Source organism: Squalius cephalus (genome assembly GCF_949319135.1).
Source record: "Squalius cephalus genome assembly, chromosome: 14".
Taxonomy (NCBI): Eukaryota; Metazoa; Chordata; class Actinopteri; order Cypriniformes; family Leuciscidae; genus Squalius; species Squalius cephalus.
Window position 1 is genome coordinate 32,444,634 of NC_137135.1, and position 72,089 is coordinate 32,516,722.

The following is a 72,089-nucleotide window of genomic DNA, read 5'->3' on the forward strand; positions in this document are numbered from 1 at the left end:
GTTCAGATCCAGAACTTGGGTGGCATTCTGGCAATTAAATGGACGGGCCGTTATGATTTCAAACGCTGCCCTTTGGGATAAAATGGGCACATGCTGAATATTTAAAGGTGATGTGACATAACTGCAGTCAGAGATAACAGGGGAAGAGACAGATTACACCTCTATATGGATCTCTTCCACTCTCTCACCCTCTTTTCTTCTACAGCCCTCTCTTCCTCTCTCCCGCCTGCTGTCGTAATGTTCGAAATGAAAGGATAACCACAAAAACATAATTTGCATTCCATTCCCCATGCGTGCATGTTTTCTTTTTTACTGTCAGGTGTCTCGTCTCTGCATGACACCCCGGGAATCGTTCATCTTGTGTCTTGTTTGTTTTGGTGGCAAGCCTGCAGGGGTGGTTTTGGCTCTCCGTGTGAGGAATCGTGCTAACGGACTCGTTCCAGATGCCACTTCCCATTCCAGGGTCCGTGTACCAGGTCATAAAACCCGAAGAGGTTTTCATTATCAGGAGATTCCAGCTTCAGTTTTCCGGCTGACGCACGTGTCCGTGCAGCGTTCTGCTAAACGATGGGTGGAGATGTTTTAAAGCTCTCAGAGGAGAGATGGGCCACATGTTCACGCAGTTTACCGCTCTGAGCATCTTTTCCATTTCAGTGAGAGAGAAAATGTATGCAAACAGCACAGCCTCATTGTTCAGACCAAAGCTGGGTTGTTAAACGGCTCCTTTCTTTCCTCAGCACACTTCTGAAACATCCAAGCATTATTAGACATGTTTACCGTGAGCGCCAAACCAATTCCCGCCCCGCTATGGCTTTCGTGTAAAACGGTAAAAGCAATTACTGCTCATTTTCCAGGAACAAAACAGAACAGCGAGGAGCCCTCACTCGGAGGAAAGCAATCAGTAATGTTCTTTAATTGCATTAAATTTCTTTTGTTAAAATGTTTTGCTGATAGTTAATTTGTTTGAAATTTTTGCAAGCAAATTCTCTATTTAGTAGATCCAGTGAGGAACATTGCCAAATGAGGAAAGCAACACAATGGTCAAGAGTTTGTTAATGCAGCTTCAACAGTGTTATGTAAGCTATCTTTTAACAGATCAAAACATGACTTTTAAAGTTTGGTGCAATTTGAAGAAAGTTTTCATTAACCGTTATTTTAGTACCTGCAAGGAATATTTAAATAGAAATGCAATTTCAAATTGCAAAAATAAATTCGAATAATTTGAATACATTTAAAACGGCAAAAAATAAATGCCTTTTTAGATGTGGCATAAATGCAATTCAATCATGACAACTCTGAATTGTTTTAGCATTGAGTTTGGCAAAGTATATGGCAAATAATGTACTTAAACTTGGCAGACTATAGATCTGCTACATTGATTATTGCTGCTGCAGAGCAATGGACTTTCTACTGCTAATAGATAGACAGAAACGCTGCTGTGAGCATGTAAGCTGCTGCATGAATAGACACATAAGTCCCGTAGCAGATCTAGGCAGGTGGAGGTGGAGGGTTCAGAGAAACTCTGATAGCGCTCTGCAGGACTAGCTTACAGCAAACAATCAGCCAGACTATTTAAATTTTGACCAAGCAATCTCATTGGCTGCAGGATCAGCAGAGGCCAATCAGCTTGTACCATAATGATGGCTGCTTCTGAAATCGCATTCTTATTTTGCCGATGTGATTGCTTGTAGACTGCATGTAAAGAACCTAACTTGCGCCCTCTAGAGTTTCATGACTGAAAAAACTGTCCATAACTGAATAAAAACAAGAAATGCTATTTCTCAAAGCAGTTAACATTTTTTTTTTTTTTTTTTTTTTAATGCTACTGACAAAATCTATAATGTGCATCTTATTGTCAAATGAACTGATGTATGTCGCACAGTTAGTTGAAAGCTGTATGTGTTTGATTCACTAAAAAGAACTGTCTCACAAAGAGTCAGAGATTGTGCTATCTGTTTTGCACTGTATTTACTCTGTGTTCTGTTCGGTGAACTAATGCACATGTGAGAGGGCTGAATGGCATTCGTTTTCAGAAAATTGGTCATCAGTTCCAAACCCTAGTTCTTTTTTATCGTGTTGATATACTGTATATTTGTTAGGATGTTCAGGGTAAAGTTGTCCCAATGGGAGGGAAGAAATGGTGAAGGATTTACTTTGAAACATTTTTTTTTTTTCTTACTCAGAAGATTTCACAAAGACATTGAATTAAATGTGAAATGTTGAAGTAGAAAGTCTAATATTTTCTTTTAAAACATACTCCAGTAATCTTTGTTGTATTTATTTATTTATTTTTTAACAGTGCTACTTTTCAGGGAGATTCAGACTGATTTTTTTTTTTTCCTACTGTTTTGATAACAAATCTATAAATATAACTTTTACAGCAAAAGGCTTAAAACCATTAAAATGTCAGTTACACTTCTCAAAAAGGGAAATATTATAAACATAATAACTTGTATCCGTGGTTACTGCATAATTATGATGACCTGAGTGAAACAATGGAAACGCTTCAATGGCGATTTCGGAACTCTCTTGGAAGTCATTTGGGCGCCATGGTAACCGGAGTTCTCTCCATCTCCCAGCGGCTCAGAGGTCAGCTGTCATTGGCTCTCTGCGCATTGTCTTCTGTTCTCGCTAACAAACGTGTCACAGTACATCAAGATAACATTTATAACCCGTCCAAACAACAGGGGCACAGCACAGAGATCCATCCCAATGACAGCCGAATGGAAAGGGAGATTTCAAAAGTCCTTAAACGGCCTTTTGGGATAAATGACAGAGTTTGCGATTATTCAAACGCTGTATTTTAAAAAAGGTCAAAGGCAAGTCGCCCTCATCGGTTTCAGACCGCACAACAGCATCGATCTAACTGATGGCACCCACAAACCCCTGCGCTTTATGCAAACGAGGAAGAATCATTACGATTGGCCTGTGTATTGAGTGTTACCTGCGGCATCAACAGCCGTGAGTGTTGTGTGTGTTTTAACACGCTGTGAGAGACGCTTTGGAGACCGGTGTAAAAGAGCGTCTGAAATGCACCTGAGGGGGAATGAAGATGGAAAACGGTTATTCTCCACAGGCGTTGGGCTAATACTTCATGCTCGCTGATGGGAAAACTGCTGTGACCTTTAGAATTGGCAAAATAGAAGGGAGACGTCTCAGAGGCCCAGTGTGTGTGTGTGTGTGTGTATAATGTCTCCTCTTAGGCTACAGAAAAAAAAAGATAATTGAGAATGAGTCGAAAATTTCCATTGCACTCATAATCTGCATTCATAGCACCATTCACCATGTACAATGGCTATAATTGCTTCAGTGAAGCTGCGAAATAACCAGTCAGATCAGGGTGGCTATTTTTCCGCTTTCCCTTTTGTAGCGCTGTTGTTTTCTCTGCGCTGCCTTTGTGTGGCTTTTTTCATTGCTTAACTTTTCCCCATTTAATCTAATTCATTATCTCAGACCTCTTTGTCCTCCTATCGAGTCACACAATGCCCCTCGCTCACATATGGACATGTGATTTCTTTCTGCCAGGCATTTCATCCTCTCCTCCCCCGGGATGCAGAATCCAGGAAAAATACCTGTAGCCGGGGTTCCCCCAACCCCCCACCCCCCTTTGTGTCTGGGAGGATCAAGACGGGAATGGCAGAGGCGCAGGATAACCGTTTTAGGAGTCATCAAACTTGACACTTTTTGTCCCCACAGGGCCTCCATATGCATGCTGTGTGCTGATGGGACTCGAAAAGGGAATAAGAGACTTTTTTGCCTTTTGATTGAAGAAAAAAAAAGAGAATTGCATGTTCAAAGTGTAAGAAAAAAAAAATATATATATTTTTGGATCTATTATTTTTGCCTTTATCACCTACAAACGTGAAGATATTTTAAACATTAGCATCATTCAACAACAACACATTGCAACATTGACTTGGAACTGCAATGCACAACATTTATTAAAGTAATAAAATATTTAAAAACTTTAAGATTTCAACTTGAAGTTGCAGGCAGTAAGAAGCATACAGAACAGTTTGCCCTATATAAATAAAAGGTACTTCACTTAAAACCTGCCACGATGCATTGAGATGTCATATGCTAAAGCTATGATGTAGGTGACATTTTTGTATGAACTTCTTTAAAAGGTGCTTGCATTTATTTTTAAAGCTTAACTAATGCATCTCACAGTTACTGTAATTATTAGATGACAATGCGTTCTTTGATCCAGAAATTGTTTATATGCTTCTTCTGCTTTATATGCTTCTTCTGCTTCTATGGCAATTGCAGTACTGTGCATTGTTGGTTTTACCTCCTGAAAAACTCTGAAGAACAAAAGAAAAGCACACCTGGTAACACTTACTATAAAAAGATCAAATGAGTAGATATTTACTATAATTATTGAAGCTGCTGCCGTTTGTTTTCTTTATTGTTTATAGTTTTTGTAATTATGAGTTATTGAAAGACATGCATGTTTTTTTGCAAATCAAAAATCTTTTTACAGTAATTCCAACATATACTGCAGCATAACCCTTTCATAACAATTTGCGAATCGGCAAATTGGTGGCTAATTCGCATGAGCTCGTGCTTACCTTTATGCATGCTTCTATTTATTTATTTATTTATTTTCTAAAAAAAAAAAAAAAAAACATGTTTACGTTGTATGAAATTATATAAAATCGCCACCTAGAAAACAGTTGCACATTCTCATGTTTATGATAGATTGAGATATCAATCACAAAACTTTCCGATGTGGGAACGTGCTTTTCCAAATATAGTCGCCACTGGCTCAGTGCAGAGATCTTAAACTATATTTATTAAAAGTGTAACATGGATCGAGCTCAAGAGGCCTGCTGTCAGTCAAGCTTTGTGTCGAGGTGCTGTAGAAGATCTCTCTCTCTCCCTCTAATTACACACCATGAGTGACGGGGAGACGAGAGAAAGGGTTAGAGAGACAGAAGGGTGACTGCTACAGTGGCACAATTAAAACAAAAAAGGGGGAGCGCACAAGATCTGCCGTTTCGACCACACACACATACACACGCACGCTCAATCCATCACTCACAGAAACCCTCAATATTCCCTCCTTTGAGACCTCGGAGCTCAACGGCTGAAGGCTTTCTGTGGCTGTGAGAAGAAGACACCACCTGGTGCCTGATCTGACAACTTCCTCCACTCCTGAGAGTCTTACACTTTTGATTGGATGGAAACGACAAGGGAGATATTGTTTTCTTGGTATATGTCACGGTCTCCTCAAAGTCACGAACATATTCAATTACAGTTTTATCCAAAGAAACTAACTTTTGATATGCATGTATTTTACTGTTGAATTTCTGCAAATGTTTAAGATGTTTGAGTTTGAGATGTGACAAAGGGCTATGAGGGAAAACTACAAAATGAGGCATTGATGGACCTAAACATGGGAAGATGGACGGACGGACGGACGGACAAACACTAAAAAAAATTCTGGGTTATTTTTTTTTACCCAAATGCTGGGTTCAGCCTGCTGGGTAATTTTATTGGTTTATAACAGAGATTTTAGAGTGCATTTTTATTATTTAGAAGTTTAGAATTTAGAATATTAAAAACCTTCAATATCAAATCAATGCTGGATTAGTTAATAAAACCCAACAAGCTGGGTAAAAATAACCCAGCATGTGTTCTTTCCAGTATTTACCCAGCACTGGGTTAATGCCAAATAACCCAGAAATATATGGATGGATGGATGGATGGATGGATGGATGGATGGATGGATGGATGGATGGATGGATGGCAAAAGGTTCTTTATATTGGAAAACGTAAATTTGTAAAATGTTCTTCATGCTTACTAAAAATGGTTTTTCAATAGTTGAAAAAAACAAAAACATTTGCAACCTTTGTTTGAGAGAGTACTATACACTTTTAGACTGTAAACTGCTTATTTATGGAACATAAATGAAGACCACCATTGGTATCTTTTTGTTCATCTCTGATGTTTTAATGTAATTGTGGATGACTATTTTTGAAGTAAGTGATCCTTAGCACATTGCAAAAACAATACAAACACTACATTCCGAGATGTGTTTTATAGCACTATTATGAAGCCAACAGTCGCACTTAGGGTCTTGATGTGCTCACAGCCCAAAATTCTCTTTATTACCAAATGCAATAACAGGAAGGAGGAAAAATGAAGCCATGTGACAGAAAAACACATTAACTTCATAAATTAATCTCTCTCCAACCCATTTTAATGATTTAAATAAAAAGAGAGATCAATCTGCTAATGGTGCATGGCCATTTTTATTCATTATGGAGATTCACAGCAACAAAACAACACACAGCCATCTTTCACTCTGACAATTAATCCCAATTTGGGACTCGGGGAAGAACAGGGAAGAAAGACCAACCCCCCAACCCAATAACAGGGCAAGTAATAGCATTTCATTTGCAGTATAAATTTTATGCTGCGTGACAGCGTCTGCTCTCAGGTCTCTGATTACAGCCTGACCACAACACCATAAATCTCGTTTGCGCGTGCTCCCTATCAGCACTAAAATCTGTGTCTCATGCTAATGTATGGGCGGGGCTGAGGAATGAAAGGCTGGGTCAGAGACCTCTAGTCTCTTTCTGATTTCTGAATGTAATCTACTGCTCTGCACAGTGAATGCTAATTAGATTCAGTGTTGAATATACATGACAGGGAGTGCTGTTTACCCAGAGAGCGAGGCTCCGGTTTTTAAATTCAGCTCACGTCGGCAGACACAATAACACAAACACACGCTCTTGCGCATTTGTGTATCTTTACGGGCAATTCTGTGACTGTGGCTCATTTGGAGGAGTCACAGAAATGATTGGAGCTCCTGCTGCAGTTTGAATGTCGGATACTCGATCTGACTGCAAAACACATAGTAGCCTATGTGAGCAGGATTCCAAACAACAAAGATTGTCTCTATAAATAACTAATGGGTTAGCCATGGCGTTCTGCAACTATACTATCAGTTTTCTCTGAGGGAAATTTTACAAAAAGTTAATAATGATACGACTGTGAAACAGTTACCTTGGGTATTTCTTCTCCACAGAACGAAAATAGTTCCAAAGAAAGCTCTCAGAGTAGCACACAATACTGAATTAATCAGTGTTTTGAATGAATCGGTTGACTCAAGGTTTCATGAACGCACTTAAGGCCCCGTTTACACCTGGTTTTAAGATGCAGTTTGGTCGATCGAATCACAAGTAGCCGAGGAAGACGCATACACGTTTACAACTGGGCTGCGTTCGAAATCGCATACTCTTGAGTAGGTAATTATTTTGAATAAGTAATTACTTCACGAGCACTAAAAAAGTATGTTCTATATAGTATGAATGTGTGATATGAATGCAATCCAGACACACTACATTCGCCATGCTGTCATTATCATGTAACCTACCAACATCAGTTGTGTCACTTCACTGTCATTCACAAATCCTCTCCTGTGGCCTCATGGCATAGTAAAGTGTCCACCATATGCACACTTCAGAATCTCACTGGAAGAATCAGGTCATCTGGGTACTTTCTGCCTACTCTTTTATGAGAACTATGAATTCAGACATACTACTTTTGTCACATACTGTTTTGTACTATTATATATAGAGAGAGCGCAACACGTCATAATCTGAAGACCACGCCCACAGTCTCCTTTGACTTTGCATTGCGAGAGGCTGCCTCCTTGTCATTTATGACTTATAACAAAAAACTGAAAAATGGCTAAAAGCTGCTGTGTGACAAGGTGTACAGCAAACAAGCTAAAAAACCCAGAAATAAATTTTTATAAGCTTCCGAACCGTAAAAGCCAGCCTTTAAGGAGACAAAATTGGATACAGGCAATAAGACATGAAGCATCAGCAGGAAGAATGGGTAAATTGTGGGATCCTGACACTCAGTATGTCTACGTGTGCAGTAAACATTTTGTCACTGGTTAGTCAAATATCCAAATGTCAGTTTTATGTAAGCTAAGCTGTAGCATTTTTTTTTTACAATATCATGTCGTGTTCCAGTGGGTGTTCTCCGAGTAGTTCAAGAACTAGTTGCGCTCTGTCTCAATTGATCCACTTTTATGTCCTGAAACAACCGTTTTTTGGGGTCGACAGCTTATAAAAATGTCTGGGTTTTTTAGCTTGTTTGCTGTACACCTTGTCACATAGCAGCTTTTAGACATTGTTATGTTTTTTGTTAAAAGTCATAAATGACAAGGAGGCAGCCTCTGATGCAACACTGGTGTTTTAATCTGTCTTTTGTCCACTTTCATCCACTTCTGTCCTGATTTCTTCGAGGGGAGGGTCTATGGGCAGGTAAATGTATGGACTTTTTCAGATTTTTGATTTAATTGACGAAATAAGCTCACGCAATTTACATATGAACGTCAGCAGCTTTCTGCTCTGATATCCACCAGACTAGTAAGAAATCAGGAATGTTGAGAGAACATTGTGCTTGGTAGGTTTTTGGTCTTCAAAGCAAACTTGGGTCTTCAGCCAACGACGGTTAAATCTCGTCTGGCTAGAGCTCTTCCAATAATGTTCACATGTTAGGTCGGTATGTGTAGAGTAGTCGTCTTTTGTGGCTTTTCGAACACATTCGACCACATGAGTGTTTACACTACGAAAGCAATCCGTGCAATATGTTCTCGACTACATCTGGAAGTGGTCGAAAGTAGACGAGCTCAAAACGTTTTAGACCTCGTTTACACCTGTATTAGCGTCATCCATTTGTGATTCGATTGACCAAAATGCATCTAAAGTGTAAACAGGGCCAACGACTCACTTGTTTTGCTCCTGAATGAATCATGTTTTGATTGAATCAGTTGGATTTAATGATTCTTTGACTCTGTCACTTGTCGTCATCTACTGTCAAAGCGCACATTGGATGTTACATTGTAGTGAACTTGCTCCACCACCGAAATGACTTTTATTCTGACATCACTAAGCCCTCTTATTTTTCAGCCTCTCCCGTCAAACCACAAGTTACAGAGACCACTTTTCAAGATCCAGTCGATTCCCAGTGGACAAAATAAAAGCAATTTCCTACATATTTCTTAAAGGATATCTTAAAATATTTTCTCTTATACCAGCTATATGCAGAGACAACAATCAATCATTTGTATGAACCCTAACTAATGGTGCTGAGTTTGGCACATGATTGGTTCTCTAACCAGTGACGGAGAGCATTCAGGAAACCAGTTTAAAATCAGTAATTATTTTTCCATTTGTTGTCCATTTAATCTAATTACCTTCTAGGAGAATGTCCACTCTATCCTCCACTTTTCTCCATTATTGTCTTATGATAAACATTCAAGCCATTTAGTTGGCCTGGATACAGTAAGAAGACTAGAGGTCCCATCCAGCAGGGAGTTGAGGGGAAAGGGTGTACAATATGCCATCTATCTTAATCATATAAGGAAACAGCAGTGTCGTCCCATAGGAGCCATTTCTATTGCTCTCTCTAAAACACATCCAGTACTTCCACTCTGCCATTGAACAATTAGCAGAGATAGGTCACTAATGAGCCTGAACATTTGATGAATAAGACTTGTTTATGCTAATTAAAAAATGGCTAACGAAGCGACACAGCCAATTATGTACCAGTTCCCTCCAGTTCCTCCATCACCAGAAAAGAGACACGGGAACATGGCCCATTACCACAATCACCTAATGAGTATCTTTTCTCCCCGAGATTCATACTGTTATTTAGTGCAAATGAAAACCCTGTTCAGGAACATGCTGCACAAACGCCCATGAACAAGTCAAAATAAATCATCACCCATAGTTACAAGTTCATTAACAGTATACTTTTAGATTTGAATGTGTGGTCAGTCGTAAGTGAAGTACATGTGCAAATTGTTTTTTTCCAGCTCATTGCGAAGACTAAATTAGAGTGTTCATAGTCAGCTTAAAGCTCCATTAGGGTCTTCTGATATCTTTGCCCTGGAGTAGCCAAACTTTTTAAGAGTGAGTCTCCGAGCCCCCAGGACGACAGAAGTGAAACTACACGAATAATTATCTGTGGCTGAGGGCAAAAACAGGAGGAAGGTTGTTCAAATGTATGAGATCCTCTCGGGAGCGTAGATGATGGTCTCTTGTGGAACGTCCTCAGGCTGTGTTGTGCTCTCATTACATAATTTGCCTGATTTTAAATGCTGGGAATATGGTGGGCTTAAGGCATACCTGTCAACATTTGGTTTTCAAAATCCGGGAGAGGAGAGGGGGGTTTGGAGAATAGCAAGAGGTAGGATACAACTGTACTTCGGTTTCTTTGCGGGGACACCTCCTTCACCTGCCATGTCTAGCGGCTCGCTTTCGGGTTAAACTTTCCGCGACTGCGCAACTGGGTTATAGGTTGCCAGGTTGAGGTGACAAACGGGTTGAAATTGGTCTTCCAAAGACATATTGGTCCGATTATTCTTAAAGGAGTTTGGGTCATGCAAATTACGGGAGTTTCCCATGAGAAATAACAAACCGGGAGGGGTCCGGGAGATTAAAAAACGGGAGAAACCCGGGAAAAACGGGAGTGTTGACAGGTATGGCTTAAGGCCGCCAGAATAGGGGTGCAAAGATGAGGACTACAGTGCAACATATGTAATATGTAGGGGTACCACATGAGGGGGTGGAAAAATAAAATCAGCAAACATGCGGTTAATGCATGTCATATACATCCTTAAATAAGCCCAAAACAATGTTTAATTAATTAACAGAAAAGCTTCTTGTTCATTCATTTTGTATCAAAGCATGCATCTTTGTAGCCCAGCAGTACACGAAACGAAATTAGTGAATCTGTAGTTTGACTAATAAGTGCTGAATATGTCAGAGTTGTAACTCTGAAAGCAAAATCTCTCATTTTAACTTCTAAACAATACTTAAAAACCTCTGCTTGGACACTCTGATGTAGTGACCCTTACAAAAAAATAGGTATACTTCAAGATAATTTTATTATGTATACTTTAGTTCAAGTAAAGTATATTTTTAAGTATACTTTATGTAGTAAGTATACTAATATCAATTGTACTAGAAGTATACTTAAGTGTACTGTTTGAATATGTGGAACTGAATTGACCCACGTTTTGTTTAAACTACAAGCCAAGTATACTTTGAATACTTAATTATAATTTTAAGTATATCTCAGTCAAAAGATTGAGTACAAGTACAGGTTGAATAATAAACTTTTCTGTCAGTTTAAGTCAAGAATACACTTTTAATTTGTACATAAAGTAGGCTGAAAGTGTACTTTCTTATTTTTAGTTTAAAAGTATACTAATAGCACACTTATTTTTCTCATGGGGAGCATGGAGGATAAATCTTGTGCTATAGTGAACACCTCTTTGTTTCACTCCCTTTATCTTTTTTTCCTTGGGAAAGTAAAACCGCAAAGTCAAAGATTCTCCATTCCCATAGCTTTTTTCTTCTTCTTCTGAGGAATTCTGAGCTGGATTATACAAGCAGAGGAAGAAAAAAGCAAATGGGATTTGTGTTTTAATAGGTCTGTGCTGATGAGGCTGGTTTCTTTGAGAGTTTTAGGATTGTGTTTCTCCTGCGAGACGGAGCCTCCAGGGTGATGTAGTATTCTGTTCCACTGACTACAGTATGCACACTCATCTCAGCCTAAGAGTTTAATAATAAAATTTATCTTGTGAAAATACTTGTTTCTTTTAAGAGTTTTTCATCCAAACAGGGTATTTCTGTACTTTGCTTTTTTTTTTTAGCCCATACATTTTATATGAGCTGTGAAAATGTCATGTTTCTAAGCCATGGATATTCCTACTGTTAAAGAAAAGTGTACACTACACTGGGGTTTTTAGATGTGTTTTAGTAGAACCTCAAATTATTTTACACTTGTTGCAGTGGACAACAGAGGACAGCAAAACAAACATTACAACAACAACAAAAAACGTTCACATTTTCTTTTTTCTTGTGCTTTACCACATGCAGAGGGTGCATTTTCCTGCTGAAAGGATAAAGACAGATGTATTTTTCCTTTAAAAAGCTGTGTAGAAAAGCAGAAGTCAGCACATTGAGCCAGCAGACGCAGCACTGATGTGATCCCGGCCCGTCTCACAGCTAAATGAACAGCAGAATGAGCAGCTTTCTGGTGAGTGGGAGTGGATGATGGTTTGGTGCAGTGATCTTTATGTAATCCTCTTCATACTAACTCTTATGAGGAAAAACGCCCATCTAAAAGCCATAAAGGAAAGATATGATGATGGAACTGCAGGATCATAGTTTTTCTGGTGGTTTATGTGATAATATTCCAAAAAACAACAACTATTGTCTTATATACATCAGCATGTTATCACTGCAGCTGAGCATTTCACTCTCAATTTTCGCTGTTTAAATTTTATTGGCATGACAAAAACTTTGCTTCTGTAATGCCAAAGCAAAAAAAGAAAACAGTAAATTGAGTAAAGTAGTAATAAGAATTAAAACCAAAAGGTGTGAAACGTTTTTGAGCAAATCTCTGAGTCATAAGCAACGTGACTAATCACTGTACATTTCATTCTTTTAAATAAATAAAACAATTAGATAATCAAATAATAATAATAATTACAATTGGTTGCACTTTATTTCACAGTACATGTACTTACCTAAGAAAGTACTATAACTTGGGTTAAGGTTAGGTTTAGGGGAAGGTTCTGGGTTAGTATAGCTATGGTTATTGTCAAGTCAAGTCACCTTCATTTATATAGCGCTTTTAACAATATGGATTGTTTCAGAGCAGCTTTACAGAGATAAAAGGAAATTACCGTAACAGATTGTTTAGGCTTTACAACAGCTCTAGGATAAAGTTATTGTCCAGCTAAAGTTAGTTTTGATTGATTCACTTCCGTTGCGAAGATCATTAGTTATTAACCTAGCGGCCGCTAACACAACACCGTTCTAACAGCAAAACCCTTAAGGCGCTCTGGCCGCCCATCCGCACAAAACAGTGCCTGGTGTCTCGAGAACGCAAACACTGAAATAAGTTTGAAGGTGCAAACGATTATCCGTTATCTCTGTGCAAACTTCAAAAACGCAAACCCGCGAAAACGCAGACGTTGCGCACATGCGCATTACGTGTTCAGTCCAAAGGTAAGTGCGTTTGAATATATATGTACACAGGCGTGTAATTCTTTACAAATCAACCCTCAATAAACAACTTGTCTGGCCTTAATTTATAAATAGTTTTTTTTAACTTTTTTTAAAAACTTTGGCCAAGAAATATTAATTAGCAATTAATTGAATATGAATATGGGTAGCAGGATTATTCTCATTTCTTCAACAGAATGCATGGCTATTTTTGAATGGTCATCAATGGAGAAATATGCTTTTTACAACCAATGATATAATTATATGGCATCTACCAGCTGAGGCTAACTGACCCGTGCTAACCAGCTAAACCTTGACCTAAAAGTTTAAATTATGCGTGTCAGATTAATGCATGAGGTAAACAGATAATGCCATTGCATCAAAATGTCACTCAAAAACTGCACTGTGACATGCTCCTTTCTGAATCTTTTTTTAAAGGATGTTTTAAAATAGCTTTGGAGAGTTGAGCGTCTCTCATATACATTAATATGACATCCAGAGACAGCTTGAGGTTTTCCCCTTTTTCTTTCGTTGTCTAAACTCACTGCATTCTCCACTCCTCTTGTCTCTTCCCCCGCAGGCATTTTCCTTTCAGCTGCATTCTGCAACACGGTCTGAAAACAACAGGCTCTTGTGTGAAGACTAAAGAACAGCGAGCATGAGAGCGCTCCGCTTTAGAGGTGAGAAGACAATCCTGCCTGTCAAAACACAGGTTATTCTGCACGAAGGAAGTGTGCTTTTGTGTGGCCTGAGGAGATGACAGGAGGGTGTGTACAGATACACTATTCTCTGAAGATAGTGTGAGTGGTGTTGCCTGTGCACAACCCTGTCATTGAGCTAGAGTGTTGTGTGTGATTGCCATGGAGTTGCTATGCGGATTCAAGTTTAAATCCATAGTGTGAGCAATGCTTGTCTAGCAAACAGCTCTGAAAAGACGTCTTCTGATAACATCCTATCATTTATTTTTGTATTCATCCATTAATATTTCATTTCCATCAGAATAACTGAATGAACAATGACTTCTGTACTGACATTCTTGTTCACTTCTGTTTTGACATTTCACAACAGATTGAAACTAAAGACACACCATCTAAAGAAACCATATTATGCTGTTTTAAAGGTTTCTGGTTTTGTTTTGGTAGGTCTCCTACAATAGATTTGCATGCAACCAACTCTGCTCTGATTGGTCAGATGGCCCAGTCTGTTGTGATTGGTCAACTGCTTCCACAGCGTTTGGTATAGTGATACGGACAGTAATGATTACATTGGTTTTACTGTATCAATTCCAGCCCAAGTCCTCATCCTTTGGAAGTGGATTTGCTTTCAAAGAAAAAAGCATCTTCCCAACATTTCAGGAACACGAACTAAACTCTTCCAGGCCTCAGCTACAAACACAGTGTTTTAGGGTCAAAATAGATGTTCATGGTCAGCCAATGAAGACCATAGACTGGCATTATGCAGATTTGTTACAAACCTACGCAAGTTCATGCAGGAAGTAAGACTGGGATTACTGACGACTAGTTTCGGACAGTTCAGAGTAGGTTCTTTAATTTAGGAGACAATGACATTATTTGTTGTGCACTTTGACTTTGCAGACCTTTTACATTCACAAACAGCTATATGACAAACTACATGAAAGGTAATATCTGAAAAAGCAAAATAGGGCCATTTTAAGAAAGCTTAATTAACACGATATTGTGATTAAGAACAATTATGAATGACACCGTTGCTTAATTTCCCTGAAAACATTTTAAATGAAGACAATTAACATTTTCTATTTTTAATTTTTCAATTACAGTTATCATATTAAGTTAGATACATAAAGAAATTCTGGGTGAAATGCATCTTAGCAGACATATGATTTACTGGTTTAACATTTAAGTCTCATAGATGATGTAGAAAAAGCATTTCTGTCTGGACTAATTCTAAGCGAACAAAAAACATGTTCTTTGTGTTTATTCACCCCTACACACACCTTTCGTGCAGTTCAGCACAGTTTTGTTTGACACCATGTTATTGTCCAGAGATGCAGCTCATCTGTCTGTCAGCGTCTGCTGCAATCAGACTGGTGTGTTATCAGGAGATGTCCAAACCCTGCTGCTGTATTTCTCTCTGTCTCCGGGCGAGAGGTTAAACCCGGTTATTAATTCATCACTGTGGAGGGGATGTTTGTGCCTCTGCCCTTCGCCTGTTGCTTTTAAAGGATAAAGTGGCATTAGTGAGGGTAGAGATTGCAATCAGCATTCTGTGTGTGTGTGTGTGTGTGTGTGTGTGTGTGTGTGTGTGTGTGTGTGTGTGTGTGTGTGTGTGTGTGTGTGTGTGTGTGTGTGTGTGTGTGTGTAAGTGTGTGTGTAAAAGTGTAAAAGTGAAGAGGACAGAGTTTTTGTGGAGAAGATGCAGTGAAATGTTATAGCGGCATGATTATCAATTTTGGAGAGTTCAGAATTATGGGTTAAACTTTGTGCATCTTTACTTGGATACTGATGTTGTTAGCAAATCAAATAAAACATGCACTCTGTGAGAGCAGGTACAGGTCACTGTAACTTAATAGGCTCTTTTCCCATTGCTGGTTTCACCAGTGAAATTTGAAAGTTATGAAAAACATTTCCCCGTCTTGATGGAAGCAGTGAAATGTGTCTTAAAATGTAAGAAACTGTGCAAAAGAGTCTCTCAGGTGACTTGAGAAAAAGACGAGGGTCGTTTGAGGTGACAGATTTAGTTTTATATCAGGCAGGGTGTGAGTCTGCTGACCATCTCAGTCACCAGCCGTTCTGTGGGGAAATAAACCATGGCTGTGTAACCTTTCCTGTGACAGACCAGATCCCGGGAATTCTTCTCTTCCCATCACACACACACACAAACACACACACACTCACACCATCTGTCTTTCAGTACTTAAAGGGTCAGTTTCACAAACAAATGTTTTAATAATGAGATCCTAAAAAGAGCCATTTCTCATGTTGTGATGTATAAATTGGTTGTTTAATGATGCCTGTTAGAATATATACAGTAGGTCTCAAAAAAAAAAAAGGTCCTACATTATTTTTCTCTAAGAATTTTTCGAATAATCTTGACAGTGAATCATAAAAGTACAATTTGACTTCAGTTCTTTAAATAAATAAATGGTAACACTTTATTTTGATGGTCCCTTTTGAACATTCTGTTGAAGTAACTTTGCACCTACATGTCAACTAACTCTCATTAGAGTATTAGTAATCTGTCTGCTTAATATCTGCTAACACTTTATTGTGTTGGTCCTCCAACAGACTTTCTACTGACTATAAGTAACTTTGCAAGTAAATGTCAACTTATTCTAACCCTAACCCTACCAGTCTACTAATACTCTACTAATACTCTAATGAGAGTTAGGAGACATACTGTAGGTGCAACGTTACTTATAGTCAACAGAATGTGTTAAAGGGACCATCAAAATAAAGTGAAACCAAATAAATAAATTAGATGAAGGTGATGAGATTTTAATTAAGAATACAAAAAAATACAAATCAAACATTTATAAGATTATATGTCAAGCCATATTTATTTCTATTGCACTTCATTACAAATAGTTTCAAAGCAGCTTCACATTAATAAAGAGGAAAATAATAGTTAATGTCACAACATTCAGTTATTATGAAACTATTACAATTCCAGCTGGAAAGAACAATAGTGTCATTATTTAGCTCAATTTACCTCAGTGTTGTTTAAATTCAGTTCAATAACTGTAAAATTACTCAATTATGAAACTAATTCAATTCAGGTGTAAAGCAGCTGTCATCATCCAACTCAATTCAGTTTACGTTCCCATTTGATATTGTAAAATTGATATTAGTTTTTGGTATATGAATTGTCGTTCAAACCCTAATTATATTATAGCAAAAACAAATAGTCAAAATTTCCTAAGTACGAGAATGATACCTTTTGTGCGGGGAGGTTTGAATTTGCCATAGTTAAAAAGTTGTGTGAACTAAACATTGTTTGTGGTCGACACACTTGCAAGCATTCTGAAAAGAGACACCATTTTCAACTAAAAATGCAAACTTTAGTTGAATTTTTAGAAAATGGGTTTCAAAGTGCAAGTTTTTGAAAACTATGTCGTCATTGTCTCCGTGTAAATTACAAAAACACGAATGAGAAAACGGTGACATCATGTGCATGCATATTATGTGTTCAGTCAATAGGCACGCAGTGTTTCATTACAAAGTGACATCGCCAACTACTGGCCTGGCAACAGAATACAGCGTTTTTAGTCGTTTCGCCGATCCGTGTGAAAAGGGAATCGTTTGGACAACGTTGTCGCCTGTGTGCCAACAACGTAAAGGAAAATCTTTTCTGTTTTTAGTAAATATTTGTCGTGTAAACGTACCCTAAGCACAGAAGAACTGCAGTAGCGAGTTCTTTCTAACTGAACACTCAAGTTTTAGCCAGAAAAGACCCATCAGGTTGTCACTTCAAAAGAAAATCCATTCTTTAATAAAACCCCGTGTCTCAATCCATACCTTTCAGAGACATGAGGACAGTCACAGAGGCACAGTATTGTCAGACTTCTGACAAGCAGATGTTACTTTCTTTCTAAGTGAGAACTGAAAATTCTTTGTTCAATGTGAACACGATACGATAATGATGCGTTCCATTCTGTCGGATGTGGGATATTCCTGCTTGATATTCTTGACTTTCAACCATTTAGGCTTTCCGTTGTCTGATGCTCAGAACATGTGTGACTGTTCAACTCTGCGATTTGCATTGCAAACATTCAATTGTCAAAAAAGAAGTTGGTAACACTTTAGATTAGGGTCTAATTCTCACTACTATTAACTATGACCTTTGCCTCAAACTCTTAATTAACCTACTGCTTACAAATAGTTAAGGTATAGTTGTTGAGTATAGGAATTGGGTTAGAGATGTAGAATAAAACATTAATATGTGCTTTGAGTACTAATAAAATGCCAATATCCTAGTAATATGCATGTGAGAATTGGACCCCTAAAATAAATGTTAATTTAGCCAACAATGCCAGAACATTAGTAGCTCTCTGCACAAATGTTTGCAAAACAGGTTCTATGCTGTAGGAACTTCGACTCAGTCGCAAGTTTGCATCAGAAGTTGTGAGTTTAAAATTATGGGAAAAGTCTAAATAAAATCAGAATATCATTTGCTAATTAAGTAGCATAGTCACATGGCTTTAACAATACAGTGATGCAGGGATGATGTATTTTTGTAGGTCAAAAGTCAGAAACGAGTTAGCATTTTAGTTAGGGTTTTAAGTTAAATGCCTGAAACAATTCAAGATATAAAATACATCAGCTATATCCTTTTTAAGCTTTTACTTCTTGAAAAAGGGGGTTGCTAACAAGTGACTAAATGGGACTAGAGTTTGTCTGGGACATTAAACGTCGTCAGCCGACCAGGTAAACTAATCTACGCACTAGTCCACTTTCACAGCCTCGTAGCTTATAAGTGTGCTCTGCCCTCGCAAACTATTCTAACTCAAAAAATGTTTTTTAAATAAAGACCGGAAGAGTTGTCTGAAGCTTAATGGTGGTGACGTTTTAAATCATGTGACCATGGTGTAGTCTGTTTATAGTCTACATTTAGATTTAGCTTCTGCCGATTGTATTTAGGCTTCAAAATATTCATAAAAGTTGTCCGTTTGTTAAGATGACAATGGCCAATTGCCAACAAAATGTGTAAGAATCATAAAAGTTTGTTGGCCACAGATTATTTTCAGCAATAATCCAAAAGCCAATTGGATTTTTGACTTCAAGCTACGTTATACTGCACTTCACTAAGGAAGTTGGAAATGTTTACTGAGTTCCGAGAACGGAAACAATGCTGATTTTGTGAATAGCACTGATGTTACATTTAACCATTTCCTAAATTAGCCTCTTCCTTTTTGCCCATACAATTTTCCATATCTTTAATCTAGTGTATTATTGTTGTGTTTGTGCCTTGTGCTGCATTATTCCAGACTTTTTCTTCCGGTTTTCTCTCTCCTTGTTATAATCTTTATCTCTTTGCTGCTAAAAAAGCCAAATGGCTGCATGAAATCTTAGACTGTAAACATCTGATGCTCTGATAAGGGGTTGAATGGCGCAGGAGACTCTCCTGAGAGACGGCGTAAGAAGATCCTCCCGCTGTGGGCCTGTGCTGCCGACCACCCATCTAGAGCTTGGAGAAAGACTGAACGCATTCACTCATCCCTTCATTATGTAATGCTGACTGCTTTGTTGACGATGGTGTTTCTCTACAGCACTTGTGTGACTCAAATGTTATTCTACAGTATAAACACCAAGCGAATCGAATCGTTTTCTTCAGGAGAGCTGTGGTTTGTGCGTTTCATGGGCAATAGCTCAGTGCACATCGGGCTTAAATGAATCCTGATGGAAATGTCTCGACTGTTTTAGTTCCCAAACAAGGCTGAGCTGAAAGAAGTGATCACCCAGCAGCTGCTAAATGAGATGGTTATAAAAAGAAAACCTGAATAAATCTGACACTGCAGCGCCACCAGATGTTGAGGGTTGGTACAGCACATATAAAATGCATCACAAACAAACCATTTTTGTTGTTTCCAAAGATGAGTTTTAGCAGGAAATCAGTTTAAAAAGTCAGCCTTTGTGACCAATTTGAATCATGCATAGCCAAGATAGGAAAATAAACAGGCTTGTCAGCTAAAAAAGGGAGGAGAGAGTGATTCTCTAATCTTCTGTCATTGACTTAAAAGCCTGTCAAATCAAACTCGACAGAGACTTTTTCCAAACTAGGAGATGTCAACATGGACAGGTTGTGACATGCCCTCATTTTCAAAAAATACACAACAGTCAAATAAAACCTGACCTTCAGCCACTAACTTCGGTGTTGAGAAGTCACAATGAGTGAGCATTACTAAATTCTGCCTTGAAGGCATGCGTTTCTCCTTTAATCTTGGTTTCAGAGTCTCTTATTTTTCCTCCTCTCCTTCTGTCGCTGATGAATACGTCTTATTTTCGGCTGGGTGGTCCTGATTGAGTCCATCATGTTTGTGAATGTGTGTGATTTATAGTCCTGAACAGCCCTCTTCTGTGATATGAGCGACAATAGAGAGAGCAGATCTACCAGAGCAACATGATTGTGTCGAACACTGAAGCTGCTTTCTTATGACTGTGTCCTCATGTTCCATTCAATAGAATGTGAATCAAATCAATTTTATGAGTTCTCCTATAACAAATATCTGTTTATTTCAAAAGCACATATACCCACTTCACAATGAATGATATTCATGGTATATAAAATAATGAAAGCACAACAAAGAGACACATGAATAAGAAACAAGACAGGATTTTATACAAAGACAGGAGAAGTAGGGCACTCTTTACCTGGCAAGTGTATGACAAAAAATAAATAAAAAGGTTTCTTTATGTAAAAACAAATAAAACTTATTAAAATTATCAGGGCTTTTTTTTTTTTTTTAACATTTCAGTAAATACATCAAGAAACCCTTTCAGGGTTATAATTCTGTTTATTTCAGTCACTTTTGGCATTTCATATCTCAATTTTTTTCTGTTATCTACCCTCTAGTAAAACAAACAGTGCACATGGTTCTACAAACATCATTTCACAAATCTCTATTGTGTTTGGGTCAGCGTTGGCTGACTTTGCACATCTTTGATGCATCCGTTCCCCCTTTCTGCATGGGAAATGATTTATTGCAGAAGATTTGTTATGCCTTTTCCACTGTTTTCCTAACAAATGCAGCATGAATTGATGGCATTCTGAAGAAAGAGTCAGATTGCATAAATATTTCAATATTTGAGTTATTTCGAGACATTTCATTGGGAGAGAATACCCAAGAGAACAACCTAAACCTAATTTACTAAACTGGCTCTTAAGGGGGAGCAGAATAGTAACACCACATTTTTTTTTTTTTTTTAAAAAGCAACATTCTCAGTCTAGAAGTGATAGTTTGATATTGTATGATGATCAGGTCACCAATTCTCTAGTCTGATAGTTTTTTTTTTTTATCAGATTGATATAAAATGAGGTGGAGAACAACTCCAAGAGAAACCAGTAACAATCTCAAAAGAAAGTGGTTTCCTCAAAGGTGCTGTGAGAACACAAACACCCACTGGAAAACCCAAAATGAGGCCCAAACTTTACCCACTTCAAAACAAAACCCCAGAGAGTAGGGCGTTCAAAGAGAGAAACAATATATTACCATACCACAGGGAGGAAAAATAGATAAAGCATGTGGAAACTGAATCAGTCTCCCAAACACTGATCCTACTCTGAAGCTTTATAAGCTCCTCTAAGATCACCTGTGATCAATGAGTGCTCAAGTGTTCTGATTGGTGCAGGAGTGGGAGGAGACTAACACAATCAACCAATGAGAGAGTGATCACAAATAACTCTCTCTCTCTCTCTCTCTCTCTCTCTCTCTCTCTCTGAAGCTGATATATGCAGAATAACATACTGATCATATTTCTACTTATATGTAGGCCTAATAAATTAAATTATATATTGTTGGCAGTTTATATTGTACAATGTAACACTCCAAAATATAAAACCTACCCTGAAATCATAAACAATACCTGGACTGTGATTATCATCAGATGTTTTGAGGCCAAAGAATTCCTCAAGTGCTTTAGAAGAGAGAATCTGAACTGCTGATGGAGATTGCCTTAAACTTCATTGATTGAAATAATTATAATGTTCATGGTGACTGTGTGCAGGACGAATGTTCCCCTTGTTTTCTCACCTTTAGACCCTGAGAGATAGCTGTCTGTCTTCTCATCTCTGTCTCCCCGGGAGGAACAATAAAGCTCTTGACTTTCAGCAGTCTGTTCTATATTTAGCTTCTATGTCATGGCCCTCATCTTTGAACTCTCTTCAGTCTTGAATAATGCTGTGCACTCAGAGCACACACTACTGGATCTGATCTCTCAGTCGGAGCTGAACCAGTGCGGGCCCAAATAACGCTCACTCTTAAAAATAAAGGTTTGATATTGGCATTAGTGGTTCCATGAAGAACTTGGGACTTTTCCACTGCACAAAAGGTCCTTTATAATGGAGAAGGGTTCTTCAAATTATTAAAAAGTTCTACCCACTTTATGGAAGTCCCAAAGAACCTTTTAGTGAACATTTCTTAAAAGATCCAAGTGTAAAGAACAATATAATAATCTAATTAACCTTTTTCCTAAAGAGACTTCCATGCAATGGAAAGGTTCAATGGGATCATCAACATGAAATCATAAATGCTAATAAAGAACCTTTATTTTTTAGTTTCTGGCAATAATGCAAAAGCCCCCTTTAAGAACCTATATTTCGTTAGCCTCATAGCATAATTGCCTAAGAAATAATTAATTGAAAAATGACTTAGGCAAAATATGCTATGAGGCTAACGATTTGTAAGAGCGTAGTAATGTATTAACCCTGGTAAAGTAATGCATTCAGTGCATAATTACAAATATTTTTATAATAACAGGTCTTGTGTCATTAGTGCCTGAAAAAAAGCAGATTATTTGAAATGAAAAACATTACACAAGCTTTTAATGTTGATAGCTTATTAGACTTCTGCATTCACTGTCATCTTTGATGTTTCTGTTTTCAATAGTTGCAGGAACAATCATCATTGAGCTGGAAATACACTTCAAAACACTGCCATGACAACCAGGGAGGATACAGGGACATTACAGCAGACTATGGAGTCTAGATGGTCTGATTCCATATCGACTATTTCACATATTCATGTTTTTACATGCTCTGGTAGTCATTTATGGTCATTACCAGCAGAAGGACCTACATCAGAATGAGGATTCATGGCTTTTGATACATTTATTTTAGTGCATGCAAACTCTTCTTTTTTTTTGCATGAATGCAAACAGAAAATATATATTGGCGACATATACAATTATATATAATTATTTACATATGTAATTTACATTTAATGTCAAGTGGTAATAATTCAATAACATTAAAACTGTACAACAGTCAGCATTAACACTAAAGCATGTAGGCCTAGTATAAGCAAACTTCACATAAAATAATAACATAAATTGCATTAAAGGGGTCATTATATGAAATAAAATTTGCCTTGATCTTTTGGTCTTTATACGATTGAAACATCCTGCAAGTTTCATGGCATTATAAACAAAACATGTATTTAATCAAGCTCAAAAACAGCTTGTTTTGACTGCCTCCAGAGAAAGAGCAAGACATCGACGAATGGTTATACATCATCACAACATAAGCCCCGCCTACTGGCGTTCAGTCGCATAACGGCTGACATTTGCACACTGGATGAGAGTCAGTGTATCACATCAAAAGCTAACCGAACCCATTATAATCACTGACGCTGTCTACACTGAAAGTGAAAGTGCGTTCGCTCTGATGTGTCCAGATTAAACAGCTCATTGTGTCTCTGAACAGACTTCAGAAGGATACTAGTGTCGGAAACAAGTGGATGGTTTATTGTTCGGAGCATTTTTTGTCAGCGAGGCACGGTGTAATGGAGAGTTAGCAAAAAAACAGCCAACTCTATTGAATCTGAGTGCAAATGCATCACAAACCGTAAGTAAATGATTTCATAATGCTTTGTCTGTTTGTTTGTGTGTGCCTATATGTAGTGCAAATAAACTTTATTAACATTATAAGTGAACCCCAAGGAACATATTAAAGTAATATAAAAATTGATGAGTAGATAGCCATGTTGCCATTGTCTTAAGATGCGTTTTTGATGAGCCAATCACAATGGTCAGTGCTAAATACAAATTTAAAAAAGGTTCTTAAAAATTAAAAAAAAATACAAATTTAAAACACGTTTTGTGATCGGATAACTGACACCACACGTGGACTCATTTGTAATGGAAACGCAGTATGTGCTGAATGCATCGCGGACCGCTAATAAACTCCGCCTACCCGCGCATTCATCAAAGAGTCAGATCGCTGTGAGCAGGATTCGAACCTGCGCGGGGAAACCCCATTGGATTTCGAGTCCAACGCCTTAACCTCTCGGCCATCACAGCTCGCTCACCATGTCGTCTAACAATATGGGTGGATTTTCAGGGACCATCAATATTTAATACAGTGGCCTAGCTAGAGTGAAACTGAGAATGAGAATGAAGCTGTGAATGTCTGACCTCAGACATTATAATGGATCTCAATTATTAAAGCTCACAGACATCAGCAAAAACCCAAAGGCCCAAACATCACTCCTTTACTGTAGTATTACTAAGCCTTTTATACCTTCAGCAGCACTTTTTCAGCTGAGGAACATAAATTCATTATCAATACTGATTAATCTTTAAAAAGGGCTGAGGCAAGAATAGCCTACTGGACCTGAATGCACGAGGCCTTCAAGATCCAGTTAAAAACATCTTCCTTTGATTCTCAAATAAACAAGTATGAAGCCTGAGTAATAAATAAAGGGAAGGCCTCACTGAGGCCCTGTTTACACATGGTATTAAGACGTGTTTTGGTCGATCAGATCACAAGTGGACAACACCAATACAGGTGTAAACACTAAACAGAGTCATTGTGGACGGGACATTCAAAAGTTGGATTCCACCGTCCTGGATGATTATGATGATGATAATGATAGATTTGTCAGCTAAACCTTTTCACCATATCAGAGTTAACTTCCATCCTTGAACAGTCACTCAGTGCTATTCACCGTCATTGATGAACAATGACAATAGAAATATAATATCTATTATCATTTGACTAAATCTCTTGTGTGTCCCCAAGCTATCTATTAAACAGATATGATCTAAATCTTAAAATCCATTCTGCTGTTGTTGGCAGGCTGATGCTATAGGTGAGTGCACTATTCTGTCAGCATTATGTGGCTTATGCATCTATAGACTACGGTAATGTGTCACTAGAAATTGACCGTAGCAATGGCTGTCGAATACAAAACACTGAAACTTTCTTTAGTTGGGGAATTGAATCTTGCCCACAGTTAAAATTGGCATGAAAGCTGCAATAGTCACTAGAAAAAAGAAAAGAAAAGAACAAATCTGCTTGTAAAACCTAAAATTTAGGTTGTACTTGCTCTTCGCCACATATCTTTTACTTCACATCTTTCATTATCGCTGATGAAAAAGTGGGTTTAGAATGACAAAAGGGTGAGTAAATGATGGAAGAATTGCAGAATTTTTTAGTTAACTTTAACTTTAACAATTTGTGGTCTTCAATAATACATGCCTGAAAGTCACCATAAGCAAGACATATGCCCGCATTCAAGTGCCTTAGTTTCTTTACATCACTGTTAAATCATTTTCAACAGCAGGAAATTAGAAAGCGTAACACATTTTTATCGCTACCAGTATGTTTCCCTTCCCCGAGCACTGATCTGAGGCTAGACACTTTTATTCGGATGAAATAAATAACAGATCATAAAATATCAGTTAGGCCTATGCTATTGAATCTGACATCGGTTTCATTTCATCTGACCACAATGACTCTATTGATACAATAAGAGCATTAATGGCAGTTAGTCTCTCTCTCTCTCTCTCTCTCTCTCTCTCTCTCTCTCTCTCTCTCTCTCTCTCTCTCTGTGTGTGTGTGCGCGCGTGTGTCATATATCTTCATTTTGGTTTCCCTTCTGAGCGTGTGTTGCTGGAGCTGGAGACAGGAGAGAGAAAGAGCAATTTATTTTTACCTCAAGGCTCTTTCCCTTGGGCTGATTCTTTCATCTTGTGAAAGAGGCAAAATCCCTGTATCATTGTGCTTGAAAAGAGTAATCAGTATGACCTCCAATCGATGACCCTCAAAAGCATGCAGAATAAACTGCCTTTTACTGATTTACACTAAGTTAGAAACTGTTTTTGTTAGAAAATGTTTAAAACATTTTATTATGTATCATAATATTCATTAGCTTTATACCATATAAAGATATTTAAACTCAATGGATGTCCGGAGGCCGGAGCTATTGGCGGTCCTGCACGTGTGTTTGATTCATTGGTTTGATTTATGAAACAACGCCGCCACCTGCAGTTTAGTTTGTGTCATTACAGTCTGTGTAGCGCCCTCACTGTAAAATTGTTTCTGTTCAGATCATTGACATTTTGTCTCAGTCTGAAAGTTATATTTATCATATTATAAAATAAATCCATGCATGGTCAAACTATTAGTGCCAGAACGTAATTAAGTTGCAAAATATGTTCCTCAGTAAATATATATATATATATATATATATATATATATATATATATATATATATATATATATATATATATATATATATATATATAATATGTTAGATATTTAAATATAAAAATATATTTAGATATTTAAATTTTTTAATATTTAATTTAAAAATGTCGTTTCTTGAAATAAAAAAGCTAATGTTTAATATGAGAAGTTTAAATAGCTATTACAAAGTTTTTATTTTATTTTAGTAGTAACCTAGGAATATAGCAAAATCTTAAAGATTATCATTGAGGTTTCTACCCTTACTCTATAAAAAGGATTAAATCAAAACATGAGAGAAAAGCAGGGACTTTGTTTAAAGAGAACTCTGTGAAATTCCTTGTTATTAGCGACACAGGTGGCCGTTAAGTGAACTGCAGGCAACAACTTATTGCTCGTGCACACGTCGTAATACTTTTTTGTTCTTTGCTAGAAGGAAAAAGAGAAATTACATTTGCATAGGCCAGATAGACTACGTTTAACAAACATCCCGACGCCGTCCACGCTGCTTAGAGTGACATTTAGATGAATATATATGTATACAAACGGGCTGCGCGTTTTCCACTCAATAACAAAATAAACACACAACAAAAATGACAGCGGCGAGAAAGCGGCAGTTAAGAAAGCACGTGATCATTGCGATGTGGAGATGTTTGCACCAGTTCTGCATTTCACCAGCATGATCATGTCTACAGATGAGGTCATTAAAATGGTGCGGTAATGATAGTTTAATTATAAAGTAGGCGCTATTTGGGAGTTGGGACTATATGACAATGTGAGACTATGGTTTGAATTAATCCATTTTCTTTGCATGCCACTTTTACATTATAGTACAGTACAGAATGGCTCTTTTTCAGCGTTATCCATTTTATGTTTCTTTGAACGGAAGAGAGCATCTCCGGAGCGCGCGTAGCCGCGTAGGCTACACGTCACATCCTTTTGATTTTCCCGGCAAAAACGTCCCAGCCTAGTACTTCACATAAAATCGGGCTACATACGTTCACAGACAACCTAGGAAGTCGGGGAATGTCTCGTTTTTTAAGTTTCGTTCGCACGTTGGCAATAAAAAGCGATTAATGCATGAAAAATCATATTAATTAGAAGTATGGAGAAAATAGTGAAGTGTTTTCAACATACCAGAGAGCCTGAAAAGAAGCCTGATCTAATAATGAAAACCAAATATAACCAGAATAAGGACGAAACAGTAAAGGTGTGTGAGATTAAAAGGAAATCAAAATACCACTTTTAACTACAGAAGAAAAAATACATAAGAAAACTGAGAAAAAAACAAATAAATACCATATACTCTTTGTCTTTGTCCCCAATTGAAACAGACCAACATGTAATATCCAATTAATTTAAAATGCAAACAGACAGGTGTAATATTACTTGTTTATTAGCAGTCAGATCTAACCCGAATATGTTCTGTCGATTAGATAATAAAAACTGTAATTACGTTCAGTTTATCTGAATTATGACAGGTCCTTCACAAACACTCAGAATTGTAGTTAAAAAAAATTTGAAAAAAAATTGATGTTCCTCCAACACAAGGAAACATACTGTATCAACAAATGTAATTGTGCAACAGTTTAAGCTCTGTTGAAGAGTTGGGAGGTGCATTGGAAATGTGAGTCCAGAGCCTTTCTTGGAATGTTCAACATATTTTATTTTCCTTAAATTGAAAACCGCTATTATTATTTCAATATACGCACTTGTCATAATGCAAAATAAGGTCTGGTAACAGTGTTTCCATTAGCGAATCAGTTAAAGCTGCTAACCTTGTTGTCATTTACATAAATATGCCTCCATAAACACACAGATGGGGCTGTATTTTCAAATGTCATCATTTCACACATCAGCTACACATTATTTACAATCACCTGCCCATTTCATTCTGACTGATGGACAAACATTAATTTATCTTTGCAAATGCTCCCAAACTCTTCAAACAGGATGAGTTTACATGGTCAACAGACTCAAAATGAGGAGAAAAAATAATAATAATCAAACAAAAACAAACACTGCATTGATCACACATACTTCACATTCTGATGACATGAATACATCTCTTTTGAGGTGTGCTGGTAGAATAAGAAAATAACGTGACATGATTGTGCTGTACAGAAGCTCTTGTGTGCACTGATGTTTTACACATCAGTCCTCAGAGATCTACAACTAGGCTAGATTACAGACTCAAGTCTCCACTACTCTTAAAGGCCTTTAGTGTCTGCTTTACAATCCATATTACAGATCAGAATTCATGACAACATTTAAAAGCATTAGGGTTGAATTTGGAATTTGAGGGAAATATGGGGGTCAATGGAAGAGGTTGTTCATTATGGCAGACAGAAAAAAAAAACAAAAAAAAAAACAAAATGAGTCAAATTCTTGTGTAGAAATAATTCCTGACCATTCGATGACCCCTGTTTTATTCATTATACTAATACCGTTAGTTCCTTGCTGTTTCGCTATAGACCTTAGTCAGGTTAGATGCCATCTTTAATTTTTGACAGGAGTGAAAACGAGGCTGTGGACAGAATTCATTGTTTAACAGTCTGATTGTTCAGTTGACGAAACGTCTTTCCGAGAAAAACTTTCAGTACAAAAACTCCATAAAACAGTTTTAAAAGGTTGTGAAAATCATGTTATCAAGGACCTTTATACAATGTAAAGACATTATCCCTCACAGCCTCGTTTTCATACGCATTAAATTCAATATGGCATCTATAGGGTCACAAAAACATGTTCGGGTCATATTTCACCCCATAATTAAATGGAAAAACAAAGATAATACCATACCATAAAGAAAATAAAAGCATATGTTTTTAGGCCATTGTGATTTTGACTTTTTCACATCACAGGAAAGAGAATGTTTTAATATGGTAATAAGCATTTATGAAAATTGTGTCAATCAATGTCAAAAACAATTTTCCTAAAACATGCCTTATTTTCTTTATGCAAAATAATATTTCTTCCGATTTCACTGTGAAACAATTTGCATGTTTCGGAACGATATACACATCAAATCATTGATCATTTCTAGATACAGTAAGACAGCATGAATTCATTCAATGTCAGGATTATCAAAACCAGAGGTAGAATATGACGATCCATATCACACCATGTATTTTCCCTCGTTCTGATCCATTTTGTTCAGAAATACAGAGTTTAAAGAACCGGCTGTTTACACTAACTGTTTCCAAAAAAGTGTTGACAACAAACCCTTTGACCCAGACAGACAGATAAACAGTGACTATTTTAAAAGCACTTATGGACTTAATTTAAATGTGTTCCAATGCATTTTAGCCTAAAGGTCTTTTCCTTAAAACTGTCCAGTGTCTCGTATGCATCATACCAGGGGCCACATTCCCTGACAGTCATTTTCCCTGTTATCATGGCTGATATGACTTATCATATTAACCATGCAAAAGAAAAGTTATGACGGTTCTGGAAAACATCTGTGGCTTTCGAGAAGCTTCCCTCTCCTTCTAAAATTGCACTTGATTCAGTTCTGTAATGAAAACGTCTGAAATAAGGCTGAACGAAAACATTCCTCACCCAGTTATAAAAATGAAACGAATAAAAATAAATTACAGATGCATCTAATTAAAAACCGGAGCAAATTTACCCATGGAACGCAAATCCTAATGAATCTGTGACCTAATGGTGTGAATCTCATGAAAACTGTCACGAACATGTCCAGGTCACTATTCATCCCAAACGGAATTATATTTTGCATAAAGAAAATGAAGCATTCTGTTAGATCCATAACGATTTTTTTTGCATTGTGACCACTGAGCATATTTCCAACCCAGTTCTCATTACCATAATGCAAAAAAATAGCCACATTTGTTTTAAATTGAGAAATATATATATATAGATCATGGCTGCATGTATTGTATCGACTCTCATTTAGGCTGATTTAAAAGTTAGAAATTCTTGTATTACAGTATTTTTTATTGTATTAAAGATATCAGTCAAAATAATGAAAATATGTATAATATTTTTGGGGATAAATTATGACAATTTTCATGATATTCACCCAATGACAGTACAAATCATATAAAGCATTTTCTGTTTCTTGTAATTTCTCTCACACTGAGAATTATGAATTTCATTTTATACATTAAGTTGAACTGACCGTCCGCAGTCATATCACACTGATTTTTAACGAGGCATTTGAAATCGCTGTGGTCTCACGGTCTCTTGCTGTAGACTATCTCTCTTGTTGGTCAGAGCTGGCTTTATGCCCCGCCTCCTCAGTGGGCGTGTCCAGTACTGGATTAACAAATCCCTCAAAGTCCTCGTCGCCATGGTCGCCATGATCGCCACTGTCCTCGGGATGTGCGCTGACAAAGTCGTTCTCCCACTCCAGAGCGTTGGAGTCCTCAGAGGTGGAGGTGGGTCCGCTGTCCAGCTGTTTCCCGCCAGGACGAAGCGCCGCCCGTAAAATGTCCTCCTCCGTTTTGGAACGCTCCCATGCCGGACCCATTCGGTTCATTCCTGTGTAATGCCACATATTAATTCATTACAGTAAAGACACATGGACCCTATTTGCTCTGTTAATACAGGTCCCTGTACAAAATTTACCATTCATCAAAATGTAAAAAAAAGTAAGACTGTAATTACTAATGACTCGTTTCAGGCAGTTCAGAATTGGTTCTTTCGTTTGGGATACAATAACTTTATTTGTTGTGCACTTTGAAACTTTGCCGACCTTTTACATTCACAAACAGCTATATCACACACTGCATGAAGGGAATATCCGAAAAAGCATACTAGAAGCACTTTTAAAAAAATTATACAGTGGTTCATTGTTTGTTCGTGTTAGTTCACACTGCATTAAAGACTGCATTTTGATTATTTTTGTATTTGTAAATGTTAAAATTCACATTAACCAAGATCAATAAAACACTCAAATGTCAAAGTTAAAGCCTGGCTTGGATGTGACATTTAAAGCAAACGGTATCAAACTGCAAAACAGCAACATTTAAATTGGCATATTGTGACTTGACTTCATAGATTGTATAGTGCTCATAAATGATTTCTGAATGCAGGACGCAAATGTTATCGGTTCCGTGAAGTCACTCACCCTCCTCATCCTCCCACTCCAGGTCCAGTGAGGTGGCGTCAGTCTTACTGGTGAAGTCCCAGCTGCTCTCTGTGTTCGGCGTCACCACATTCGTCTCAGAGCTGAGTCCTTCACACACAGACACAGTCGATACACATTTTAGCATTTAGAGATTAATACTTTTTTTCCATTTAAATACATGTATTCTAATAGATTTTTTAATTGAAATGTGTTAATGGGAACTCACGGTTACTCCGAAATGCTTCAGATTGAGCCTTCACACTCTGCAGGTACACCTCGAACTCTCCATCCGACGCTTTGCTGGGGAAACACACACACACAGTTGCCTCATCTGTCTGCAAAATGTGAGCACAGAAAGCCGCCTATTATATTTAATAGTGTGTGATACTGAACAGTTCTCTTACGCGTCTTTTCGCACTTGAGCGGACAAATACACAAAGTCGAAATATTCCCGTAAACACAGTTGGTTATGTCTTAAGTGAATGTAAACAGTTGACAAAGAAAACACGTAACTGTATATTGGATCCGTGCAGCTCTTAAAGTGACGGCAGTCTAATATTCTTGCTGCCGTCTCTATAAGAACGTTAAAGGGGGGGTGAATTGCTGTTTCATGCATACTGAGTTTTTTACACTGTTAAAGAGTTGGATTCCCATGCTAAACATGGACAAAGTTTCAAAAGTTAAGTTGTACGTTTGAAGGAGTATTTTTGTTCCAAAAATACTCCTTCCGGTTTGTCACAAGTTTCGGAAAGTTTTTTTCGAGTATGGCTCTGTCTTACGTAAGATAGAGCGGAATTTCCTTATATGGGTCCTAAGGGCACTTCTCCGCGGCCGCGCGCGCACTCGCAGACCAGAGAGAGAAGAGAGCGAAAGCAGTACGTTACCTCAAAGCGCTCTGCTCGGCTTTTAGGGAAGTCAATGTCACCAAAGAAGTGGGTTTTTGGTTGGCAGGGCAAGACAACCCTGCACAGATTCCCAAAGAACCCAGCGTTAAGGGAATAGTGGATGGAGTTTGTTTTTTCGAAGCATCAACGGAGGTTGTGCACGACTCTTTGTTCCCTGCATTTCGACGATGATTGTTTTATAAACAAAGCCCAGATCGACTTATTTGCAGATCGTCTAATGCTTAAGGATCGAGCAGTCACGGTGAGTAAACTACTTCAAATGTCTCTCTGTGTTGTTGTTAGATCAGTTATGGTAAATGGTAAATGGACTGCATTTATATAGCGCTTTCACAGACCTATGGCCACCAAAGCGCTTTACATAGCCTCACATTCACCCATTCACTCACTCATTCATACACCGACGGCGGTGTCAGCCATGCAAGGCGCCATCCAGCTCGTCGGGAGCAGCCGGGGTTAGGTGTCTTGCTCATGGACACCTCGACACTTGGTCAAGTGGAACCGGGGATTGAACCACCAACCTTTCGGTTTGTAGACATCCTACATGAACCACTGAACCACTGCCGCCCCAATTAGCACAGCTAGCACAGCTATAGCACACCGCCCACACGGCCCGCCCCCAGACGCTCGGTTTTTTCCGGAAAGACTCGGTACAGCCAATCTTTCACCTCTAAATATAATAAAACCAAAGACGTTTTGGAGATATGAAGGATGCAATACTACTCTATAGGTACTCAAGATTAACAGGAGATTGAGTGAAAATGAGCATTTCACCCCCCCCCCCCTTTAATCAAACAACTAAAGACAAAGAAAATTCACTCAGTTCTTGACTGAATAACTTTTGTAACTATATTTGTAATGTATATTTTATTTATAAAGAGCTGTGTTATTTAACATTTGATGATGGTTTCTGTACCTGAATACCTGAAAATGTTTAAATGTTTATTTCAAACGTATCTATGTTCAGGTGTATTTATTTGTGTGATTGCTAATTTGATTATGTGTTGTTTTTTAGTTAGTGTGTTCACTCGTCTTTAATAATGCTTGAAATGTATATTAGTTAGGCTAGTTGTTTTTGCTCATAGGCAAAAGTTCCTTGTGTAAGTGTTCTTTAGCCTGTTGATTTTTGTTCTTGGTATTCAACACCATTAGCACACTTTAATGGAGGGATACCAAAATGTGTTTTTTTGGTCAGCTGAACTCCTTCAACTTGATGTTTTCTTGAAGGTCTCCATGAGATTTTATTATTTCAATAATTTAACAACATATTCACACTTCTCTGGTGATGGCTAATGGTCACATGACATGAAGGTAAACGAGTGAAATATTTAATCTTTTCAGTAAAGGTTTTAATTGTTTTCATCATATTTTTTTTTCTTTTAATTTTATATTTTTCAAATTTAATGGCTCAAAAATAGGAAGATATTTCTATAGAAGTCTAGCTTCATTTGTTTCCACATGCTACTTGGTTTGATATTTTGTGTCGAATGCAATGACACTCATACATTTGTAAGTGTGACTTAAGTGTTCGAAAACTCTTTTGGGTCCCTGAATACCGTTTGCATTAATTTCAGGGCAGACTGAACTTACGGTTTGTGCCGAGGGTCATTGCTCTCTGATTCTGACCTGGGTTTGGTCCTCTGTGGCTGCTGCTTTCCCTGAAAACACAACATTTTAAGAAAGACGACTGACTCACTTCCACTAATATTTCACCAAGTGCTATGGTATCGCTCAGATTTTCAAAAACAGCAACAAAAACACGGCTAAAATTATTTCTAACTGTTAGTGCCAAAGTTTGGTGCCCTACTGGGAAACAGACAGCATATGTAATATTAGCAGATGGTCAAACACACAAATCATGGTAGAAAGGAAAATTAGAGAAAATAAAAATGAACAGAAGACATGAGGGCAAATTAAGAAGACAAATGCTAATAAAAACAGGAGGAAATGAGAGACATGTAGTTTAGGATAGTTAGTTTTAGGTGGAGAAGGTTTTCTTGGAAGCAGATCGATTTTGTTTTTATCAGCATTAAGTGCTGAGTTTATTCACAATACGTTGATCGATATTTGATGCTGGACCAACATTAAGAGCCTTCAATCCTGTTTATAAGTCCTCGATCTCGGCTATTCATTGCGTATCACAATCTATAAATGTTTCAAAGACAAATATATGATAAACAATGCATAACTTACAAACTCAAGCAATTTTTTTCCTGTTCAAATCAGAATTTTTACTTATAAATTAGAACTGAAGGCATGTCATAAATGAGAAGGGTGTGGCTGAAGGTAAGTGGGCGGGGTTAAGAGAAGGGCTGGGCGTGCTCAGTGCGAACGCCTCACCTCCTTTAGCTTTCGTTCCTTAGCGAGCCGCGCTGCCTCGCGCTGGGCTGCAAAAGCAGCCTCCTCTTCTAGCCTTAACTTCTCCTCTTCTGCCACTAACTGGGCAAAAATCACAACAGGAAGGGAAGGTTAACTAAACTCAGAAATAAAAGCAGGGGTGAAAACCAAAGCAATGGAAAACAACAAATGAAACCATAAACTCAATGTAAGCTCTAACTTAAAGGCAACAACTTTTGACCTTGACCATTTAAATGTTTGTTTAGACTATAAACAAGTTTCTTGTTCTTCTCTGGTCTTATTGTGAACATTTCATCAGGGCACATGTGATGATGGAGGTACGGATGCGACCTCCCGTACCTCTGCCTTCAGCTTTTTGTCGATCAGCGCCTGTTGGTCTGAGATGGCAGTGTAGCGTTGCTCTTTCAAGTGGCCGATCTCCTCCTCGCTGATGGGTCTGGACCAATGACAGAAGAGACAGCAGAGTTCAAAGTCTCCCTCAGCCAATCAAAATCTGTGTGACCTCATGCCATGTGATGCACTGATCTGAGAGGAATGTGACTCATTCCAGTCCTCCTAACTTGGTCTTGACGATCTGGTCAATTTTACAGCCTATCTAAGCCAAGAGCCAACCATGTAGATAGGAAAAGACAGTCTGACCATCAGCAACCATCTATATAGTTTCTTTAAGTGACTTTTAGAGACAGACAAATATGAAATCAATATATTAGAAATCGGTCTTGCACTTTTTGTGCACAATATCCATCATAATATCCATAAACAGTTTAAAATGCTCACAATGATGCAACAAAATTGATGTCACTATCTTGAAATCAAAGTCTTAAAAATGAATTACACCGTGTCCTATCCACATATGATATGCATCTTTTCCTTGTTAATCAGACTTGTTGCCCTAATCAACAGCAATGGCGACACGCGACAGAAAATTAGTTTTCAGAAATGGTTTTTATTTCTGCGACGTCGTGGCTGGAACAACATACGAAGTATGACAATGGTAATCTCACTAATTATGTGCTTATTTAATTGTTAAAATAATTGTATGCGAGTTTGAATATCATTTTGTGTGACCTTTATAGCCAGACTGAAAAAGACAATGGATAATTCACCTCAGATCTTGAAAATAAATGCAAGGAAACAAGAACTATTGCTCTATAGTGCATACCGCTTTACTTGAGTGCACTGTATGTATCCAGGTAAATAAAAGTAAAATCCAAAAGAGTCCAGATTAAATAAAACCATACCTGGGGCAGCTTTGCGAGCTCTCACCCTGGAAAAGAAGGCAAAAGTGTTTACATCTAAGCAAAGGAGGAATATTATAAGAAGTTGAGTGTTTCTGTAAGTGTGTCCTCACCTCATCGCTCTCCACAAGGTTCTCAAACTGTAACAGAACGCATGGATGTCACTCAAACTGCACAGCCATGAGAATGTTTATATCTGATTTTTCATTTTAAATAAATTATGATGACTGTACCTCAATGGTATAGTGTTCCCCAGCTGTGGTACTTTTGAAGTACTTAGACCTATTGGCAAACAAACAAAAAAACAATCAAATCATCAGGTCAGGCTGGTTTTATGTGAGGTAACATTCACTTCCTCCTGACAGAGCATAATAAACTATTTTATATATACAATTATTTAAGTAACAGCATTGTCCAATATCATCACTTGCGGTTACAAAAAAATCTGAGATTCTATTCTGTAAAACAGCAAATGGAGACTTAAATAGTAGAGAAAATAGTAATAATCTAAGACTTAACAGACAACATAGTATAAAAATAGTGAGTATAAAACATGCCTGGTACTAGTTTAGATCCAACAAATAAATTCAGATATAGCTAAATTACACACAATGGCGAATGGCCCAAAGCTGATGTCCTAGGGCGGATTCACAAGAGGACTCTGGGCGGGGTCCTGAGATCAGACCTCAACTAATGCGGAAACTAGAGTAGCGTTGATGAGTCCGAGGCATTCAAGCGAGTCGGTTCCATCGGAGAACAGATTCGAATCATTGCTTAAAAGCGTAAAACAGAAATGCGTGTGTGGCGCATTTTATAATGTATCCACTAAATATTATAATTAAATAATTACACCCCTTATCAAAATATAAATAACATATGTCAACTATTGTCCGGAACCGTGAAGTGAATTACAAACTCGATGCGAATCGGTTCAGGTGAATCATTTAAAAGGAACGATTCGTTCGCGAAATGAACATTGCTAATGGGATTGATATCAGTTGCTTTCAACCTAAACTCTGCGTATTTAATGTAACAGTTAAGCTGCATTGATATCTATCAGAACATTCCTTTAAAAAAAGATCCAGAGATTTTCCACTGTTCACCGGCTATACGAGTGTTCAATGCACCTGACAACAGGCGAGTCATGCTGCCAAAGATCACAGCTGGTGCAACTTCATATGAAATAACAAGCCCATGACTGACTCACCCTCCTCCTCTTTGTATCCTGTTTGCTTCCCTTCTAAAGAGCCCAAAACATTGAGCCCAGCAGTTCCCCATGGCATACACGGATCAGGTGTATGTATCAGCTAACGTTACTCTTCCATTCCTGATCCGTATCCTGCTTCTTTACACATTGCTCCGGCTACGAGGACTGTATTCTGCATGACTCGTGTTAGCGCGTGCACGCGGCCGGTTCGCACAGGTGAGTCACCTGCGGACACTTCGCTCGCGCAGCGACATCATTCATCGCCCATTGGTGGCATTCTCTGATCTGGCCTAAAAACCGCTTTTGTTTCTTCTTCCTGACAACTCATACATGTGATTAATGTTTAAACTACGGCAAGTCGCAAGGCTCAATTACTGCAATGACGTCTCAGAGACACTGGGGGTCGACAGAGATCATCCGTAACTAAAATTACCATGGTAACCACAGTTTCCACTAAAAATAGTTATGCTAGTGGAGGTGGTGCTAGTAATTTAAAACTATAATAAGGTATAATATTTGAAAATAAACCAAATCAGCATATTAGAATGATTTCTGTAGGATAATGTGACACTGAAGACTGGAGTAATGATGCTGAAAATTCAGCTTTGGTCACAGGAATAAATTGCATTTTAAAATATATTCAAATACAAAACAGTTCTTTAAATTGTAATGTTTCACAATATTACTATTTTTACTAGATTTGAACAACTCGTAATTATTGCAAACTGCTAATGTATATTATTACAATTTAAATATATAATTCTAAATGTAAATTAATATAATTTTTCATACTCTAAACTAAACAATGTACTTGTCCCCAGCACATTTTGTTCATATAGTGATGCTTGCCTTACCCCCAAACTATGGTATTTTTGCAGAAGCTTTTGGCATTTACATTTTTTCAAAACTCTTTGGATATCAGACACCTACATATGGAGGATCATCTGCGTCTCCTCTGACTCAGAAACGATGGGGTCTCGTGTATTACTTCATCAAAACCAAGACCCTGCTGTTTTTTTAAGGTCAAGGAGGATTAAAATCATATTAGGCAACGTAGTTTGACGCTTGATTTCAGGGAGCGCAAATTGCTCCTAACAGCAGGTAAAGCCGCGCGCCCAGATTGCACGCCAGGTACGGCGACACCATCTTTACGGGCCGTCGGTCTGAAACCTTCACGTATGATTACGTTTATATGCGCATGAACGTACAGATAAAGCCACACATACACCTGCTCCTATCAGCAGGCCAGTGGGGCTCTTAATGAAAAGTAGATTATACCTGTAGACAGAAGACCGCTGTACTCGTGACACAGGTGGGACGACTGTTGTGATCCAAATGCTTGGCAAAGGTGCTGGAAAAACAGTGTCAGTTTTTCGGATGTTTGTCTAGGTGGCCGTACCTATGGTTATTTACTGTGAAGGTCAAAGGGAAAGTTCACCCAAAAATATCGTTTCAAATCCGTAAGACTTTCGTTCATCTTCAGAACACAAATAAAGATCTTTTTGATGAAATCCGAGAGCTTTCTGTCCCTCCATTGATAGTTACTCTGTTTGACACTGCAAAATCGTAAGAGATCATAAAGAGATCGTAAAACTAATCTATATCAATTGAGCAGTTTAGAATTTAGACTTTTGACGTTTGAACTTTAGCAAGAACCAATGAGGTTCATTCTCATGTTACGCAGCACGTTTGAGCTTCAGCAAGAACCAATGAGGTTCATTCTCGTGTTACGCAGCACGTTTGAGCTTCAGCAAGAACCAATGAGGTTCATTCTCGTGTTACGCAACACGTTTGAGCTTCTTAAGAACCAATGAGGTTCATTCTCGTGATACACAGCACGTTTGAGCTTCAGCAAGAACCAATGAGGTTCATTCTCGTGTTACGCAGCACATTTGAGCTTCAGCAAGAACCAATGAGGTTCATTCTCGTGTTACACAGCACGTTTGAGCTTCAGCAAGAACCAATGAGGTTCATTCTCGTGTTACGCAACACGTTTGAGCTTCTTAAGAACCAATGAGGTTCATTCTCGTGATACACAGCACGTTTGAGCTTCAGCAAGAACCAATGAGGTTCATTCTCGTGTTACGCAGCACGTTTGAGTTTCAGCGAGAACCAATGAGGTTCATTCTTGTGTTATGCAGCACGTTTGAGCTTCAGTAAGAACCAATGAGGTTCATTCTCGTGTTACACAACACGTTTGAGCTTCAGCAAGGAACCAATGAGGTTCATTCTCGTGTTACGCAGCACGTTTGAGCTTCAGTAAGGAACCAATGAGGTTCATTCTCGTGTTACGCAGCACGTTTGAGCTTCAGTAAGGAACCAATGAGGTTCATTCTCGTGTTACACAGCACGTTTGAGGTTCAGCAAGAGCCAATGAGGTTCATTCTCGTGTTACGCAGCACGTTTGAGCTTCAGCAAGAACCAATGAGGTTCATTCTAGTGTTACGCAGCACGTTTGAGCTTCAGTAAGGAACCAATGAGGTTCATTCTCGTGTTACGCAGCACGTTTGAGCTTCAGTAAGGAACCAATGAGGTTCATTCTCGTGTTACACAGCACGTTTGAGGTTCAGCAAGAGCCAATGAGGTTCATTCTCGTGTTACGCAGCACGTTTGAGCTTCAGCAAGAGCCAATGAGGTTCATTCTCGTGTTACGCAGCACGTTTGAGCTTCAGCAAGAACCAATGAGGTTCATTCTCGTGTTACGCAGCACGTTTGAGCTTCAGCAAGAACCAATGAGGTTCATTCTCGTGTTACACAGCACGTTTGAGGTTCAGCAAGAGCCAATGAGGTTCATTCTCGTGTTACGCAGCACGTTTGAGCTTCAGCAAGAACCAATGAGGTTAATTCTCGTGTTACACAGCACGTTTGAGCTTCAGCAAGAACCAATGAGGTTCATTCTCGTGTTACGCAGCACGTTTGAGGTTCAGCAAGAGCCAATGAGGTTCATTCTCGTGTTACGCAGCACGTTTGAGCTTCTTAAAAACCAATGAGATTAATTCTCATGTTACGCAGCACGTTTGATCTTCTGTAAGAACCAATGAGGTCCATTCTCATGTTACGCAGCACGGTTGAGCTTCAAAAACCAATGAGGTTGAGGGTACATAAAATAAGGGTAAGTAATTAATGACAGAATTATAATTTTTGAGTGAACTATCCCTTTAACCTCTGAACACATAAAATGACTCATTGATTTATGTCGTATAGAGCTAATGCTCTCCATATGGAAGCATTTTTTTTTTGTTAAATTCTTCACAGACACAAACTAAATGTGTCTGCAGGCATTAGAGCATGTGGTACATTCTGCAATTGATGAAACGTCCCATGTCATTTAACCTGCACAGACTAATGAGACCTTCGTCAGTTTTCGAGCCTGCGGCCATAGCATTTGCTTTTTCATCCTTTAGATTCTGTTCACTGCATTTTAGTAGCATAAATCAGATTTAAGATTAGAAAAAAAATGCTAAAAATAGTTTTTTTAGAGTAAAAAGACCATTTTTATGGGATAAACTAATTAGGGTCACTCACAGCATCATGCTAGCACTGCATAAAACAAGAACTGCTATTTCTTTGGAAACTGCAGAGAAACTTAAGTATTTCCTGCTGTGTGCGAAAGGGCAAACTGACATTCATCCTCTGATTCCCTTTGACCCTTGCACCGGCTGAGTGTTGGTCACAGATGCTCAAGCTCGACAAGGCCATGACTACAGTCCAGAGAGCAGGAATTATCATCTCTTATTACACACCCTCTGGAATACTTCATTTTATCTGGTCAATTTGGCATTTAAATATCCTGGTATAATGAGTGCTAAACTATATAATCATGCATTCTTATGTGAAACGTTTAAAAAGCCATTTGAAATGAACAAGGGATGTTTGTAGTTTTAACAGATGGGTGCTTATGTAAATATACACTATATATTTACACTAAATATACTTATTATATAAGTAAATATAGGCCTACACTGCCATTTAAAAATTTGGGGTCAGTAGGTTTAAAAAAAAAAAAAAAACTTTATTTAGCAAGGACACATTTAATTGATCAAAGGGACAGTAAAGACATGTATAATGTTACAAAAGTTTTCTATTTCAAATAAAGGCTGTTTATTTATTTTTTTACTTTCTATTTATCAAAGAATCCTGAATCCACAACTGTATTAGTGTATATTTGCATAAGCCACTCAACTGATAAAACATCCTTAATGAATTCTTGTTTTTGCACTGTATTGTACATGTAAAATATGCAATATTTTCAATATAAGTCAGATTAGGATATATGTTTTTTTTTTTTTTTTTTTTACCTGCCACACAAAATGTTTAAGTCTGATTGCTTATAGAAAGCTTATAAGCCGATTTGAGGTTCACATCACATTCATTGCACAAACAACGTGGGATGAGTTATGTACTGAAGGTCACTGTGTGTTAGGGGTTTGTGCAAACTGTGAACTTTAGCACACAACACTAATAAGGTTTTGTAGCATTTCCCAAATGTAAGTGTTTTTAATAAAGCGCTTGGTGTTCTGACAGATGGGGAATGTGGTCAGATGTCTTTAACCCCGCTGAGACCCACGGCCCAGATGATGTCTAATCCTGATGCACCAGCAGAGAGGGTTCTGAACCGGTGATAGTAAATCTCACAAAAGCCTCAGAGAACAGAGTGACGTGAAGTTTAAGTTTGCTAGTAATATTCCGCGGTCTGTTGCCATAGTTACTTAAATCGTTCCTCAAGCACCACAGATCCTGATGTAATCAGTTATGCTGACATCACAGCGGCCCATTGGGGCCAACATCCAATCAGAGCACAGAACATAATCCAGAGGAGAAACCTCAGCTTGATCTTTAAATAATTGTCTTACTCAGATTTTTTGTCTTGTTTTCCAGTACAAATATATAGACATTCTTAAATCAGGATACATTTACTTAAGAAGTAAAGTGACTCAAGATGTTAAGTTTTGTTTTGTAAAAAAAATATAAAAATTAAGTACGTTTATTTTTCTGATCACACTAGCAGATATTTGTTTTCGTTTTAAGCACAAACATACTTAAAGTCCCCATGAAATCTTTTAGTATGAATATGTTAGCCTTATTGTAAAATTCACATTTAGAAGATATAAGCATTCGAATTTTACAGTCTCTCACTTCCGCCAATATGGATCAATGATTTCTGATCAGCTTCTCATCAGATTTCCAGCCCTACTATGCTTTCCATTGGGGTGAATGTATCGCAGCTCCGGTCCAGATACACAAGAAAGAACACAGAGCGGATCATATGCTAGAGTCGGCGCAGAACACAAAACATTTCGGACCCATTTGAATTCAGCACAGAATGCTGTATTTTAAAGCGACATTGAGGAGAAACTGTTAGAGATTAGGAGGAACTGCATCTGTACTGAGATCAGCGGCTCTGGCCGAGCTGTGATTTAAATGAAACGCTATTGGCTATGTATTAAAATTGTATGTATTAAAAATGTCCCGCCCTGCCGTCCTGTTTCAGTGGAAATTACAACAACACGTTAAATAATGGATGGATGAGTTCATTAAAATTACACTGTTATGATTGATTATAAAGTATATTTGAGACTATGGACTACAGATCTATCAGCTTCCTCAGCAAGGCAGTTGTCATCTTGGCGGTGTGTTTGGGGTCGTCGTTATAATGCCGTTCGGCCCAGTTTCTGAAGGGAGGACATCATGTTCTGCTTCAGAATGTCACAGTACATGTTGGAATCCATGTTTCCCTCAATGAAGCTCAGCTCCCCATTACCAGCAGCACTCATGCAGCCCCAGACCATGATGCTACCACCACCATGCTCGACTGTAGGCAAGACACAATGTTCTTGGTACTCCTTACCAGGGCATCGCATTCGCCACACATGCTGGACAACATCTGAGCCAAACAAGTTTATCTAATCCAGACCACAGGACATGGTTCCAGTGATTCATGCTCTTGGACACCTGTCCAAGCAGACTGTTTCAGCAAACTGTTTGCGGGCTTTCTTGTGAGCCAGCTTCAGAAGAGGCTTCCTTCTGGGACGAAGGCCATGCAAACCGACTTGTTGCAGTGTGCGGCGTATGGTCTGACCACTGACAAGCTGACCTTCTGCGACCTCTAAGGCAATGCTGGCACGATCATGCGTCTGTTTTTTGAAGCCAGCTTCTGCACCTGACGCACAGCACGAGGACTCAACTTTGATTGACCCTTGCAAAGCCTGTTTCGAGTGGAACCCATCTTGGAAAACCTCTGTATGACCCTGGCCTGTACTGTAACTCAGTTTCAGGGTGTTACCAATCTTCTTATATAGCCTAGGCCATCTTTGTGGACAGCAACAATTCTAATTCTCAAATCCTTAGAGAGTTATTTGCCATGAGGTGCCATGTTGAACATCCAGTGGTCAGTTTGAGAGAATTGTACACAAAGCACAAATTGTAACTGCTCTAATACAAGATACACAAATTTGTATGGTCCTGTCAAGCAGACAAAAACATGAACATGATGAATAGGACATGTGGCTTTGCATGGTTAAACGACGTACAGCTATTATCACTTAGTGTGTACTCACTTTTGTTGTGTGTGATGAGTTATTTTCAGAGGACAGTAAATATATACTGCTATACAAGCAGCACATTGACTACTCTAGAATATATCCAAGTTTCATTTCTATAGTATTGTCCCGTGAGAAGATATCTAAATGTGAGATACTATGTTATTCTTATAATGCATTATATATTTTCATAAATAATTGTAACCAATGTTAAAATGCATATTTGCAGATTCCTTGTTCCATCTGAAATTGGTTGTTTGCCATGTGTTTTAATGCATTATACATTCTGAAGATACGTATTATAATTGTGGTTACAATTATTCATGAGACCATACAGTACAATGCATTGTAAGGTGCATTAATGCATAATTAATGCATTAATACTTTTAAAATGCATTGCATATAAAGACTTTAAGTATGTCTTACCAAGAATTTTTTATTATTTTTACAGTTAGAAGTTTTATGTAACTGCACACTATACACACACACTAAACATACTTATTAGATAAGTATATACTTTCATTCTGCAGCAGGTCAGTAAGATTGTTATTTTTTATCCTTTGATGGAAAATAATTCTTTTATACAGCAAGGATGTGTTAAATTGATCAAAAGTGACAGAAAAACATTTATAAGTTACAAAATATTTCGATTTCAATTAAATGCTGTTCTTTTAAACCTCCATTCATCAAATAATCCTGAAAATCCTGTGTCATCATTTACTCACCCTCACGTTGTTCCACGACTTTATTCTGTAGAACAAAAAAAAAAAAAAATTCATGCAATTACAAAATATTAGGACTAAAAACACCACTGAAGTATCTTAAGTAAGTCCTTCCATATTGTGATCATTGAGTTAGTTGAACTTTAAAACCAAATCAGTACGATTTCCATTTGTCGTGTTGTTTGCTCGCGCCACCTTTCCTACAGTAAAGGAAAAATGTTTTGCCTAAAGAAAACTTAAATATGTAACTTTTCAATAATCCTCTTAACATGCAAATAGTATCAAAGGGAATGTCCATGTTTGATGTCCCACGGCACTAATGATAACGTATGATGTGGATGTGGAAAGAGAAACTCTGTGACACATACATGTTTAAAGTGTCCTTTCTCTTTCACTCCCTCATGGATCACTGTATGCCGAAGGGACCATAAAGCAGATGTGATATATTTCAGCAGTCCTCCTGTGATCATTTTTCATGGCTTTTTATCATAGCATCACAGTTCTGCAGATCTGGGTTGGTCTCCTCCTCCTGTGCTCCTCCATGCACTGATCCTCCTCCTCTTGGTCCCTTTCACACACAAACACACACCATGCCAGGCAGCTCGCATCATGGAAAATATCCACACATCCGAGTTAGATTTTTCCATTGAACCTGCAAATCATGTTCATCCTTGTGCGGCTCTGTCAGAGGGAGGTTGCTGCAGACAGCATGATTACAGAAAAACTGAGTTTTAGCCAATTATTACGAGTCCAGTTTGATTGCAAGCTGTTAGTTTGTGTGCAGTGGTTTTGGTTTTGCCTTTGTGATCATTTGATGATCATGTTTTATTTTCTCTATCCATGTTAGTGGAAAACATTGCTTCTGAACACTGCTTACAGTATATATATATAATAGAAGATCATTTCACCATTTCCATGGCAACTAAACCCTCAGTTCAAAGGTAGCTGTGGGATAAAAGTGTTTTGGGTCTTTATGAATCAGGATAAATACTTTGCTGCTACTGTACTCAGACTGAATAACAGGGTCACTGATGAATGGCTATGGTCATTAGTGAAAATGTATTTGTGCAAAGTTACAATCTATCGGTTGGTCTATCTTTCAGTGCCCTGTGTGGAAACATCTGGGGTTGTAGAAGGGTATTTGTGAGGACATGGCGCTGCTGGAGACTTGGACATGAGGACAATCTGATGACTGCCACAGCGAGCTGGCCCTCGACTCTCTGAATAGACAATGCATATTTCCTTACAGAGTTTGGAATGATTGATTTGAGACATTTTGAGATGCTGTATTGAAACCATGTGAAGAATATGATGAAATTCATCATATTCAGAGAAAGAAAGAACTTTAGAAAAGCATCACTTTTTCAAAAAAAGAAACGTCCCTTTTTCAGGATATTGCATTTTAAAGGTAACTTTGTAAGATCCAAAAAAGCTTTACAGATCATTATTGGAAAGGGTTTAAACCATGTTTTTCATGCTTGTTCCATGAACCATAAATCATTTTTGCACATGAACCTGTGGAACAGTCCTTAAGACTAACAGTTTAGAGACGAATGGCGATAGACATTTAAGGTCACAATTCCAGTAATTAAAGACACTTTCTACTGCCTCTGAAAAACCCCTGGGGCATCATTTATAAAATGTTATTTAGAAACCTTCCTACATTTGATCTTACGATCATTTCTCTATGTGAATACATGTAATTCAGAAAACAAACATACCCATAAAAAACGTGTGCATGCCCCTTTTTCAGATGCGAAATCTATAAAATCGCTAAATATCTTGAAATTGTGCGCAGCTGAATGGTTTTAGATCTCAGCCTTGTAAACTCTGCTTAATTAATTTCATTAACATATAGAAGACCACCAATGGTGGCAAGCAGGGCGGGGCCAAGAGCCATGGGAACGAAGCGAGGCCGGTGGCGTCTGGAGTCCCACGGAGGAGCTCCGGAAGGATACAGAGAGTTTATGTTGTTGTTTTATTATGCTTATATGTGTCAGTCATCTGTGAGGGTCTGCCGCTTTACTTTCGTTTTGTGGTTTGTTTATTTTGTGATTAAACTTTACGTTAAACGTTAGTCGTTTCCCACCTACCAGGAACCCTGGCGAACACACAATCTATGTAACAGAATTAATCAGTGACGACTTGAGGTCAACATATTCATATGATGGTCTGAGGACAACATCATGTTACAGAATAAATAAGCTAATTCAGACGTTTATCCCTGGATCTCGCAGCAAATCGCGCTGTACTGTCTGACCAAACTGAATGGTCAGTACAATGCGCAAATGCTAACATGCTTAAAGAGATTTTAGGAAACTTTTCTGTGGCACCAGTGCGAGTGCTAACGAACTGTCGCATGGTGATGACATCATAAACGTTGATTGGCTGAGGCAGATGTTGTCCCAGGGTCATCATAAAGATATTGGTCTCAGGGCAGCTCCCACTTGGTAAAATCAGGACATGCGGTGGGGCACACCACACACTGACTGCTTCTTTTGATTTTGACCCTCGAGTGGACTGATGGATATCTGTATAAATTTGTATTTAGTTTAGGAGTGAATTCAGGTTGATTGGGACACTTTTTCCCAGTCATCTCAATGGCAAAAACTGTTCCAATCAACTTGAATTCCCCCTTTACATTTCATCATATTTATAATTTTGTGCACCAGGGAAGCACTTTACTTCCCAGAATGCATTACCTGTGCTGAATGTTGAATTGCAATTGATTACATTTATCTTCCTGTCATTCCAATTCAGTTTCCCGTGGGGTGTGGCTCAGGAATTGAAAGGAAGCAAGTTTTTTGTTCCTGACACTTGTACTCGAGTTGTTCCTGATGGGATTGTTCCTGTAATAAGTACATGCAGGCACTGTGAGTTACATTGGATAAATGCATGTGAATTGACAAATCATTAATCTGTTGAACTAACTATCCTTGTTAAGCGAGTCCTGATTCTGTTGATACATTTTTAATGACACGGCAACAGACTCAACATTACCGCATCCTCATATTAGCATCTCCTTGGTTCCTCTCTGACAGTGGCAGACATGGTCACTGCAAGCCTTGTAAACAAATGACAATATAAACGACTCTCATTACCGCAGTCAGCGACACATAACGGAGACCTGGAGAGACGCCACCACCCCACACTGGAACGACAAATCGGCACAGAGGGTAATCCACATCTCTCACCCTACTGAAGCTCGTTCAGACAGGCCAAATATAACCCTCTCCATCATTCAACACGTCTGTCCTAATCCATCAGGTGCACTCAGCTCCAGACCCCATACAGACTTCAAATGTCTGGATAAGTGGTCATGAGAGGTTTAATAAAGCATGCTTGATATATGACAAAAGGGAACTAAAACCAACTGTAAGTTTACTTAATCATCAGCCAGCAGTGGCAAAGTTTAGAAGCCCATTAGTATGTAAGATGTGTATTATCTAGAGGATTTTTAAAATAGTTCTTATAATGAAGTTTCAAAAAAATATTATATCTACCAGAGCGAAGTTCAACCGCTTTGTAACAAATACACTGGATTATTTAATTTTCTAAAGACAATGTGAGTGGTGCTCGCTGTGCCATTTTTGGACAATTATGACAAATGACGTTATGTCATTATTACCTCATTCTCATTGTCATAATTGTAGCTAAAAAAATTAAAAATGTTAAAGTATTATTTACATTCACATTTTAAATATTATATTTAAAATGGGAATAAAATTCAAATAATGCTTTAAAATGTAAATAACATATGTTATAATGCATTTTCTATCACTGTAATGCATTCACTGTAATTTTTTACAGGCATACAGTATAAATTTCAGTACTAAGCATCGCCATTGAGAATAATGGGAAATACTATAAAAGATTAAAGTAAAACATCCAAATTAGTAAACAAAAAACAAAGAAATGCCAGTGGGGCTAAAAGTTAGGCTTAATTCTGTCAAAAAGTATGATCATACAAAAAAGGAATTGCATAGCATTTTGAGTTGATGAGTTACACACCCTATACTTATGGTTAGGGATTTACTGAAACACTGTATCCCAATGCAACGAAGTAATGTGACAAGTGAAAAAAAGCTCCAGGTATAAGACTGCGTGGCTTTAGTGAGGAAAAGAACTCCCATGAAGCAATATGAATGATATAATTTAATTCATAATGATACATATTGAGCGTTCTTGGTTAGAGAAACATTATATTTTAAGTTTATTGCAAAATATGCATATATAAATGACAAAGGTATTTTTTTTATCTAAATGTTGCTATTTTATTTTGCACATAAAAGGAATAGTTAGACAGTGTGTGGATTTTCCTCCTTTATTTTCATATCTTTTGTTTTGATCCTGCACCTCTTGGAGATAATTCGGATGTGCGTATTTTTTCCCCTCTTTTGTAAAATGTGCATACACAGAAATATTATAACTATATAACTATTTTGACAGCATAGCAAGACCGACTTTATTATGTCATTAGCAGTGCATCATGGGAGTGGGCGTTCCGTGCATAGCTCTTTTGGCTCTCTGAGTAGTAAGTAGTTTTTCACCACAAATTCAACAAAATCGAAACAATCAAACAAAAGCAAAATAATGCGAATAGATGGCTTCAACAAAAGCAAATCGATTAACAACATTGGAACTTGCCTTTAAAGGTTTCATTAAAAGTTATTGTAAAAAAAAAAAAAAAAATGAATAGAGATTTTACTTCCCAACTGTTGCACTCTTATGAAGTAGTCACATGGTCTGTCTCCTGTCAGAAAGTCGAGTATAGACAATACCGTGCTTTCACTGTCTACACATTCAGAACTGTTATTAAGAAATGATGTATGGAAAAATGCCAGAAACTTTCAACATTCTGAGTGAGTGAGTTTCGATTCATGCATTGATAGTTCATGATATGATGTATTATACAACACTGCAATTTACATACAAACACCTTCCCCAGCATATAATTCATTTTGAGCTGCAAGAAATTTGATTTATGGTCAAATTACAATGATGCCTTATTTTTACCATTTGTGATCAGATAATCAAAAGCCATGTGGCCACTAGTCTTACGTAGCCAGACCTTCAGACTGATGGCCGGTTTCATTGGCCAAGAACCACTCAAGAGGCCGTCTGACTGACATGTAAAGCAACCAATCAAAATTCGTTTTGTTCAGTGTCGTGTTTAGGGCGTGAACATGTAAAGTCGATCTCCCTACAAAACAGACCTTTGTGTAAAACTCTATGCAGTGTTCTTCACATGCTTTTGAAAATCCAGTGTTTAGTTGATCCCGATTAGCCCTCATTGTCACAATTGTAACGATTTTCTTCTATGAGGGGGTTTGGCATCATGATGGCTTTGTTTCCAGGTGGACGGTTAAAGAATGTGACACACGTCTCCCGCAAATCCAAATCAAATGACGACTTCGAAACTCCCGAAGTGTTTCCAATTTTGTGTGCCTTATGCATCAGACATTCAGCAAATGGTCCTTGGGTGTGACGTCTGAGGCACCAATAATGTTAGTTAGAGCCTCAGTGCACCTGGCATCAAAGTATAGTGCAAGTATGAACAATAGCAATAGTAGCTGTGTTTCCATTACCCTTCAAATTGCGCAAATTGAAATTGAGAATTGAAAATACGCCCAATGGAAACACGTCAATTTTGCAAAAACTCCCATTTATCGCAAAAAAGTTTTACGCTCGCATGAGGTGGTTTTTCAGGCAATTCGAAAAAGAAATATTTCGCAAACCTGCAATGGAAACAGTTTTTGTGCATTTACAGGTCACCTGACGTAGATGACGCGGTGTGTTTGGACAGAATATGAGACAGAGCTCTTTATTAAATTCATATACTGTAAGACAAAAGAATTACAGGAATAATGGATTCTAAACCTCAAATAAATGCCACAATCAAGACCTCGAAGCAGAAATGAGTGAGAAACACCCAGAAACACCTCATATGTGCCGCTCACAGTATAAGGGTCGTTCCTTACCATTAATGCTTGGAAAACACACATACATCTCCTTCCATTAATAATAATGGCTAGTGCAGTGGCTGGGATATAGCACATAAACCTACCAACGTCCGTTACCATGGTTTTTGGAATGATTTTACTTATCGCGAGAGGAAAAGTGAAGTTTTAGTCGCATAACATCAGTTAATGGAAACAGCGTCATTTCGCAATAGTTTTTTGTCGACATTTAGAAAAAAATCGCAAAAGTTTTGCGCAAATCTGTAATGGAAACGTGCCTAATGATGTTTGTTTTAATAAGCACTGGTAATGATAAAGACAACAGATGCACTTCCATAGAGGACATCCTGTGCGCATTTGGGGAAGGTAGCAGACTGATTCATCGGCTCAGGTTTGTCCTCTCTGCTCGTTGCGGCCTGTTCGGGGATCATGGGAGAGCTATGATGTCACCTCGGGCTCGGGCAGAGTTTAATGGGGGTTCTCAGGGGCGTTTCCACCAAATTGAGCTGTCAGGCTATCGCCCTCCTCAAAAGAACAACCTCAGGAAATCTGTGAGGGAGGGGGAGCAAATTCAAACTTCAAAATCCATAATAATCGTAATTATGAGATTGTGTCACACCTGCATGCTGAAGAGTATTTTTACTTCTGCTTTTTCTAGTGAACCAAATCATCTATAGTTATTTTGTTTTGTGAATTTAAAGATACGTTTAATGATTTAAATATTTGATTACGCATCTGGGCCTGAGCAAAAAGATGTCAAAACATCCAGATTGCTTTTAAATAAAAGGGATACATTTTTCCCATAGTCAGACTTTGAAGATACTAAACTCTAAATTCTAATTCTTTCCTTTTTGGCAAACAAATGAGTGTTACACCATCCCAGTGTCCCTTAACTCTACATAAAATGAGTTTTTTATGAGCAATACATGTAATATTCTAGCAAATGTTTTAAACATGAAACCCATGTTCTAAACACGGATGACCGTCCTGTTACAATGAATAGACTAATAGGTGAATTTCACAAGCCTGTCAAGAAAATATCCAGGGCTGTTTCCTAAAAGCATCATACATTTAAGTAGATCATACACTCACCAAAAGGATTATTAGGAACACCATACTAATACTGTGTTTGACCCCCTTTCGCCTTCAGAACTGCCTTAATTCTACGTGGCATTGATTCAACAAGGTGCTGAAAGCATTCTTTAGAAATGTTGGCCCATATTGATAGGATAGCATCTTGCAGTTGATGGAGATTTGTGGGATGCACATCCAGGGCACGAAGCTCCCGTTCCACCACATCCCAAAGATGCTCTATTGGGTTGAGATCTGGTGACTGTGGGGGCCATTTTAGTACAGTGAACTCATTGTCATGTTCAAGAAACCAATTTGAAATGATTCGAGCTTTGTGACATGGTGCATTATCCTGCTGGAAGTAGCCATCAGAGGATGGGTATATGGTGGTCATAAAGGGATGGACATGGTCAGAAACAATGCTCAGGTAGGCCGTGGCATTTAAACGATGCCCAATTGGCACTAAGGGGCCTAAAGTGTGCCAAGAAAACATCCCCCACACCATTACACCACCACCACCAGCCTGCACAGTGGTAACAAGGCATGATGGATCCATGTTCTCATTCTGTTTACGCCAAATTCTGACTCTACCATCTGAATGTCTCAACAGAAATCGAGACTCATCAGACCAGGCAACATTTTTCCAGTCTTCAACTGTCCAATTTTGGTGAACTCGTGCAAATTGTAGCCTCTTTTTCCTATTTGTAGTGGAGATGAGTGGTACCCGGTGGGGTCTTCTGCTGTTGTAGCCCATCCGCCTCAAGGTTGTGCGTGTTGTGGCTTCACAAATGCTTTGCTGCATACCTCGGTTGTAACGAGTGGTTATTTCAGTCAAAGTTGCTCTTCTATCAGCTTGAATCAGTCGGCCCATTCTCCTCTGACCTCTAGCATCAACAAGGCATTTTCGCCCACAGGACTGCCGCATACTGGATGTTTTTCCCTTTTCACACCATTCTTTGTAAACCCTAGAAATGGTTGTGCGTGAAAATCCTAGTAACTGAGCAGATTGTGAAATACTCAGACCGGCCCGTCTGGCACCAACAACCATGCCACGCTCAAAATTGCTTAAATCACCTTTCTTTCCCATTCTGACATTCAGTTTGGAGTTCAGGAGATTAATAAAAATAATAATGAATAATAATTAGTTACATTTATATAGCGCTTTTTCTGAGACCTCAAAGCGCCTTACATGGGGGAATCTCCTCAACCACCACCAATGTGCAGCATCCACTTGGATGATGCGACGGCAGCCATATTGCGCCAGAACGCCCACCACACACCAGCTTACTGGTGGAGAGGAGACAGTGATGAAGCCAATCAGTATATGGGGATGATTAGGAGGCCATGATGGACAGAGGCCAAGGGGCAAATTTGGCCAGGATGCCGGGGTTACACCCCTACTCTTTTTCGAAGGACATCCTGGGATTTTTAATGACCACAGAGAGTCAGGACCTCGGTTTAACGTCTCATCCGAAGGACGGTGCTCTTTTGGCAGTATAGTGTCCCCATCACTACACTGGGGCATTAGGACCCACACAGACCACAGGGTGAGCACCCCCTACTGGCCTCACTAACACCTCTTCCAGCAGCAACCTGGTTTTCTCAGGAGGTCTCCCATCCAGGTACTGACCAGGCTCAGCCCTGCTTAGCTTCAGTGGGCAACCAGACTTGGGCTACAGGGTGATATGGCTGCTGACAAGACAGATTGTCTTCACCAGGACCACACCCCTAAATGCATTGAAGCAACTGCCATGTGATTGGTTGATTAGATAATTGCATTAATGAGAAATTGAACAGGCGTTCCTAATAATCCTTTAGGTGAGTGTATAAACTTGATTAAAATATTTAAAAAGGCTTAAAATACTTTTGGGAAACAGCCCAGGTCATATTTCACCACACAAATCAAAAGAAAGAAATTTTATTTTACTCATAATTTTTTTTTTTTATGACAATTATGACATATGTCACATTACTTAATTCTCATTGTCATAATTGCAATTACAAAAAAAAAGAAAAAACAAATATATATATATATATATATATATATATATATATATATAATAAAGTAATATAGGATATAATAAATGTATAAACATATAAGCAAATATATATTATATTATTTTAAAAGATTTTTACAGTAATCTTTTGTTATACAGTAGAAAATTACTAAATTTGTGTAATGAGCATTTAATAAGAATCACTATTGAGAACAATGGATCAAATGAATAAATCTGGATGTTTTATTTATCTTCTCTCTCTCTCTCTCTCTCTCTCTCTCTCTCTCTCTCTCTCTCTCTCTCTCTCTCTCTCTCTCTATATATATATATATATATATATATATATATATATATATATATATATATATATATTCATTTTTTTATTATTGTGAGAACTGTCAGGAAAGTAGAGGATAGTAGAGTGGGAGGGGGAACAGGACTGGGACATGACCCAGGTCAGACTCAAACTTATATGTTGGAATTAACACAGCTCAAACCAGGACATTGTTTAAGAGATTGAGCATTTCTTTCAATTATTCTGATTTTAGAGATTGCAATAACACCATCGGGGTAAAGTGAATCTGTGTCTTAAAATGACACACATCCATCATACTTCAGTATCAAAGAAATGAGGTTCCCTCTGGTGAAAGATTCCGACCTGCACTGCTTGAGGATTTTCCAGCGGCAACCTAAATTGCACAGTTTAATTTTACTGCCTTGCATCTATGTAAAGATATGAAAGGCCCCTGGTGCAGTGTGAAGTTCAATTTTAGCTTGCGCACGTAAGCGGAGCCGCACAGAGACATCTGAGACAGACACCGTTTTACTGAATATATAGGTCATTTAGCACGGGAACTGGTGTTCGTAGGGAACCTCCATCCCTTCAAGGTGCTCTTGAACCCTTAACATGCCTCTAAACCTTCTCTTAGATGTTGGGAATTAGCTAATTGCCTCATTGACTTCATTGCAATGTCTGCTGTTTCATTTATTGCTTGAGTTCTTCACATTTTGGCATGTTGCAGGCCCATTTTTATAGGTAAATAAGTTGCAAAAGTGAATTCAGAGGGAATGCTCTTAACCGTGGGATTTCTTAAGATGCATCGAAGACCTCCAGTCACTACCAAAACGGCAACTTTATAAAAACATTCTCTCTGCTTCATTGTGGTTTCCATGGATACAATCAATGGTATGAGGTAAAAAAAAAAAAAAAAAAAAAGTTACACAACTCTGAAGCGTAATGTGGAGCATGAGATCTCTTGGTGTTGTTCCCTCTCTGTCCTCAGTCCTGCCCCGTCTTTATGGCAGATGATGAGCTGGGGCGGCAGTGAAAGCCCCTCTGACGCAGTCTGGAGATCGTTCTCCAGGTTCCCCAGCGGTGCTGGTAGCCTACTTTGCTCAATACAGGTCAATGCGAGTCGTTCTCTCTGTGGTAAAGCAATACGCCCTCACATTCAGGGTTTTATAACTCAGAGTGTGAACATCTACTCTACAGCCCTTACTGATCACAAACCGTTTAGTATTTACATGCAAGTCTCGGGGGCTAATCTTTGCTTATAGTTCTGACAATAAACAGCCCGCAGATAAACTAATGAACTACATTACTCGGCTGAAGAATTGTTCATTCCTATTATTAATTAACTATTTAATGAACATCTGTGGCTTTTATCATCTTTGAAGCAATAAACCACTCAAGGCTAGCATTACAGTATTCTTTCCATTATTTCAAGGGGTTTTAATGCTATACCTTGTGTAAGAACACCATTTACGCATGTTAAAATCACAGTAATGCATAGCCTTCAGCGGCTTAGTGCTTCATATCAGTCATTTTTCATCTGGATGTTGTAAAGGTGTGAGTAGGGTAAGAAGAGCTAGTTTTTACTTAATTTTTTTATTTTAACTATGTTTTTGCTCCAGGTGAGGAAGAGAAAGGAGTCTGAGTTAAAACGAATCTCCTAATTATATTTCAGAATGTCTCCTATCAAATTAAATGATAGGAATCTAAATGACAGGTTCATAGAAATGTGACTTCTCGAAATAGTCCAGTGCCTCAACTTGCCCTGAATCCTGAAAAAAAATATCACAGTTTCCTCAAAAATATCAAGCAGCACAACTGATTTCAACATTGATAATAATAAATGTTTCAAATCATATTAGAATGATTTCTGAAGGGTCATGTGACATTGAAGACTGGAGTAATGATGCTGAAAATTCAGCTTTGGCCTCACAAGATTTGAATTACATTTTAAAATATATTACAATAGAAAATATTTTAAACTGTAATAATGTTTCACAATATTACTGTTTTAACTATTTTTGATCAAATAAATGCTGCCTGGATGAACAAAAGAGACTTCTTTCTAAAGCATTTATAAAATCTTAATAATTCTAAACTTGACCAGTAGTGTCACTGTCAGAAAATAATTTTGGTTAGTGTAAATAAATAGCCAGGCTTAAAGGTGCAGTAAGCGATTTCTGAGAAACACTGTTGAAAGTCGATCAGACGGAGCAGCACAAAACACTTGTAGCCAATCAGCAGTAGGGGGTGTGTCCACAGCAGTAGGGGGCGAGGAGAGAGAGTGATCCAATCAGCAGTAGGGGGCGTGTCCACTCATGATGGGGGAGGAGAAAGAGTAATCCAATCAGCAGTAGAGGGGTGTCCACTCATGATGGGGGAGGAGAAAGAGTAATCCAATCAGCAGTAAAGGGCGTGTCCACTCATGATGGGGGGAGGTGTGTTCGACATATGTATGTAATATGGATGTAACCGATCGGTGAGAGTTGCTGCATGCAGGCGAGGAGGAGCTGAAAACGGAGACGTGAGTCGGACACTTTCTGCTTTCAGTAGTGACTCTCGCGTTGCATTTGCATGAAGAGCTGCATGAAGTCGAACAAAGTGTGTGCCAATAAGCAGTAGGGGGCGTGTCCAATCATGTTGGGGGAGGAGAGAGAGTGATCCAATCAGCAGGAGGAGGCGTGTCCACTCGTTATGGGGGAGGAGCAAAAGGGAGATTTGAAGAAAGACTGTAGGAAGAGAGATGACTGAGAGACATTACAAAAGAGAAAAGGTCAGAGGAATATCACTGGAAAAAGAAGTGCTATGATTAGGCAAGAGCTTTAGGACCCGCGCTATTATTAGAAAAGCTTTCTAGAGCTGGAGAGACCAAAGCGAGAAGATCTGAAAACTGATGCAGAGGTTGCGTTGTTTCTGCTCCATACGTGAATAACATTGGTTTTGCTTTTTCACAGAACCAAGATATGCTGTTGTCGTAATGTTAGCTTTAGTAACAGGACAGTTTTGAGTGTCTTTGTTTGTCTGGAGCTGCTGTGCTGCTGGCGACTAACAACAAACTCTCACTTGTATTTACTCTTGTGTACTGTATGTTCATTTTTTGTTCTTCCTTGACGTTTGCTCATCATCTCTTCTTCATTTCTTGTGAAGCATTATTTTGCTTTGCTTTAGCTATGATAAAGAGACATCCTCTCTTGCATTGCATGTTCATGCATTTTGGGGGTGGAGCAATGAAGGGAGGGGCGTGTTTGTTTGAGTTGATTTCAAATATCAACTGTGTTTCTCAGAAATCTCTTACCACACATTTAAACACTGAATTACCACCTTAATCCAGTACTGTGGGAAGTAGGGGTGCTGAGGGGGATGCAGCAATCCTTGGCGTGGAACTAAGGGGGATCTTTAACATTAGATCTTTCCTATTCTTGGAACAAAACAAATGCTTAATGTTGATTCAGTACTACTATTAGAAAACTCAACAACAATAAAACAGTACAATGACAAAATCGCTTATTTTAATGATATGATATAGCCGCGTTGTAACACAAACAAATGCTTAGTTTGTGGTTCATTATTATTTTTAAGGAAAACACAACTGTAAAACAAAGACAAACTCACTTATATTAAATGAAGAAATGCTACTTTTGCGCTTTTGCCATCGTCGTGTCAGTCATCGCGCCTCACTCTCGTCACATGACTCCTCTGCGCTGCTTCTCTTGCTCTATGGAGCAGACACTCCTCACTTAATAACAATGGTGTCTGCTGTCCAACTGAACTAAATTGTTTTTATTACTATAAAATTGCAAAACAATGGTGGGGGTGGTGGATTATGCCTTAATCCAAAACCTGACCCCAAAAAAGAAAATTAAATGACACAAGAATGTGTCAGCCAAACTGATGTCAGCAATGTGCAAAATGATTAACAGGCAGAAAGCATTGATTGGCTTAAAAAAAGATGTTCCCATGTGCTTTTTGAGCTGTTTACAGAGCCAGTGACAGGTGTGATTTCTCAAGACTCCTATTTTAGTGATATCTGTCAAGTAGTTGAGACATTTTATTCGAGGCATTCCAAAATAAATAAAAGAATAAAAATCACTTACAGCATCTTTAAATGGTTTAAATTGAATGCCTTTCCAGTTTTGTCACATCATTCTCTCTGTCTCTCTGTCTAAGCTGGACACTGATCTTGTGAACTTCTTCACATACTATCCATAATATTATATAAGTACAGGTTTTATTAAGAACCAGTAGTCTCCTTTAGTCATAATTCTGTGCTGTTATGATTACCATTTATGAAAAAATCTTTTAGAACCATCAACCACCCACTTGCTTTGTTCAACTCCATTAGCCACATCCTCAATATACCCATGCTGCTGCTGAAGTCTCATAGATCTGCCTTCCCATGCTAGTACGCTCACGGCACACATTTTAAAGGAGTAGTTCGCTCAAAAATGAACATTCTGTCATTATTTACAAACCCTCATGTTGTTCCAGACCTGTATGATGTTATTGTTTCTGTGGAACATGAAGAGAGTATTTTTTGAAGAATCATCATTTCCAAGTCAAAGACAGTTCATATATTGTGTTCTACAGAAGAAAAACAAAACAAAACAAGTTTTCCAAATCCAACTGAGCCTCTGCTTTTAAACAAACAAACAACAACCAAAAAAAGCATGTATTCATTTTTCATCAACAATTGAATGTGGGTAAATTTCATAAAAAAAGCAATGGTTTGAACAAAAAGCTAAGGAAATCACTTTTTGTTCAAAGACTACAACATGCATAAGAAATGCTATTATCCCTTGTTTTTGCTCCTTTTTTGCATTTGTTTTGATCCGAAGATTTTGCACTCTTTGAGAAGATGCTTAATAGCGCCCCCTACTGTATAACAGTGAAAACACGGAAAGGCGGAAAATGTCATCACTGGCGGGGAAAGAGTTCATGCGCATTTAAAGTCAGCATGAAACAGAAGTTGTGTATTTTTTCTTCTCTATTGTCACGCATATCTGAGTGAAACGGCTTCTGAACAAAAATATAGGGTGGGACTTGATTACGTTTATCTGGAATTGATCGGATGGTTGTGGTTTGCTATTGGTTGATCTCATGTGAGTGAGAGGTTGCCCCGCCCTCAATCCAGTAAACATGTCATCAGAGAAGAGATGTTCCTACAAGATATTTTTATTAAAGATTACGGGGCACATGAACTTGAAAAAATAATGATGTGCACGGAATAATCATTTACAATAAATACTGCAATACTCCATAAAAAAAAAAAAGGGAATTGTCAATTTTGATTTCAGTGTGACTTTAAAATGGCAGACGAAATAACTGCAGTGTGCGCTTATAATAAACAGAACGTTAACGTTCATTGGCGTGGGCATTAATATAGTTATTGCTAAATAGTTCTTGATGTAAACATGCATTAGAGTGAGTAAATAATGACAGAACTTTAATTTCTGGTAAAATATATTCCTTTAAAGAAATGATTTATATGTCTAGAGTTAATCCTGTTTAAAGCAGTACGGGAAGCTCATGGTTTGTCAGATGATGTTCACCTGTGAGATCACCTGAGAATCTCAGCTTAGTCTGAGAGACATCTGAAATATTTACAAATTTATATTAGCCGAATTTCTCAGTGGTTGTCACTCTCATGGCCCGATGTCACGCTATCAGTAAACTTACCTCGCAAGAATGTGTGTTACTCACGTTTATGGGAGTGTGATGTAAAGGAATATTTGCACTGCAGTAAAATAAATAAAAGTCTATAAATAAAGTTTTTAATCACCTGTACACACTCATCATATGTCTACCTCTCATCTGATGGTAATAGAGCGCTCAATTTAGTACTGCTCATTAGCAATGCACAACAGACAACCCTCAACTGCCTCCTTCCTACACACGGCTCTCACATTGTCTTTGTTTTTGTCTTTTTAATTGGTGTTAAGTGAAATCTCGGTTGACATGCATTGTGTTTTCAGAATCTTGTCAGAGAAATAAAGCACTTTCTTTTCCATTTGCAGAAAGACAGATTGGTCCAAAGATCTCATGATGGAAACGAGCCCTGAAATTCAAAAGTGTTAAGAAATCTCTTCCTGTCATCTGATGGCATGATGCTTATGAACAGATGGAGCGACCTGAACCAACAAAAATATGTATGTTCAATTATTTTTGGGTACAATATTGCTTTAAATGAGGTTTGTCATAAAAATAGGTTTATAATAATACTTCATTTTGACATTTTCTGAAGATTTTGTCCATGCAAAAGTTGCCTATGTGATGCCAGGGTGTTCTGGCTTGTTGCTAGGTGATCCAAGGGAAAAGAAACAACCGCAAATGATAATCTGGTAAACTAGACCTGATTTATGACCTCCGGGTTTTTGTCCATTTTAGTCAATTTTTTTTTTTTTTTAATGCAGCCACTTAAAGTACTAACACTCTCTCCTCAACAAGGATTCATCATTGGAGGAATCAGTCAGTCTGCAGCACAAATGTGCAGGATGATCGCATGCTTAAAGGGATATTCCATTTTTGATATAATAACTTATGGCTAATCTTCGAAACCCAAATTAAGATATTTTTGATGAAACCTGAGAGGTTACTGTCACTCCATTGAAAGTTCAGGTAAGCAAAACCTAAGATTCAAAAAGGTTATAAGGGCATTGTAAAAATAAATCTATATGAATTGAGCATATTAATCCAAGTCTTTTAAAGAGATATGATTGCTTTATATGATTAAAAGATTTAATTTAGGCTTTTATTCACGTATAAACACATACATGGAGCGCATCATATACGGTAAACACAGACGCTAGTGTGTGCGTCACTCACTAGAACAAACCTCATTGGTTCTGAATGAATGAATGATGTATTTATATAGCGCATTTCCTACTGGATGGACAGGAACCTCTCAGATTTCATTAAAAATATCTTAATTTGTGTTTCGAAGATTAACCAAAGTCTTCTTGGTTTGGAACGACTTGAGGGTGATTAAATAAGGATTTTTATTTATGAATTAAAAATTTTGGGTGCTAACCCAAGTGGTAGCGGCTTTTGCTATGTTTCACCCGTTTCACTTGAAACGGGCCTCGCAACAAAAACGCAACTTTCACTTGAAACAGGCCTCGGCCTGCCATCACGCCGCGCAGATGCCAGGGTCTCTCTGTGAGTTCTTGTTTTTAATATAGCTAATTAAGCAATGTTCAAGCATATTCCCGAATATCAGCATGTTTGCAAATGTCATATTGATTTTATACAACAGTTCAATAAACAAGAAGTTAATATTAGGTGACTTATACTTCAGACTCAGAATATTGTGTTTTTCTCTATTTCTCTATTTCGAGGGGGAGCTGGCCTCCGTTTTGAACGTCAATACTTTGAACGTCAACAAGAAGCGACGTCACCCAACATCGCTTAGAGCACCTTTAATGAATGACTCAACGTTTTACTCATACCTGAATGAATCAGCCATTTTGAACAAATCGTTTGATTGAATGATTCAATGACTCACTCGTTAAGACAAAACCGCCACCTACTGGCAGTTTAGTTTCATATTTAAAATTATATTTTCATTATGGTTTAAGAGATAGAATGCCTAAATAGTGGTAGATAGAGTGCATTTATAAATAGACTATTACCATAAAGTAATTGCAGTTGCATTGCATGAAATGCTTATTTTTCTCATAAGGGGGCCTCCAACTGTTTCTTTGAAACATGCCTCTGAATTGCAAAGGCCGCCTCTGAACCCAACCAGAGTTTAACTGGGTTAGGTGTTTTTCCAAATCTGTAACCCTAAATATAAGTTTCTAAATAATACGTTTTCATCATACTCTTTCAATACGGATATCTCAAAATGCGCATCAATGTGTAACTCTCTAAGGAAATGTATGTTGTCTATTCAGAGAGTCGAGGGCCATCTCGCTGTGGCAGTTATCAGAGCGATTGTCCTCCTGTCCAAGTCTCCAGCAGCGCCTTCAGGCATCTGGCCGTGTCGTCCCCGTGTCCTCACAAATACCCTTCTACAACACCAGATGTTTCTACACACGGAGCCGTCCAATCGGAACGCCAGGTTTTCCCTCCCGAGTCGAGTCCACCAGGTGGCATTGGCAGATATATGAGCGCGCTCGCCACGTTACGTAAGTCTCCTCGTTTTCTCAAACAGGTTCTAAAAAAGTGATTTCCATGTCAATAGAGAGTAATTACTACTGATGCTTAAAATAACTCAACTTATTTATTGATATGCTCATGCATTTACGAGTGTTTTAGGGGAAAATAAGGAGATTCATCATAGATGCATTTTTATGTCTATCTCTTTCTTTCATGCATAGCAAGTACAGTTCGGTAGGCAGAAACAGAGAGAGAGAGACAGATATATACCACCACCCACACATGCATGTATGACCCTGTACATCTCACAGTAGCGAGTCGGCCCCCACATCCGCGCACACACCAATGATTTGAACATTCAAGAGGTCAGAATTGCTCCCAGAAACACATGCATGGGCTGGCAAAGGGAGTCACGCTGCTGTGGATCACATGGATGGAGGGCCGGTCCACAATCACAGAGATCAAAGTGGGAAAAAAGGGTCTATACTCAGGAAAATAGACAGAAAAAAAAATCGGCTTTATGTAGGTTGGGAGAGAAAAAAATGTCTTGTGTGCTGTATTTAGCACACTGCCTGTTGATGAGGTCTTTAAAGAGTCTTGTACAGTGCGCTGTCAGTTGTGTTTAGAGAGCGCTGCTGCGTGGCTCTGCCTGGGATTATAACAAATCTGTCATGAATTTTAGATGCTACTAAACGCAGGGATTCAGCAGCCCAAGAGACGGCAGTTGGCTGTGAATTGTCATTAGCGGCTCCCTCCGAGGCTGCGAGTGGTGAAGCCGTACTGGCATTGAACGTTCTCTGGTGAGAATACACACTTCCCCCCGCTGATTTGGGTCCATATGGATATCTAGAGTCTCAGATGTCTGTTTCAGGATCAGTTCTGTTCTGTCGGAGCATCCTGGATAAGGCAAAACTGACCCTAGATCAGCCCTCAGTGGATTGAGAGATCTGATGCAATTTATACGCGAAAATTAGTTTTTACGTGCATATGATACGCACTTTATGGTGTGTAAAACATCACTAATCCTACTCAAGGGGTTTACAGTGCGTATCAAAAGCAAGTAAAAACTAATTTTCGCGTATAAAATGCACAATAAATACAATGCATGATATAGAGACCCATTTCATAAGATCGGGTTGAAAATAAAGTTTAATAATATTATTATTATTATTATTATATGGATGATTGCTAGGTGGGTACCAGGGTTGTTTTTGTCAACTAAAACGATTAAAAAGACGTTCTGTTCATTGAAATTAAGCAGAAATAAAATAAAATAAAATATGAAAATGTTTCCAAGAATTTGTAAATTCAGAGAAATTCACAATTTTAAATAGTGCCCATCCCTTGTCACTTGTCGTCTGTCAATGACGTAATATCCATGTTATCTCTGTTTTTTTCGCTTGTACTGCCATTGTAACCATGGCGACAGATGTGGACAACTGCGTAATGTTTAGCGGCATGCTGTTGTTTTTTCGTTTAAACATTATGGATCATGGCAAGCAGACTTTGGGACAAAAGGAGAACTAAAAAGAGGATCAATATCAGCGTGGCGTTTTCGAGATGCCGAGAGCTCCACGTCCGCGACTAACTTCGACTTGACAGGGACGCTACTCTTGCATGTACTTTATTAGACAGGTGAGCAAATGTACATAAAACAAAATAATGTTATATAGCTCAACATGATGAAATGTTAGAATATGATCAGTATGTTATTCTAATGTTGATCTAGCTTACTGCTAGTCTCATATAGCCAACAAACTAACACATAGAATAACATAACTTTCAACACACTCAAATGCTCTTTAGTGTGATACTGTAATGTTAGACCAAGTGAAATAGCGCTGCGTTACCTCACAAGTTTAATTCGTCAAATAAACTGACCTGTGTGATTAGTAATTCAGCACTTGCAGGTAGTTCGGTAGAATGAAATGTCTTCATTCCTTTATATCCGCGGGACTCTGTCTCTCATTAGCAATCGTGCCCTGCTTCATACCACAGTCATGTTAAAAACATCAATGTATTCACTCATCCATAAACATTATTAGATCCTTCAGCATGACAGCAAGTTCCACGATTCCGCTTATTCACTGCGTCATCAATCTACGCCTTTGTTATTGTAAGAGGTTAGCGACTCCTAGCAGCGAAAAAAACAATACATATTGTAACTTTAACTATAACGATAATGATAAAAAAAAAAAATAGAAGCGTTCTAAACATAAAAGAATAGCGTAACACCACAACTATAACGATAACGACACAGAGGAACAATATCGTTGGAATCACTTTCAGAACGATTTTTCCAGCTGATGAACAATAAAAAACATTGACAGCCAATCAGAATCCATCCTGCTTTGTAGAGCTCGAGCTTTTAAAGTGGAAAACGACAAAACCTCAGCACATGCTTAGAATAAACAGAACGATATCGTCCACTGGTGTGAATGCTAATATAGTTATCGTTCTTGGTGTGAACAGGCCTCATTATAGCCTAGAAATCTAGACGCACCCTAGCGGAAGCAAATTTTATTTTGCAGCCAGGGTGGTCAAGCAACTCTCCGTTGGCTTTCGAGCTGGGAAAACCAAACTCTAGTCAGGCCAATCACATCGTGTATATAGTCAGTGGGCGGGCTTAACATAATGACGACAGAGTTGCGACGGTTCCTTGCTACTTGAAAACGAACAGTGGTCTTTTGAATCGGCTTTGGCCGTGACTCTGGAGGACTTGGACTTAAGATTTTCTTTGAGAAAAGAACAAAGAACTGCACTTAAGTCATTCTTAAAAAAGGAAGATGTGTTCATAGTTTTGCCGACCAGATACGGCAAAAGTTTAATCTATCAACTAGCTCCGCTAGTGGGAAAACGCTCTGGTTGGTTGTAGCGCAATCCTATTGTGTGCAGAGGGAATTTGAAAGACAACCGTTTATCCCGCCCCTCGGATTGAGATTGAACCCTGCCAATGGTGAGTTCCCAGACCCAATATCTTGATGTGGGTCTGGCTTGCCAGGCTAGCCTTATTACTGATTCTTGCCTCAGCAGCACCACCATTAAGAAACCAAAAAGAACCAGTTAAATCTTTCAGTGAGCAGATGCTCTAATGGGCCCATTAACATTCCTGGAGTTTCTTCTCAATAACTTTAATTCGGTTTTTACCTCCTGGGTTTTTTTTTTTTTTTTTTTTTTCCTCTGTGCAGAGGGTCAAGGAAAAGCTTTGAGAAAATCTTTGTGCGGGTTTCTTCATTTATAGATAGAACGCACAGATATATTTATTGATCTCCCAGGAGAAACATGGTAATTATTGGCGGATTAACTGAGAGTCTGGAGATTTTTACTCTTCAGGAATTTGGAAGTCTGTTCCTCTTAGAAACGTCATGATCATTCCAGTTATTCATTTTACCACATCAAGAGACAAAGCATTTGCAAGAGCAAGCAAGAGCAAAGAGCAAAAGCAAGAGCTTTTTTAACCAATTTTTGATCAATAGCTCATTAACCAGGGTCATTTAGTTACAATTGCTATAGTTCAGCACTACTATATAGATAAAGACTCAACCATATCAAAGACTATTGATAAAAGAATCAGTACATCACCTGGTCAACGTATAAATGAACCCTGTGTGTCTTCACATTGATTCTGCTGTCATTATCCGCATGTAACTGTCTCATTGACTGTGTCCCATTGTTATGGTGGTCAAAATTATTACAATTACACTGTAATCGTGTCCTCTCACAAAGCTTCTTATTGCATCTCCAGTTAGAAAATCACAACGTAATGTGTGTCATTGTCCAAGCTTGGTTTCCAAAGCCCTTTAGCAGACAGTCAGAGCATTTTTACCTTCTCATAATACTCATATCATCTCTTCTGCTCACCAGGTCTTGGCTCTGTGATTGTCCTTCTGCCTTACTGTCTAGGGACTAAGAGGATTAATAGTAGTGGTTCAAATACAGGATATCAACAATCTGGTATCTAAAACAGTTATCCTGCAGCAGTTCCCTTTTCTTTTAATTATAAAACACATCTACAACTAATTTTACTTCCATAATATGACATTTTCCACGTGAAAATAATGTAGGACTGATCTTGATTTTATCCTTTAGAAATTCATTATCATAAAGTCCTCGTTACTTGAATGTGAGCTTGCACTGATTAATATGAACCAAATTTAATTAAACCAAGATCACAAAGACAAACATTTTTATTTTCAAATATTGTGCTCTTGGAATGGTTAATATTGAACTTTAAATTGGATCATGGTGCACTTATCCAAACAAATCTTGCAAAAGATGTAGACTCCTTCTCACTGTGTCTTTGGTCTCCAACCTTCAAATTTATTTAGAGTGCCAGTCCAACCCCACAGAGTCCTACCTGACTGACCGCTTCCAGCCAGTGCCAGATCCTGGTCATGCAACCTGTCTCTCCAGCTGAAATCCTGATCATTCCAACTATTCGCTGTATAGCCCGCCAGATGCCCCGCGACGCCATGACTGCCACCCCCACTGTACCTGCAAACACAAATGCACCACATATCTGGATAAACGCACATTCAATTTGTGCAATAAAATACCACTCATTTGGCAGATATGAATTTTTTTTTTTCAGGTAGATCAAGTCTCATAGGAAAGAATTCCAATTGAGATCTTGGTTACATTTTATTTTAAGATGACGTAGTTACACGTTACTACATGAATTTATAGTAATAACAGTAAATGATGCATAATTACAAGTAACTAACCCTAAACCAAACCCTTAATACTTTAATTGTTTCTAGGCAGCGATGAGACTTTTCCAGCATGAGAAAAAGAGCCCATTTAACTCACAGAGATCTCAACAATGTCTCAAACTGCGCTGAGATTTGCAAGACACCAAATGTAGTCAAATCAAGTACTTTTCACAATACACATCGTTTCAAAGCAGCTTTACAGAAAATGATGATGATGATGTTTATAATATTCGAATATCTTCATGCCTTATAGTTGCATGTATACAGATTAGAGCTGTGTGTTTACTCTTTGCGATGATGCAAGCAATCTGTTGATATTCGGAATATAATACAGTAGTACATATTGCCCTGCAAGTATACTGTATGTATGCAGATTGGACAAACTTATTGCTGTCATGACAACTCTCTTGAGTGTTTGCAATGGTAATGCATATGACAGTGTTGATCTATTTGGGCTTGGTGGAATATATCTGCTACTCTGCAGCTGCTTTTATTGCTGCTGCTATTGGTTATTGTTGCTGCTGCTGCAGAGTAAGTATGGGACTTGCTCCTGCTAACACATACACGATACGCTGCTGTGAATAAGACATGCTGCAGATGTACAGTATATCGTACATGAATTAATCCCCATAACAGATATATATACAGGTGGAGCTGGGGAAGGTGGAGGGTTTCTGAAAGTGCTCTGCACTGCTAAGACAAATGCTAACCATGTTGAGCAGCGAGCTCATTGGCTTCTGATACAGCAGGAACCAATCAGCGGTTCCCTATAGAGAATGATGTGATTATAAGATGGTTAAGTTAAGAATTAGCCTGTGTTATATAGAGTTTCATGACAGAACTTTGTGTATATCCAACTTTATATAAAGAGCTGGGCAATAATATATTTACATTTTATACACAGATTTGCTGTATACACATCACTTTACGTGAGTATACCTTATAAGTTGGATATAATATATATTTACCTTAATAGAGCTGTGCGATAATACAGTTTATAATATAGACAATATATTTTGGCAATGGCAATTTTATTTACATAGCACCATTCAATACAACCAAGTTGGCCAATGTGTTTTACAATAAAATAACTAAAAAACACAAAAAGCATAGTAAAATAATAGTTAAAAAAACTATAGAGTGCTTCAACATGTTAAAATAACGGTACAATACAAGAGTGCTTCAACATTGATTATATGCCTTATCAAACAAAAAGGCTTTTAACTTCTTGAAAACAGATAAAGATGGAGCTAGTCTGATACAAATGCAAGTTATTCCAGAGTCTAGAGCAGCTACAGAGAAAGTGTGGTCACCCCTAACCTTTAGCCTCGACTTGAGATGAACAAGAGTCTCTGATGAAATAAACAATCACACAGCCGAGATTTGCTATATAGTAAAGTAGGCTATACATGTGTAATCAAGAGTGATATCTCAGTTTCAACTCTTCAAAGATCAAATGTTCAGTGCTAAGCTATCCACATTCATTTATTGTATATACCTTACGAGAAGAAATATACCTTATATTGTAGAAGAAACATTGAGAAGCGTGAGATAAAGTTGATACTTAACTCTTTCCCCGCCATTGACGGAATTTTCCGGCTTTCTGTGTTTTCACTGTTATACGGAAAGGGGCGCTATGACACATCTTCTGAAAGAGTACTGCATCTCTTGATCAAAACACATGCGAAGAAGATGCAAAAACGAGCGATCCCATATGTAATCATATGCATATGTAAAATAATGCGATATTTTGATACTGAATGAAATGTCGACCCAGGATGAGCTACAGGACTGTGAAGCTTTAGGGGTGTTGATGAACTCGATCTACTCCATCTGTGTTTTGATCATCGTTCTGAATCCTATCCAGACGTAGTCTTTGACAAAAATGAGATTTTCTCAGCTTTTTGCTAAAAATGTTGTTTTTTATGAAACTTACCCACAAGTGTTGATAAAAACTAATACATAGTTTTTAACTAGAATACATTTTTTTTTTTTTTTTTTGCTTGCTTTGTTTAAAAGCAGAGGGTCTGTTATCTTTTTTTTTGATATATTGCATGTTCAGATATTGCATGTTCAGATATTACCTGGTTGTGACTGGCAACTATTTTTTTCTTTTTTTTTACTCTGGCGGGGAAAGAGTTAAATGTAAGATAGGCCTACCTATGAGAACGGCATGCGTCTCCTGCATGGGCTATGAAAGAGCAACCTCTGAGCTAAAGCACGTTCCTCTGGGACTGAACAAAGAAACTTTGAAGAGTGTGTGCCATGCAGGAAAGGGTGAACTGGTGTATGTAATACAAATAAAATACTATTTAAAAAAATCATAGTAAACAACGTTAGAGTATACTGCTATCCACTTTATTTTTTAACGTAAAAGTGTGTGCTGCCATTTTGTAACTTGAGTGTGTCTGGCTTCCGGTGTCAGTCGCTTCCAGCTGTTCTACTTATAAAAAAGCAGTCAGTTATGCAGCTTGATATTGCAAACTGGTATTTTAAACTGGTATTAATGTATTGTCATAATCATTAACACACTAGTTTAGGATTTTTGTATTTTGGCCTGTTAAATTGAATTGAATTTATTAATTCTCTGAGACGTGGGGTAAGTAATGTAAAATAAAAAAAAAAGGATGTTTGCAGAATGTTATCAAGTTGAAGTTTTGTTTTATAATCTGGTCTCATAAGAAGTTATAAAGTATCAACGTGATGTTTTTGAGCCATAAAAGAGCCTTAGGGTCTCTCAGCTCCCAAACACAACATAAAGGCTTACGGACGCATGAAGTACTTTCTACTTTAAAGGACTATATCTCAGACTTTATAGACATATGAGCTATATTTCATATTGAAACATGAATAATAAATAATGTATAGTAAATAAAATGTAAACAAACTTCATCAATATTAAATCAGAAGAGATGCAATGAGAGCAAACTCTTACATCACTGGATAGACAATGACAACCATCTTCTGCTTGTTATTTTTGGTTTCTGTTATATGACCCTCCAAAATATGCACAGAAAATTGTGACATGAGGTTAAACCGACACAAGTGACTCACAGAACTTGGATGTCAAACTGATCGTGTTATTTTTAGAGGACGTTTTTGTCGGCTTCAACCTCATGTGATTGTGAGCCGAAATAATAGGATAATAATAACAGAAAACAATAAGAGCTAATTTAATATTTGACCTTCCACAAATTGCATAGTGCCTAACCGTGAAACTGAAAATGGATTTAAGTTGCAAACGTTTAATAACACACTGCGAGAAGATTAATTACCATTGAAGCTTATTATGTCAAGAACCGCTCAATTTCCTCTGAGCTCGGACACAAATGAGAGACACAAAAGAAGCTGTTCTTATTCACCTTGACATATTAAATGGCCGTGTTGAAAAGAGCTCAATCAAATGGACGTGTCCTGCGGGTAAGAGAGCTTTATCTCATGCAGTTTCAGCTTTGTACTGCGCTGAGGTGACCTGCTGAATGACATCAGAAATCTACATAAAAAATCATAAATGGAAATGTGTATAATAAAATTATATCATTTAAATATTATGTTAAAAAATGATATTATATAAAACGTAATAACACTAATAAAAAAAAATTGTGATATAAAATATTATTAAATCATACGATATTGTACATTAAAGGAGAAAATAGAAGGAGAGCCTGATCAGACATATATTTTTGTATTTTTCTTTGATTTTATATAAAGATCGTAAGTTCATATAAGCAATAAGTTCATAAGCAGACGTTCACAGTCCCATATGTGGTTTTAATACCGATTTAAAAATAGCACCCTATTTCATTAGGCTTCATGTAAATCTGTCCCACTTGAAGTGTGTTCAAACCCTGGAGACCAGGAGAAACAGGATACTGGAGCCGGTCCCTCTCTCCTCATGGAAGCATGTGTTCTTCCTCTTTTTATTTTTATTTTATGCCTGATTTGCTGTCGTAAGCTATGACTCACCATCCAGCATATGAAATTTGAGTCTGTTGCCAATACATTGTTGTTTGGTTTATATAGCTAAGCGTGGATGTAGACTTACAGTCGATTGACAGTCTGCTATCATATTCGTATTATTCCGGACCGGTTTGAGGATGTTAGAGGGGTAATGTCACCGTATTTTCCTTGCCGTTTTGAAAAATTTAAGAGAGAGAGAGATTGATGTGCTGTGACAAATACTACCATTCAGACATCATCATGGTTATGACAATACATACTCGGCACAACAAAAAACACTTTCAATAGACTTTGAAAATTGAAAATGAGGCTGTGAGGGATAGAAATACAGTGCATTCAATGGATTTTACTTTTGTTGAAGACTAAACATCTTTCCTGAAAGAAAAAAAAAAAAAAAACCTCCATGTAACAGTTTTAAAATTTGTTGTGATCTAGGACCTTTATACAACGCGTGCCACTGTTTTCATCAGTGTTAAATTCAATATGTTGTCTGCAGGTCTCTTGGTAAAACTGTTACTTATTTTCTTTACATGCAATAATTTTAGCTAATCCTATTAGAGGGTATTTCCATAAAGATATATGTACAGTAGAAATAGAGAAAAGCTCAGAGAAAAAGTTGGAAAAAGTCATTCAACTTTCTGCCTGTGAATCTTTTTTACTCATTCACAGCGGGCAGTTCATATATGGGAACCATATATTTTTAACTACTAAATCCGTCAACAAATAAATCCGTCAACAACTAATACACAGCCAAATGTGCTACAAAGAATAAAGACATCAGAAAATAAAGAGACCAAAAAGCCATGGGACCAAAAAGCAAGAGGAGAGTGAACATCGGTAAAGCTTTTCATCGCTGGAGGGAGCTGAAAACTTCAAAGCGCTTGAAAATAAATGCAGAGTTTGCTTTGCTTTTGCTTGACAGGTAAATATATGACTATAGAATAAATGTCTTATTCAGTGGCTAAGTCTGGCAGTTGTTCTAGAATTGTTAACATTACTTACAGCACCTTATGCAAGAACATGTTCAAATCACTGCAGCAGTCTTACAAGATGAAGGTTAAATATTAGACATCATTAGCAACGTCAAATTCAAGGGTTCAATTTCCAGGGAATTCATTAATAACTATAACCGATATATGGATATATGTGTCTGTCCAATGCATAATGTAAATGGTTACCTGGAAAATTTCTAAATTTGATCCAGCAAAGGCATCAGTAGTTGGTAACCATGTTGTGCAAGGAGGCCTGGAGAAAGCCACCCGTTTGCATTCACATTCATCTCTATCGCAGCTGATCCACAGTAATATATTGAAATGTTAGCAATATATTTGTTGCTTCCAATCGAATATATAAAGCAACCAGATTAGATTAGTTTAGATTAGATTAGTAGTTACAGCATCAGCAGGGGTTAATGGGTCCGTGATAACCTTGGTTGTGGGACTTTGACATCCTGAGAGTTTCAAAAGATTTTCCTGATAAAAATTGAGACACATTTTACAGTGTAAGCTATTGTTGTATGTAGTTTTAATCCAGAGTTAATTCAGAAAAAAAGGGATTTCTGTTACAATGCGTCCCACTAAGTGCACTCTACAAAGTAATTAAGGGGCCATAATATTGTAATTTAAACTGAAATTTCTGTGGTAATGGATTTTTTTAAAAATTGTATTAAGCTGTAGTGAAATTATCTTATAAAATTGGGCATTAGGTTTCTAGCTGTGTTGGGTCGGATAAGGA

At 38.0% G+C, this 72,089-nt stretch overlaps 1 protein-coding gene across 5 annotated transcripts; it reads right to left on the reverse strand.

The window, feature by feature from the left end:
• Nucleotides 1-28,413: 28,413 nt before the first annotated feature.
• ap1ar (adaptor related protein complex 1 associated regulatory protein) lies at nucleotides 28,414-38,497 on the reverse strand. 5 transcript variants are annotated; one of them, XM_079893599.1, is made up of 11 exons: nucleotides 38,473-38,497; nucleotides 38,284-38,356; nucleotides 36,032-36,080; nucleotides 35,912-35,938; nucleotides 35,802-35,827; nucleotides 34,900-34,996; nucleotides 34,543-34,641; nucleotides 33,793-33,860; nucleotides 31,533-31,600; nucleotides 31,301-31,408; nucleotides 28,414-30,711 (listed from the first exon to the last, which is right to left on the reverse strand). In XM_079893599.1, exons 1-11 carry the CDS (start codon nucleotides 38,480-38,482, stop codon nucleotides 30,425-30,427), a joined length of 912 nt encoding a protein of 303 aa, XP_079749725.1. In that variant the 5' UTR covers nucleotides 38,483-38,497; the 3' UTR covers nucleotides 28,414-30,424. The 5 variants fall into 5 exon arrangements, with proteins under 5 accessions (XP_079749725.1, XP_079749724.1, XP_079749727.1 ...); XM_079893598.1 differs by having other exon boundaries at nucleotides 31,527-31,600; XM_079893601.1 differs by lacking the exon at nucleotides 34,543-34,641 and having other exon boundaries at nucleotides 31,527-31,600.
• Nucleotides 38,498-72,089: the final 33,592 nt, after the last annotated feature.

What these genes read in the sequence shown, in the direction of transcription:
- ap1ar (XM_079893598.1), bottom strand. An exon ending in ACCTTGTGGAGAGCGATGAG is followed by an intron (nt 35,828 to 35,911) that starts GTGAGGACACAC and finishes CTTCTTTTCCAG; the next exon opens with GGTGAGAGCTCGCAAAGCTG. An exon ending in GGAGTGGGAGGATGAGGAGG is followed by an intron (nt 30,712 to 31,300) that starts GTGAGTGACTTC and finishes GGCATTACACAG; the next exon opens with GAATGAACCGAATGGGTCCG.